This window comes from Haliotis rubra, unplaced genomic scaffold (assembly GCF_003918875.1).
Source record: "Haliotis rubra isolate DU_JTF1 unplaced genomic scaffold, ASM391887v1 Scf506, whole genome shotgun sequence".
In the NCBI taxonomy this organism is placed as follows: domain Eukaryota; kingdom Metazoa; phylum Mollusca; class Gastropoda; order Lepetellida; family Haliotidae; genus Haliotis; species Haliotis rubra.
In genome coordinates, this window is record NW_025767198.1 from 153,535 (window position 1) to 225,248 (window position 71,714).

Genomic DNA, 71,714 nt, shown 5'->3' on the forward strand with positions numbered 1-71,714 from the left:
TAAGCACAGTCATCAACATTCTTTAAGCACAGTCATCAACATTCTTTATGCACAGTCATCAACATTCTTTATGCACAGTCATCAACATTCTTTATGCACAGTCATCAACATTCTTTAAGCACAATCATCAACATTCTTTATGCAGTCATCAACATTCTTTAAGCACAGTCATCAACATTCTTTAAGCACAGTCATCAACATTCTTTATGCACAGTCATCAACATTCTTTAAGCACAATCATCACATTTTTTGCACAGTCATCAACATTCTTTATGCACAGTCATCAACATTCTTTATGCACAGTCATCAACATTCTTTATGCACAGTCATCAACATTCTTTATGCAGTCATCAACATTCTTTATGCACAATCACCAATAGTCTTCAACAGTCTTCACATACAATCACCTCAAGCACAATCACCAACTCTCGTTAAGCACAATCACCAACATTCTTCAAGCACAATCAACAATATTCTTCATGCATATTCAACAACATTCTTTATGCACAATCACGAGCAATCTTTAAGCACAATCACCAACATTATTCATGTACAATTGCCAACATTATTCATGCAATCACCAACATTCTTCATGCACAATCACCAAAATTCTTCATTACAATTGCACAAGCACCCTCAGTCCTCAAGCACATTCACCAACATTCTTCATGCACAATCACCAAGATTCTTCATGCACAATCACCAACATTCTTCAAGCACAAACACGAACAGTCCTAAAGCACAATCACTAAATTCATCAAGCACATTCACCAACATTCTTCATGCACATTCACCGACATTATTCATGCACATTCAACAACATTCTTCAAGCACCATCACCAACAGTCCTCAAGCACAATCACCAACATTCATCAAGCACAATAATGAATATTCTTCATGCACATTCACCAGCATTCTTCAAGCACAATCACCAACATTCTTCATGCACAATAATGAACATCCTTCAACGGCAATCACAGCTACAGGTGTTGTTTTTTCTGCTCATCACTGTATCACGTTCACGTTTGCTTTGTGTAGAAGAGCCAATATTCACAGAGATTGTATAATGCCGATATTGCATGCAGGCAACTCGCTAATAGGGTCTTCCTTGTGCAGCAGCGAGCAAGGCAAGGAGGGAGACAGCAGTGGCGAGCCTGGTAGTGGGTGAGGGAACAGGGCCTAACGAGGAGGTTTACACTGTACACTGAGCAGAGCACAGTCTAGTATGGTGGACATCACAGACTGTTACATGGCATCGCTGTGAGTACAACTCTGTGTGTGTCAGTAGGCAACTCACCTGTAGACAGCTGGCATACACTTGTCATAAGTTATTTACATGTATCAGCTGAAAGATTATCAAAAGGGCAGTATATTAAGCATTAACTGTCTGTTGTTCTTTCTACTATCAAAGAGAATACTGTTAGGAATAATCCTTGCATGTTAAAGTTTCATATATAGAAGTTAGTAAATGCCATGTGTCCATTGTGGCAATGTATTTTGTTGTGGAACTGTAACTTGCATACATACTAAGGTACACAGCATTTGCTGGACAGTCTCAATGGTTATATTGCTGAGGCACAATGACATATTTCAAGTATCATCAAATGCGTAAAGATTAATGATATTCATTGTTCTTTGATAATTCAAAGACTGGTGCAAATGTAACTTACAGATCTATAATCTTCTTGTACATAAGAAGTCATCAGAGTGCAGTAACCACTGTACTCTTAGCTAGAGGTACGGAGTGGTTGGAATGTTTTCTCCAATATAGGCTGACATATGAATAGGGTGGGTGAGGTGGGAGTATATATTCTCTGACTGACATATGAATAGGGTGGGTGAGGTGGGAGTATATATTCTCTGACTGACATATGAATAGGGTGGGTGAGGTGGGATATATATATTCTCTGACTGACATATGAATAGGGTGGGTGAGGTGGGAGTATATATTCTCTGACTGACATATGAATAGGGTGGGTGAGGTGGGGTATATATTCTCTGACTGACATATGAATAGGGTGGGTGAGGTGGGAGTATATATTCTCTCTGACTGACATATGAATAGGGTGGGTGAGGTGGGAGTATATATTCTCTGACTGACATATGAATAGGGTGGGTGAGGTGGGAGTATATATTCTCTGACTGACATATGAATAGGGTGGGTGAGGTGGGAGTATATATTCTCTGACTGACATATGAATAGGGTGGGTGAGGTGGGACATATATATATTCTCTGACTGACATATGAATAGGGTAGGTGGGAGTATATATTCTCTGACTGACATTTGAATAGGGTGGGTGAGGTGGGAGTATATATTCTCTGACTGACATATGAATAGGGTGGGTGAGGTGGGAGTATATATTCTCTGACTGACATATGAATAGGGTGGGTGAGGTGGGAGTATATATTCTCTGACTGACATATGAATAGGGTGGGTGAGGGTGGGAGTATATATTGTCAGATTGATATTTGTATAGGGTGGGTGAGGTGGGGAGTATATATTCTCAGATTGATATTTGTATAGGGTGGGTGAGGTGGGAGTATATATTCTCAGATTGATATTTGTATAGGGTGAGGTGGGAGTATATATTCTCAGATTGATATTTGTATAGGGTGGGAGAGGTGGGAGTATATATTCTCAGATTGATATTTGTATAGGGTGAGTGAGGTGGGAGTATATATTCTCAGATTGATATTTGTATAGGGTGGGAGAGGTGGGAGTATATATTCTCAGATTGATATTTGTATAGGGTGGGTGAGGTGGGAGTATATATTCTCAGATTGATATTTGTATAGGGTGGGAGAGGTGGGGGAGTATATATTCTCAGATTGATATTTGTATAGGGTGGGTGAGGTGGGAGTATATATTCTCAGATTGATATTTGTATAGGGTGGGAGAGGTGGGAGTATATATTCTCTGACTGACATATGAATAGGGTGGGTGAGGTGGGAGTATATATTCTCTGACTGACATATGAATAGGGTGGGTGAGGTGGGAGTATATATTCTCTCTGACTGACATATGAATAGGGTGGGAGAGGTGGGAGTATATATTCTCAGATTGATATTTGTATAGGGTGGTGAGGAGTATATATATCCTCTGACTGACATATGAATAGGGTGGGAGAGGTGGGAGTATATATTCTCAGATTGATATTTGTATAGGGTGGGTGAGTAGGGAATATATAATCTTAGACTGATATAAGCATTGGGTGGGATCACTGGGCAGTGTATATTGTCAGATTGATATTTGTATAGGGTGGGTGAGGTGGGAGTATATATTCTCAGATTGATATTTGCATAGGGTGGGAGAGGTGGGAGTATATATTCTCAGATTGATATTTGTATAGGGTGGGTGAGGTGGGAGTATATATTCTTAGACTGATATTTGTATTGGGTGGAGAGGTGGGCAGTATATATTGTCAGATTGATATTTGTATAGGGTGGGTGAGGTGGGAGTATATATTCTCAGATTGATATTTGCATAGGGTGGGTGTATTGGGAGTATATAATCAGATTAGACTGATATAAGCATTGGGGAGGTGGGCAGTATATATTGTCAGATTGATATTTGTATAGGGTGGGTGAGGTGGGAGTATATATTCTCAGATTGATATTTGTATAGGGTGGGTGAGGTGGGAGTATATATTCTCAGATTGATATTTGTATAGGGTTGGAGAGGTGGGAGTATATATTCTCAGACTGACATATGAATAGGGTGGGTGAGGTGGGAGTATATATTGTCAGATTGATATTTGTATAGGGTGGGTGAGGTGGGAGTATTTATTCTCAGATTGATATTTGTATAGGGTCGGAGAGGTGGGAGTATATATTCTTAGACTGATATAAGTATGGGGTGGGATCACTGGGGAGTATATATTCTTAGACTGATATACGCATTGGGTGGGTGTATTAGGGAGTATATATTCTTAGACTGATATAAGCATTGGGTGGGATCATTGGGTAGTATATAATCTTAGACTGATATAAGCATTGGGTGGAATCATTGGGTAGTGTATATTGTCAGATTGATATTTATATAGGGTGGGTGAGATGGGGAGTATATATTCAAGGATTGATATTTGTATAGGGTGGGAGAGGTGGGAGTATATATTCTCAGATTATTATTCGTATAGGGTGGGAGAGGTAGGAGTATATATTCTCAGATTGATATTTGTATAGGGTGGGAGAGGTGGGAGTATATACTCTTAGACTGATATAAGTATGGGGTGGGATCATTGAGGAGTATATATTCTTAGACTGATATAAGTATGGGGTGGGTGTGTTAGGGAGTATACATTCTTAGACTGATATAAGCACTGGGCGGGATCATTGGGGAGTATATATTCTCTGACTGATATAAGTATAGGGTGGTAGAGTTGGGGAGTATATATTCTTAGACTGATATTTGTATAGGGTCGGAGAGGTGGGAGTATATATTCTCAGATTGATATAAGCATTGGGTGGGATCACCGGGCAGTGAATATTGTCAGATTGATATTTGTATAGGGTGGGTGAGATGGGGAGTATATATTCTCAGATTGATATTTGTATAGGGTGGGAGAGGTGGGAGTATATATTCTTAGACTGATATAAGCATTGGGTGGGATCATTGGGTAGTATATATTCTCAGATTGATATTTGTATAGGGTGGGAGAGGTGGGAGTATATATTCTCAGATTGATATTTGTATAGGTTGGGAGAGGTGGGAGTATATATTCTCAAATTGATATTTGTATAGGGTGGGAGGGGTGGGAGTATATATTCTTAGACTGATATAAGTATGGGGTGGGATCATTGAGGATCATATATTCTCTGACTGATATAAGTATGGGGTGGGTGTGTTAGGGAGTATATATTCTTAGACTGATATAAGCATTTGGTGGGATCATTGGGGAGTATATATTCTCTGACTGATATAAGTATAGGGTGGTAGAGGTGGGGAGTATATATTCTTAGACTGATATAAGTATAGGGTGGGTGTGTTAGGGAGTATATATTCTTAGACTGATATAAGCATTGGGTGGGATCATTGGGGTGTATATATTCTCTGACGGATATAAGTATAGGGTGGTAGAGGTGGGGAGTATATATTCTTAGACTGATGTAAATATTGAGTGGTAGAGGTGGGAGTGTATATTCTCTGACTGATATTTGTATAGGGTGGGAACATTGTGGAGTGTATATTCTCCGACTGATATTTGTATAGGGTAGGAACATTGTGGAGTGTATAATCTTAGACTGATGTAAGTAGGGGTGGGAACATTGTGGAGTGTATAATCTCCGACTGATGTAAGTATGGGGTGGGAACATTGTAGAGAGTATAATCTCCGACTGATGTAAGTATGGGGTGGGAACATTGTAGAGAGTATAATCGTAGACTGATGTAAGTATGGGGTGGGAACATTGTAGAAAGTATAATCGTAGACTGATGTAAGTATGGGGTGGGAACATTGTAGAGAGTATAATCGTAGACTGATGTAAGTATGGGGTGGGAACATTGTAGAGAGTATAATCGTAGACTGATGTAAGTATGGGGTGGGAACATTGTAGAGAGTATAATCGTAGACTGATGTAAGTATGGGGTGGGAACATTGTAGAGAGTATAATCTCCGACTGATGTAAGTATGGGGTGGGAACATTGTAGAGAGTATAATCGTAGACTGATGTAAGTATGGGGTGGGAACATGTGTAGAGTATAATCGTAGACTGATGTAAGTATGGGGTGGGAACATTGTAGAGAGTATAATCGTAGACTGATGTAAGTATGGGGTGGGAACATTGTAGAGAGTATAATCGTAGACTGATGTAAGTATGGGGTGGGAACATTGTAGAGAGTATAATCATAGACTGATATATAAATGACAAATAATGACAAATAGAGTTACTGACTGTGGTCTCACAAACCCTCAGTACAAATAACCATCAACAGTATTTCATAAAGTATATTGACAACATGTACCATACTAGAATTGATAAAAGGACAAAATATGCCTGTGTACGGACATATTTATACTGGGTACATCTGTCTCCTGACTGGTGGTGTTCTAAGAACCTGAAGTAGTCCATTCATGTAAACTTGGTCTTACACTAGTGCTGAAAATATCCCATCTGGATTATTTGTCCTGATGATCCAAATCTTGTTGGATTAAAGTATGTGTCAGTTAAGGGCAGTGCAATTTGTGGTAGATATTGATTGTAAGTGAACCAGAGGTGCCGTAATGACAAACGTTGATTGCAGGCCTACAGCTTCCTTGGCGTGGCCAGAGGCACTCTTGATCAATGGGGAAGAAAAATAAAGACCATCTTCTCCTCGTAGTATTGCATTTGGAGATGGCCACTTTAGGACTGCTCCAGGCAGACAGTCAGACTTTTATACTGGTCTGAAAGAGAGAGATTAAGTAGATAGCATAAGTGCTGCACATTTACTTGGTTCTGCTGATGGAGCAGGTGCTGAGCCGGTTGCTCAAGACACACTTGGCTCACTGAAGGAGTTTCATGACCATTACTCTTAACGGCCCAGGAGGGATGAAATGGATGTAGTGACAGTGTCTGCCTAACCCAGCATCCCCCCCGAGACAGACAGGCTGAACAGTGGTGGAACACAGCCCCAACACTGTATGCTACAGCAAGCCTTGGTATGTCTGGGTGATGGTGAGTGGGTGAGTGAGAGTGGGTGAGTGAGTGAGTGAGAGTGGGAGAGTGGGTGAGTGGGTGAGTGAGAGTGGGTGAGTGGGTGAGTGAAAGTGGGAGAGTGGGTGAGTGTGTGTGTGGGTGAGTGGGTGAGTGGATGAGTGGATGAGTGAGTGGTTGAGTGGTTGAGTGAGTGAGTGAGTGGTTGAGTGGGTGGGAGAGTGGGTGAGTGGGTGAGTGAGAGTGGGTGAGTGGGTGAGTGAAAGTGGGAGAGTGGGTGTGTGGGTGAGTGGTTGAGTGAGTGAGTGGTTGAGTGAGTGAGTGAGTGGTTGAGTGTGTGGGAGAGTGGTTGAGTGAGTGCCTGAGTGGTTGAGTGAGTGAAAGTGGTTGAGTGAGTTAGTGAGTAAGTGCTACATACTGCTGAAAACAGTGTCCTCAAGCCCAAAGAATTATAGAACCTGGGTACTCGTGTTAACAATTATCATATGTTATTGCCAGCAATTGTGGTGCCCATGAATTAATGAGCCAGTGAACTAGTGAGAACCATTCAGGCATTACTACTGGATTACTCTGATTACATGGCCCATCCATGTTCAGCCATTATGAACATCTAATGCCCATTAAGAGGCTAATACAGACAAGCATTTATACTGGGGAAGATGGTATGGAAAACCAGGCCTCTGGTATCTCTCTCTGTGAGAGCTAATGTGTTGCTAATGTATGCATCCTAACACTTTGAGAACTTGGGAAGTGCTTACAGAGGAATGATGAACTGCCTGAGTTTGTTTTTGTTTGTTTGTTGTTTAATTCTGCACTTTAAGTCCATCCATATGACAACAGTCTGTAAATAATCCAGTTTGGACCAGTTTGGTCCAGTGATTGACATCATGAGCACTGATCAACACAAATGGAAAACAGTGACATGCGTGAACCAAGTCAGACAGCCTGACCACCTGACTCCACTAGTCAACTCTCATGACATGCATGAACCAAGACAGACAGCCTGACCACCTGACTCCACTAGTCAACTCTCATGACATGCATGAACCAAGACAGACAGCCTGACCACCTGACTCCACTAGTCAACTCTCATGACATGCATGAACCAAGACAGACAGCCTGACCACCTGACTCCACTAGTCAACTCTCATGACATGCATGAACCAAGTCAGACAGCCTGACCACCTGACTCCACTAGTCAACTCTCATGACATGCATGAACCAAGACAGACAGCCTGACCACCTGACTCCACTAGTCAACTCTCATGACATGCATGAACCAAGTCAGACAGCCTGACCACCTGACTCCACTAGTCAACTCTCATGACATGCATGAACCAAGACAGACAGCCTGACCACCTGACTGACTGACCACTAGACAGCCTGACCACCTGACTCCACTAGTCAACTCTCATGACATGCATGAACCAAGACAGACAGCCTGACCACCTGACTCCACTAGTCAACTCTCATGACATGCATGAACCAAGACAGACAGCCTGACCACCTGACTCCACTAGTCAACTCTCATGACATGCATGAACCAAGACAGACAGCCTGACCACCTGACTCCACTAGTCAACTCTCATGACATGCATGAAACAAGTCCGACAGCCTGACCACCTGACTCCACTAGTCAACTCTCATGACAAGCATGACCACCTGACTCCACTAGTCAACTCTCATGACATGCATGACCACCTGACTCCACTAGTCACCTCTCATGACAAGCATGACCACCTGACTCCACTAGTCAACTATCATGACATGCATGACCACCTGACTCCACTAGTCACCTCTCATGACAAGCATGACCACCTGACTCCACTAGTCAACTCTCATGACAAGCATGGGTTGCTAAGACCACCTCTAACATTCTGCACGGGTAGCCTTAATTTGTTACCATTAATGCCTCTGAATATTATATATACCTTCTGGTCAAATGATGTCCCTTCTGGGGCCAGGTGATGTGTACTAGGACTTCACAGTACTCTGTCCAGTGCTTACCTAACAACATATCATGATATTATGCTAAGGATAAAGTCAGATGCTGCTGGGTTATTTGAAAGTCATGTGCACATTTTCCTTTATCTGTATCAACAGATAGTGTATAATATTTCATATACATGATATACCACACACACACAATGCACATGGCTGCGGATATACCACACATATAATACACATGGCTCCAGATATACTATCACATATAATACACATGGCTCAAGATATACCACACAAAAAATACACATGGCTCCAGATATATAACACACACAATGCACATGGCTCCATATATAACACATACAATACCCATGGCTCCATATGTAACACGATACAGCTGGCTCCATATATAACACACACAATACCCATGGCTCCAAATGTACATATAATACAATACACATGGCTCCAGATATAACACAATACACATGACTCCAGATATAACACAATACACATGGCTCTAGATATAACACAATACACATGGCTCCATGTATATAATGCACAATACACATGACTCCAGATATAGCACAATACACATGGCTCCAGATATAACACAATACACATGGCTCCATATATAACACAATACACATGGCTCCAGATATAACACAAGACACATGGCTCCATATATAATGCAATACACAGGACTCCAGATATAACACAATACACATGGCTCCTTATATATATATATAAAACACAATACACATGGCTCCATATATATAATGCACAATTGGTTGGAATTATTAGTACCCATGAAGGTAAATGAACAATTCATGCAAGTATGTGTGTAGCATCGGAACAGAGTAAACATTTTATGTGTATGTACAGCAAATGGGTAACAGTGAAACATGTGTGTGTGTTGGGGTGGGGTGGGGTTTTTGGGTGGGGATCTGGGGAATAGCGTGAATGTTACATGTGCGTGCATAGCAGAGTGAATATTATACTTGTGTGTGTAGCATTTGGAAAGGAATTGATTGTAGAATGTGTGTGGAGCTGTTTGATACTTTGAGCAATTTCCTAAATAAGGCACTAAATAAGGTCTCAATTTCTTATGACTCATTACTTCTACTAGAAAACTGTGTGAAAAGTGGAACCACAAGTACCGGTAATTAACGTAAGCCTTGTGTTATTGAGATACAAGATGGCTGTAGCAGATAAATAGTGATGTAGTGGGCCGGCAGCACTTTGAACTGCCCGGGCAATAAACCAGAGAAAGAAACTTGACCATCAATAAGTACTGCAGATGCAAGGGAGGTGCGGGCGAAGTGGTCCCTGGGAATAGATGCTATATGCTGAGATTATGAATGAGCCTGCAGTGACAGTGAGATTTATGGGACGTCCAGATGGCCTGCAGTGTCCACTGGAGATATGAGGTGTCCACATGCAGTACAGTGAGTGATTGGATGATACAGTGAAATACCAAGTTAAACAATAATGCAGTTATATCATGGCACGCCATCTTGACGTGGTAGCAAAGTCTAAAGTGATAAAGTCTCTGAAGTTTACCACTTTTATGATATCCACATTACAATGTTGTTAAGAAACAACCTGGCAAACCTCTAACTTCATAACCACAAACAACACCAAAGTTGTACCATAAATTTGGAATCAAGGAGGAACCAAATTATGTTCACTGACTGGCAGATTCCATCAACTGCCGGATGGAAACTGAATATCTTAGAGGACAGCCTTTCATGTCAAGAGAAGATAGCGACAAATGATCACTACACCCAGAAGTATTCAACTGAACATATCACAATGGCGTACCCCGCATGTTCACCCCGCACGTTGACCTCTTGTCTGAAGATGTGCCTTTCAATCCATGTCAGTCCAGGACCAGTCTCCTCGGTAGATTTGGCTAATGTTATCGTCCCTCCTTTATGACAAATTATGAAATAATTTCATAGGGTGGAGGTGATGGATCAACCTGGGAGATGTAGCAGTAACTATTCCCATGGTAGCAGGTTTTTTGCTCCATCTTCGTCAAGATAAAAGTTGGGTACAGATTCGGTCTTCCATTCTAGATGGATTATCTGTCAGTCATCATCTTGCTATCAATACACTAATGGGAGCTCTCTCACGGAAGATATCAGAGGACTTTCCCAAAGTGGAATCTCTCAGTGGTTCTCTCAGTTTTATTAACAGACCTTTTGAGCCCCTCACCAAGGCCACATTACACAAGTTTTTGTGCCTTTTCACTTGCGATGGCCACAGAAGCCAGAGTGTCTGACTTACAGACTGGCCTTTTCAACACTAACACATGTTGGTGAGGGGAGCACAGACACAGTCGGATCCCACCAGGGATTTGCTGCCTAGAATTAATTCACATCTCTTGGATCCCTTGGTCATAGACATTACACAATTCCTGCTTAAGCACCATCAGTGAACCACCTGATAGGTCACTGTGTTCAGTATGTGCCTTAAAAGTTTCAAAGCTACAGGAGCTCTTAAGACATAAAAGAGACGATAAAGACTTGACAATGGGAAAAGGTAGCAAGTTTGTCATAGTCAACCATAGCTGAATGCTACAGACATGTTCAGGATTCACAAACAACACTCTGGCTCTGGCCATGGAATTACAGCTTTGGCATCAAGTATTGTACCCTGGTATACAGTTCAGACAGAACAACTTGTATGGAGTAGTATGGGGTCACACAGCATGTTGATGATGTTCTGCCAGACCTGGGAGGGATACACTCTCTAGGCCTATAAGTGGCTGCTCAATCTGTTACCAGACAATAGTTCCTTCTGTGTAAGAAATTGTTAGGGCTAACTGGAAACTGCAATCTAAACTGTAAGAAGGCTATTGATTCTTCTAATCCTTGGTTACATAGACCTGACATCACAGTAGCTGGATTGAAAGTGATGTGAGATTCAAGCAATGTCATAGTTTGAAGGTAACCAGAAGTGACGTTCCTTCCAGCAATGTGATAGTTTGAAGGTAACCAGAAGTGACGTTCCTTCCAGAAGATGTCAGTAGTCACCAACAAAAGTAAGCAGAAAACAAAAATGATACCGAAAGGTCGAAACTGAAATCACATTCGGAAGGACTAGCTGTGATTGATCTCAGACCCGGGAAGTGACACCATTTAACAGGAAGTGATGTCATCAATGGGACCAGAAACAGCATCACAATAACCCTAATGTAAGAGGTGCCTGACTTTTATAAATCTACAGTATGCCAATATCATGCTGTAAGGAAGAGGCTACACATTTGTCTCTTTACACTTAAATTTTCAAGGATTCTTAGAATGAACCCATAGGAATATTATCCTCCTGTCATCTACATCAGGAGTTACCCAGTCCCAGAAACAACTGGCACCTGTGGCATATTCTGGCAATGATATTACAGAAGAAGCGGATTTGTAAGAAATGTTAGTTATCTGTGCTACTACTGCCAGAATACTACATCTATTACAGTGAAATTACTTTACCATCCTCCCCATTTATCTGACTCTGGGTGATAGCCGTATCCAAAAATGTAGGTTTTTCCTGCTTTTGCAAGTTGATAAGCTGGATGATTAACGGTATCTTGATACAAGGGGGTTGGTTTTGATCATATGAACATCCATAGCTTTTGGGAAACATTTCAAAATAGGCTTCTGAATATCCCAGCAACATTTTAAACAAGTATTGATTTGCAATGAGATGTCAGTTAAATCATTAGTTGTACATACATGGATGTCTGATACCACATTGTGTCTAGTCCATTTACCAATCAATATCTGATAATAACATAAACCAACTCAACATGGTAACAGAGTCTGGGAGATGTGTTGAAGTATTGCCTAGCAACATGGGGATTACTTCAACAGCATGGGTTCAGCTAGCCTCTGACTGACAGCGATAGTCTACACTTGGTAGGCATTTCATGTGCATCACTTAAACTGTCATTCACATTACATGGATTATTAGTCCTGGCCTGGATTGGTCAGTAATTTGTAGGTTTGCTGATGTAATCTGTGATATATTGTGGATGAAGTTTGAAGCAGGTGAGTTTTACATTGTTAAACTCTCCAAAGTGATCTGAAGGTGACTTCCACTGTGTTGAAACAAGGTTGAGCTTCTACTGGTGTGTGGAGGAGGTGTTAATGTGTCCTTCATACTGAGTGGTTGTTGGAAGCCCATCCAATAAATGTTCATCAGTCTTGTCGTAAACATACTTCTTTTAGATAATATGTGCTAACTCTATCAACATGATGACCCTGTGATGAGGACGTCCATTATCCACCACCACAGCAATGTTGTTCTGCTGCTGTCCTCTAACATCAATAGTGAACCTACACGTTAAACTTTGTATTGGCTGACATGACAGATTCTGTTAACCAAAATAATCAGACCATTATTTCAAGATTTCAAGATGAATTATCATCTATGACATAGTCATGTATAGGTATGTACCATTAGTCCGGCAGTAGACGGACAGCTCAAACAAGGTACAGGGATGGCTCACCAAGTTGTCTACTATCTGCTACCTCAGAATCACAGTGGCATGTCCAACAAACTGGGAGAAAATGTTTATATTTGTATATCTTGACAAATATCAGGCCTCATTTGCATTAATCAAAGAATGAAGACTTGTCTTACCAGTTTACCCCCATGATCTAACTATAACAACTTTGGGCTGGACCGTCATCTAATAGAAAACTGACAGTGACTTGGACATACTTCATTTTGACTCTGTTAACACCCAGATTGTCTCTATACTAGCAAATCAAGTTCTTCCAACCATATAAAAATCAAAATTAAAAAAATGCGAGTTATTTTTCTGAATCATGCAGGATAATCACATGTACAAATGCATGATTACCCATGATGCCTCTGAAACTGCATCTCAGACATTGCATGCGTAAAATCCCATGTGTAAGAAAGTCACGCATTCACCATACATTTGGGACCATGGAAGTGTTTTAACTGTGAAAAGCAACTTTGTTGATGGGCAAACTTTGTAAATGTAGCGCCATGTCTATCTGAAAATGAGCTGTTTGCGTGCAGTTAGAATACTTGAAACCTGAATTACACAAAACGATTTTGCTTGACATGTTGGCATTCATCATAACACCATATAATCATTCTTGGGAAAATGGCAACACCAGGTATTGACCCTGTTTGGACATCCTGACTCAAGTCACGTCAGCAAGAAAATCATCTCAATGTTATTTCCCTGCAATTATTTCAAGCTCTAAAACTGTATATAGATGGTATAGATTACAAGAGCATTTCACTAAACTATATGCCAGGCCTGATCAAGGCAACATCTAAAGTTCACCAAGTTCAACATCTAAAGCCCTCAAACGTATGGATGTAATATCGTTTACAGCAGGACCTTTACACCCACTTTAAACAACCGGTAATATTGGTCCAACTGCAACATGTCCCCCAGCAGCTGTGGAAAAGGTTTGACCAAGACTTCCTATGCCACCCTGTCTGGGGCTCCTTTCACGAAGCAACCGTTACTAAGGTTAACCTTAACTCCCATTCTTTAACATTGCACTAAGGTTACCTCAGTGACTTACGATCACCTTGGTGCTTTGTGAAAGGAGGTCCAGGTAAGTAAGGTGCCATTGTTAAATTTGTGTCACTGCTAATGATGGTCATGCCCAATACTGACTTGTGAACTGTCAATTGACCCCATGCGCCTTTCAGTCTCAGATCGTGTTCACAGAATACATGTCTCATGGATACCAGTATCATTGTTTGTTAGTGAGTAGAGATAATATACTTCAAACAGAGGTATAAAGGATTCAGAAAAAATACTGAAATGTAACTGCTTTTAGCAGGAGTAGTAGCATCTTATAATTACAAACTTAGAAAGTGATTGTAGTTACTGTCAGTTATTCACACTCACATTCTGAGGTTGAGTTGGACTTATAGCCACAATGTCACACATTTTCCACAATATTTGGGACTATATTATATATATTGGGGCATACGCACTCATTTTAGCTTTCACTTTATTGATGCAATAAAAGAATAATAAGTCCCTTATGACTTGCCTGAGATCGATAATTGAAACTTTGAGGCGAACAGCTTCCAAACAGAGAACACTTGCCATATATGGAATGTAAACAATTACTCCGTACATCGAAAACTGTCATACACAGTGTTGTCGGTGTTTGCCGAACTGGTTTCAATCCCAAGTTGCGCGTATGTTTTTGCAGTGTTGCATTAATTCATTAGAACATTTCATTTTCATATTGCAATCTAAATAAGTATTGGGGGGGGAATAAATTAAATGGTAACTTCCCTGAGGGCTGATAGTATTATTTTAACGTGACTTCCCTGAAATAACCCCTTTATATAGGTAACAATTCTCAGCCTCATAATGTAAGATAAGCACAATACTCTCCATGCTACCATGCTAATTGGCTGTATTGGAACCAAACTGAGCTGGCTAACATGCTTCTTTAGAGACATTTACAAGCTGGATTACTAAGGAAGGATAAGATATATGGATGTACAACTTGAACACTTACTTAATGATGTCCCTATTGTAACAAAGATGTTGTACTTCCATGTACTGGAACTAAGGACATTATGAGGACATGTTGAGGACATGTTAAGGACATGTTGAGGACATTATGAGGACATGTTGAGGACATTATGAGGACATGTTGAGGACATGTTGAGGACATGTTGAGGACATGTTGAGGAAATGTTGAGGACATGTTGAGGACATTATGAGGACATGTTGAGGACATTATGAGGACATTATGAGGACATGTTGAGGACATATGAAGGACATGTTGAGGACATGTTGAGGACATGTTGAGGACATTATGAGGACATGTTGAGGACATGTTGAGGACATGTTGAGGACATGTTGAGGACATGTTGAGGACATTATGAGGACATTATGAGGACATGTTGAGGACATGTTGAGGACATGTTAAGGACATGTTGAGGACATTATGAGGACATGTTGAGGACATGTTGAGGACATTATCAGGAGTAAGTGAGTGAGTTTAGTTTTATGCCGCACTCAGCAATATTCCAGCTATATGGCGGCGGTCTGTAAATAATCAAGTCTCGACCAGACAATCCAATGATGAACAGCATGAGCATCGATCTGCACAATTGGGAACCGATGACATGTGTCAATCAAGTCAGCGAGTCTGACCACCAGATCCTGTTTGTCGCCTCTTACGACAAGCATGGGTTACTGAAGATCAATATTCTAACCCAGACCTTCACGGGTCGACATTATAAGGACATGTTGAGGACATGATAAGGACATGCTGAGGACATTATAAGGACATGTTGAGGACATGATGAGGACATTATAAGGACATGATAAGGACATGTTGAGGACATTATAAGGACATGATGAGGACATGTTGAGGACATTATAAGGACATGTTGAGGACATGATGAGGACATTATAATGACATGTTGAGGACATGATAAGGACATGTTGAGGACATTATAAGGACATGTTGAGGACATGATGAGGACATTATAAGGACATGTTGAGGACATTGTAAGGACATGACAGCAAGCTTAGTTCCAAGGAAGGCTCCTGGTCAGAAATTCTCCATGTTCATAAACTTCTTTTTAAACTTGACACCATGTTGAAGTAGAGCTGATTTTGCTGCACTGTTTGTAGCCATGGATAAGTCTAGGGTTTTACTGTATAACCCAGAGTTTAAACAACAATAGAAGTAGAGGCAACATCTAACATCTCCTCCTCAAAGAAGGCAAGTCTGTTCAATCAGCTGACAAAGTCCTTTGGAATCCTACTGGTGAACTACGTCCATTATAGCTGTAAAATGTCCATTAATGATGACCTGTTGTGTTCTCTCCTGCCCACAAATTCCTCCCCACACCATAACAACCCGCCCCCATATGTCGTGTTCCCATCAACAGGACATGTCATCATCCATTCAGACTTTCGGTGGTACACACACTTCTTCCATCAGATCTGAACAGACACAACTGGCTTTCATCAGTGAAGCCAACCTTCTGCCAGTACAGCCAATCTCAAGAGCCCATCGCAATCTCGGACGATGATGTTGCGCTTGTCTGTTGTAAGATCACATAGTTCCTGGAATAGAGTCCCGAGTCACCTGGCTGCTGTCTGCTGTAAGATGTTTGCTGTCTGTTGTAAGATGTGTTGTAAGATCCATAGTTCCTGGAATAGAGTCCAGAGTCACCTGGCTGCTGTCTGTTGTAAGATGTTTAAACCATAGTTCCTGGAATAGAGTCCAGAGTCACCTGGCTGCTGTCTGTTGTAAGATGTTTAAACCATAGTTCCTGGAATAGAGTCCAGAGTCATGTTTAAATCACCATAGTTCCTAGTCCAGAGTCACCTGGCTGCCGCCTGTTGTAAGATGTTTAAACCATAGTTCCTGAATAGTTCCTGAATAGAGTCCAGAGTCACCTGGCTGCCGTCTGTTGTAAGATGTTTAAACCATAGTTCCTGGAATCGAGTCCAGAGTCACCTGGCTGCTGTCTGTTGTAAGATCACATAGTTCCTGGAATAGAGTCCAGAGTCACCTGGCTGCTGTCTGTTGTAAGATGTTTAAACCATAGTTCCTGGAATAGAGAGCAGAGTCACCTGGCTGCTGTCTGTTGTAAGATCACATAGTTCCTGGAATAGAGTCCAGAGTCACCTGGCTGCTGTCTGTTGTAAGATGTTTAAACCATAGTTCCTCCAGAGTCACCTGGCTGCTAAACCATAGTTCTGTTGCAAGATGTCTTTAAAGATCACATAGTTCCTGGAATCCAGAGTTCCTGGAATAGAGTCCAGAGTCACCTGGCTGCTGTCTGTTGTAAGATGTTTAAACCATAGTTCCTGGAATAGAGTCCCGAGTCACCTGGCTGCTGTCTGTCTCATTCATCACTAATGATGTCAATGTTAGAAACTGATTCTGGAGATGCAAAGTATGCAAGTACCAGTTTTCTTTGGGCATAGTTACCCTGGCTCTGCCTGTTAAAAAAGCACAAATGTTGAGCTCCCTGTTGTCCGTTATACTTAAAATACACTCTAGTTTGGGGTTCTTGCATTGACCCACATCTTTTCATTGAATTTTGCAACTCAGCATTTTGTAAACAATGATTGTACATATCAACATTTCAAAACACTTATCGACAGAGAAGGAAGTATTTTTCTATAAATATTAGCTTCCATGGTAGTGCAGCTATTAGATCAGTTGTTTCAGTCACATACTGACTGTTTGATAGAAATCTGTCAAACAAGTAACTACATGGATCCGGCCTCTTAATCCTGTGGATTATCAGACACAGAGACATGCAGACACCCACGTATGTGCACACAGACAGACAGTCAGACACACACAAACATGCACAGACACAAATGCATGCACACACATGTTCACACTCACACACACAGACACAGACACACCATGAGCATATTACAATTCATTGTCCTGAACTTGAATATGCTTGCTCTAGATAGACATACACAGAACTGTACAATACGTCTTTCATTACTCTGTCAACATGGCAGAAATTCTGCATGTTTCACAGTGAGTGAGTGAGGTAGCCTTTACAGAACCTCACAATCATAAACTGTATCATACCTTTCTTTCCCTTCTGTATACAGAGAGCGACCACGGGCAATGTGACATGTAGTTCCCCCTGTATACAGAGAACAACCATCACAGTGTCACGGTTAATGTGACATGTTATGTTTTTCCCTTCTGTATACAGAGAGCAGTTCCACCTTGTACAGAGAGCAACCATCACGGTGTCATGGTCAATGTGACATGTAGTTCCCCTGTATACAGAGAGCAACCATATACAGAGAGAGTAACCATCACAGTGTCATGGTCAATGTGACATGTAGTTCACCCATAGTTCTGTATACAGAGAGCAACCATCACAGTCAATCACAGTGTCATGGTCACATGTAGTTCCCCTGTATACAGAGAGCAACCATCACAGTGTCATGGTCAATGTGACATGTAGTTCCCCTGTATACAGAGAGCAACCATCACATGGTGTCATGGTCAATGTCATGGTGACATGTGACAGTTCCCCTGTATACAGAGAGCAACCATCACAGTCAGTCAGACAACCATCATTCATGGTCAATGTGACATGTAGTTCCCCTGTATACAGAGAGCAACCATCACAGTGTCATGGTCAATGTGACATGTAGTTCCCCTGTATACAGAGAGCAACCATCACAGTGTCATGGTCAATGTGACATGTAGTTCCCCTGTATACAGAGAGCAACCATCACAGTGTCATGGTCAATGTGACATGTAGTTCCCCCTCATACAGAGAGCAACCATCACAGTTCCAGTGTCATGGTACAGCAACCATCACAGTGACATGAAGTTCCCTCTGTATACAGAGAGCAACCATCACAGTGTCATGGTCAATGTGACAGGTAGTTCCCCCTGTATACAGAGAGCAACCATCACGGTCAGTGTGACATGGAGGTTCCCTCAGTATACAGAGAGCAACCATCACAGTGTCATGGTCAATGTGACATGTAGTTCCCCTGTATACAGAGAGCAACCATCACAGTGTCATGGTCAATGTGACATGTAGTTCCCCTGTATACAGAGAGCAACCATCACAGTGTCATGGTCAATGTGACATGTAGTTCCCCCTGTATACAGAGAGCAACCATCACAGTGTCATGGTCAATGTGACATGTAGTTCCCCCTGTATACAGAGAGCAACCATCACAGTGTCATGGTCAATGTGACATGTAGTTCCCCTGTATACAGAGAGCAACCATCACAGTGTCCATGACATGTAGTTCCCCTGTATACAGAGAGCAACCATCACAGTGTCATGGTCAATGACATATGTCAATGTGACATGTAGTTCCCTGTATACAGAGAGCAACCATCACAGTGTCATGGTCAATGCAACCATCATAGTGTCCCCTGTATGTACAGAGAGCAACCATCACAGTGTCATGGTCAATGTGACATGTAGTTCCCCCTGTATACAGAGAGCAACCATCACAGTGTCATGGTCAATGTGACATGTAGTTCCCCCTGTATACAGAGAGCAGTAAACTGATAGGCTGACTGCTGGAGAATTATTCACACAGTGTGTAAGGCTGAGTAGGCACTAAACATGTGATAAAAGGATATCACCTCAAAACAAGCAACTATGTCAAGGGACCAAGCAGATGTTGTGTATATGATATCCCTTTTAACCATCAACCAAGTGACTGCAGTTCTACTCAATTCCTCTAGACACTGCAAGGTGGACTGTCTGACCCTAAGCTGCAGTAGTTGTGGAACAATTGGACATCCCCTGCAGTGTGCACCAACATCAGTGGGTCTATATCAACTGTATTGTAAGGAGAAGCAGTCTACATGCATGGCATATATGATTCCCGGATGTCCTTCTGTCCTGCCCTTCATGTACATGGACAGATTAGCATATTGGTTTGCAAGGACTAGATATTCTGACTGTATGGATCACACTGACATTTACGGTTGACCTTTTACCACCCAAACAATGTATGGGCACACCAGAATTAAATCTTATGTACATATTTGCATATCCAGTTTGGTATAAATGTATTGCTCTTAGGCAGATGAACAGAATCATATTAAAATCAAAGGGTAACATATATAACAATCAAATTTGTTGAATTTTCCCCATTGAAACCAGTTTTCAGACTAGTGATATACAAAAAGCAAATGTTATTTGATTTACATAATAACTGATAATAAAACTAGCATAATCTCTGGCAACAGCAATTCTTGATACTTGATAAACAGAACCAACAGATCTCTCAGGAAGTGAAAACTAGCACTGCAGAGATAGTAAACATCTTCCTCATAAACAGAACTATTGTGTATTCCTCTTTAAACCAGTGGACTTCCATAATATCATGCTAAATAAAATACAGGGTCAACTTGCCCAACTGGAGAGAAAGGCATAAGAACAGAGTCATGCATATTGACAAATAAACAGGCTGTTATGAAACATCCACACTAATTGCCACATAACAGTTGGCTTATGCTTTATGTCAGAATTGATTGTATGCATCATAACTGTGGTGACTTCAACTTGGTGTGTGCCACAAATATGACATCTGTCAACAATAGTGTCCAAACCAGGAATTCAAGTTTCTGCATTGAGTTATGTTGATGTCACTTATTGTGAACCATGTGGATAACAACTAGTCACATGATTCCACCCAGGACAAGGAGAATCCACATTCCCTGTACAAACTGGAAAACCCATCAGTGATGAGAGACTGACATAAGTCTGACTTTAATGTGAATCTTACAGATAAACTACTAGCCATGATCTGCATGATGCAAATACTGTAACACATAACTTAGCAGCTTCATGAACCCTTCGGATACCCATATTGCAGGTTGATAGTTGGGACTATCCAGTTGAAGTCAACCACATCTAAACATTCTCAATATACATCCCATGTTAAAGGACTCACTTAACAGAGTGCAAACTAATGATCCAAGGGTCAAACCTGACTAATTGCTATATAGAGGGAGCAGAAACTGAAAATTGCGTGGTGAGTAGCTTCTCAGAGATGAAATAGGTCAAATGGAGTAAATGACTGCTCAGAGAGAGGAATAATGCTAGGAATGGAGGAATGACTGCTGTAAGCCAATGATTCTCAGAGCTGAGAGAGCCAATGATTGGTTGGTCAAATGGAGGAATGACTGCTGATAGGTCAAATGGAGAGAATTGCTACTGCTGAGAGAGCCAATGATTGGTTGGGTCGGAGGAATGATGGAGGATTGCTAGGTCAAATGGAGGAATGACTGCTGAGAGGAGCCAATGACTGCTGAGAGAGCCAATAATTGTCAAATGCTAGGTCAAATGGAGGAATGACTGCTGAGATGAGCGAGGTCAATGATTGACTGCTAGGGAGTCAAACTGCTGAGGGAGGAATGACTGCAATGATTGGTTGGTTAAAGAGGAGCCAATAGGTCAAATTGAGGAATGACTGCTGAGAGAGCCAAATTGCTTGGTCAAATGGAGGAATGACTGCTGAGAGAGCCAATGATTGCTAGGTCAAATGGAGGAATTTCTGCCAAGAGAAGAACTAATGTTTACTAGGTATACTGGAGGAACAGAAATGTTTTTTATTAAAGAAGGAAAAAACATTCCCTTTGATGAAATATTTTCATCATGATATTTGATACCTATATTGAACCAGTCAGTCTTTTGAATTGTGCATATGATGGCCAGTTCTAAATGGCCCTACTGCCACTGCCATGAATTATATTGTCTGTGTGTTTAAACATCTATTCCATCTTATTCATATAGCAGAATTCAGGTGAGCTATAAGGCTGCTTGCTTGGTTCTGTTTACAAGGTGGCTGTGGTAAACTACCAGAACTCTGTGATCTGTTTTTGTCCATTCCACATTTGGAGGCTAATACAGAAATGTTAGATCCATATATTTCTGGATTGCAGGAGTATGTGCCCAGTGAGGCTTTATAGAGGGAAGCCACTGACTTGAGTTGATAAATGGGATTGGAGGCACACTTTGATGCACGACAGCCTATGTAATTGAACTGATTTAATGATCACGACTAGAGACGTTAAAGGAGTGAAGTAGTCATTGATATTTGACTATTTTCTCATGTGAATAACCCATTTGTTTGTAGATTAGCAATACATGACACATACAATGCATTAACTCATTCCAAGTTTTCAGTGTTCAGAACAGAATGTTGGCTATTCCTGTACAGGAATTGATTTTAGGTTTGACAGAAAGCCAAGTGGAAATTTTGTCCATGCCTACACTGAGACTGGACCCATCAGGACAAAGAGACTGGACCTACCAGGACACAGGGACTGTACCTACCAGGACACAGAGACTGGACCTACCAGGACATAGAGACTGGACCTACCAGGACACAGAGACTGGACCTACCAGGACACAGAGACTGGACCTACCAGGACATAGAGACTGGACCTACCAGGACACAGAGACTGGACCTACCAGGACATAGAGACTGGACCAACCAGGACATAGAAACTGGACTTACCAGGACACAGAGACTGGACCTACCAGGACATAGAGAACTGGACCCAACCAGGACATAGAGACTGGACCTACCAGGACATAGAGACTGAGCCAACCAGGACATAGAGACTGGACCTACCAGGACACAGAGACTGGACCCAGGACCAGGACACAGAGACTGGACCTACCAGGACATAGAGACTGGACCTACCAGGACTACAGGAGACACAGAGACTGAGCCAACCAGGACATAGAGACTGGACCTACCAGGACATAGAGACTGGACCTACCAGGACACAGAGACTGGACCTACCAGGACATAGAGACTGAGCCAACCAGGACACAGAGACTGGACCTACCAGGTCACAGAGACTGAACCTACCAGGACATAGAAACTGGACCTACCAGGACACAGAGACTGGACCTACCAGGACATAGAGACTGAGCCAACCAGAACATAGACACTGGACCTAACAGGACATAAAAACTGGACCTAACAGGACATAGAAACTGGACCTACCAGAAAATAGACTTTGAACGCACCAGGACACAGAGACTGGACCTACCAGTACATAGAGACTGAGCCAACCAGGACATAGAGACTGAGCCAACCAGGACATAGAAACTGGACCTACCAGGACACAGAGACTGGACATACCAGGAAATAGAGACTGAGCCAACCAGGACATAGAAACTGGACCTAGACCTACCAGGACATAGAAACTGGACCTACCAGGACATAGAGACTGAGCCAACCAGGACATAGAAACTGGACCTACCAGGACATAGAGACTGAGCCAACCAGGGCAGGGTCCAGATCAGTGAAACTTACCAAGATACACATAAACCATATAGTTGCTTTTTGGTTTCATGTGTTTGCAGTGACTGTTTGAGCATTTTCTATGTTGCTGATCATTAAATCATTTCGTCCCTGCAGATAGAATGTGAGGGAGTCCACCAGCCTCCGCCATGGGGTGTGCCTCCTCCAACACAGTCAGCCGCAAGGAGATGACCAAGTCAGAGAAAGGTAGCTGGGATATTGTCGCATATAGGGTCACACATATCAACCAGAAGTTGGGATATTGTCAACATTAGATGCATGCTGGATAAGAAACATCAACAAGATACCAGATGCTCTGATATTGTTCACATTAGATGCATGAAGTGTTAGACACTTCAGCAAGCCATGAGGGGTACTTTTTCATCATCCAAAGCAAACAAACTTAATTATGTCAAACATTTAAAACAAACTCAGACATTTACACTAGGGTTTGGGTCAACAGATATTAACATTCTGTTGGTCAATGGAGGTAAAGAATCAAAATGTGAAAAAATACAAATGATATTAATTCATGGAATATGAAATTCTCATACAACTTGTGGGCTTAGATATTGATTGTAAATATTACTGTTTACTATTAATCCCAGATGATACAATGTCTAAAATGGTTGTATGTTTGTCCTTCAGCTATCAAAGCAGCAATCTTGATACAGAAGTGGTACCGGCAATATACAGCTCGACTAGAGGCTCGCAGGAGATGCACCTGGAACATTTTTCAGAACATAGAGTATTATGGGGAACAGAACCAGCTGAAGGTCAGTACAGACTATCATGGTGAACAGAACCAGATTTAGGTCAGCACAGACTATCATGGTGAACAGAACCAGCTGAAGGTCAGTACAGACTATCATGGTAAACAGAACCAGATTTAGGTCACCACAGACTATCATGGTGAACAGAACCAGATTTAGGTCAGTACAGACTATCATGGTGAAAGGTCACATGCAACGTAAAACACAACTTTGCAGATTCTGATACCTTTCGGTATGGACTTACCGAAAAAAAGCGGCAAAAATGCAAATTCAACTTATAAAGTTGAAAAATAACGCGATGAAAAAAACCGCGCGAAATCGGAGTTCAAACGTTTCACTAATTTTCCCCAGACTTTTCTGGGGAATACGGGTTTCAACAGTTGGCTGCGCTCATAGCACGCGCGCAGTGAAATAGGTTCACAAACTTGGAAGCCGGGCTGTCTGGTGAATACCGGTGAAGGCTTTGTGTGAGCTAGTTTCATAATTTTTGTTGATATCTCACAGGCTGAAGCTTTTGTATGTTATGACAGTAAATAAACTGTTTATATAATTTCATTTGTCTATTTCACCACACGCTCTTCTTACCGAGTCACTTTCTCAGTTCGACACTTAAAAGCAATGTCATAATTTAGAGTTGACACGATTTCTAACTGTGATATAGATATGTCGCTGTCACAGACAAAACTCAATGTCTTGTTTTATTGACACCAGTGTGTCTGCCTGCCTGTCTGCTAATGACAATATTCAATACAATAACCGCGATCACTGACCACATGCAATTTGAACTTAACACCAATCAGGCTATACACCATAAACAAACGCATTGATTTATGGCCCGAAGTTCCCGGTCTCTGTCACATTATGTAATTACACAGACAGGCAGGTGTGATACTTGTACACATGACATGTTATGATGTCTGTTGATTGCAAAATGTTTTATACACAAAAAATGAGCATGTATTTACAAAACCCAACTTTCTATATATACACACCCGTGAAGGCGGCATCTGCTAATGAACCTGCCGTTACACTTGAGTGCACACCCACCCGCTCTGACTGGGTTCGGTATCCCGGCTGCTTCGTTTCGAGGGAGGTAAACCCGAGTACAAAATATTGCACTTTTGATTTGCGATGATACGTTTATATTTTTGTTTATTTGTTTTTTCATAATCAGCAATGCATATTATATGTCATGAAGAAGTGATAATTTTGTTTTAATTATGTTTGATTTTTTGGTTGCATGTGACCTTGAACAGAACCAGATTTAGGTCACCACAGACTATCATGGTGAACAGAACCAGATTTAGGTCGGTACAGACTATCATGGTAAACAGAAATAGCTAAAGGTCAGCACAGACTATCATGGTGAACAGAACCAGATTTAGGTCACCACAGACTATCATGGTGAACAGAACCAGATGTAGGTCACCACAGACTATCATGGTGAACAGAACCAGATTTAGGTCAGCACAGACTATCATGGTAAACAGAAATAGCTAAAAGTCAGCACAGACCATCATGGTGAACAGAACCAGATTTAGGTCAGCACAGACTATCATGGTGAACAGAACCAGATTTAGGTCGGCACAGACTATCATAGTGAACAGAACCAGATTTAGGTCGGTACAGACTATCATGGTGAACAGAACCAGATTTAGGTCGGTACAGACTATCATGGTAAACAGAAATAGCTAAAAGTCAGCACAGACCATCATGGTGAACAGAACCAGATTTAGGTCAGCACAGACTATCATGGTGAACAGAACCAGATTTAGGTCGGCACAGACTATCATGGTGAACAGAACCAGATTTAGGTTGGTACAGACTATCATGGTGAACAGAACCAGATTTAGGTCGGTACAGACTATCATGGTGAACAGAAATAGCTAAAAGTCAGCACAGACTATCATGGTGAACAGAACCAGATTTAGGTCACCACAGACTATCATGATGAACAGAACCAGATTTAGGTCAGTACAGACTATCATGGTGAACAGAACCAGATTTAGGTCAGTACAGACTATCATGGTGAACAGAACCAGATGAAGGTCAGCACAGACTATCATGGTGAACAGAACCAGATTAAGGTCGGTACAGACTATCATGGTGAACAGAACCAGATGAAGGTCAGCACAGACTATCATGGTAAACAGAACCAGATGAAGGTCAGCACAGACTATCATGGTAAACAGAACCAGATTTAGGTCAGCACAGACTATCATGGTGAACAGAACCAGATGAAGGTCAGCACAGACTATCATGGTGAACAGAACCAGATGAAGGTCAGCACAGACTATCATGGTGAACAGAACCAGATTTAGGTCAGTACAGACTATCATGGTAAACAGAACCAGATGAAAGTCAGCACAGACCATCATGGTGAACAGAACCAGATTTAGGTCAGCACAGACTATCATGGTGAACAGAACCAGATTTAGGTCGGTACACACTATCATGGTGAACAGAACCAGATTTAGGTTGGTACAGACTATCATGGTGAACAGAACCAGATTTAGGTCACCACAGACTATCATAGTGAACAGAACCAGATTTAGGTCGGTACAGACTATCATGGTGAACAGAACCAGATTTAGGTCGGTACAGACTATCATGGTAAACAGAATTAGCTAAAAGTCAGCACAGACTATCATGGTGAACAGAACCAGATTTAGGTTGGTACAGACTATCATGGTTAACAGAAATAGCTAAAAGTCAGCACAGACTATCATGGTGAACAGAACCAGATTTAGGTCACCACAGACTATCATCATGAACAGAACCAGATTTAGGTCAGTACAGACTATCATCGTGAAGAGAACCAGATGTAGGTCAGTACAGACTATCATGGTGAACAGAACCAGATGAAGGTCACCACAGACTATCATGGTGAACAGAACCAGATTTAGGTCAGTACAGACTATCATGGTAAACAACCAGATTTAGGTCAGTACAGACTATCATAGTAAACAACCAGATTTAGGTCAGCACAGACTATCATAGTAAACAACCAGATGAAGGTCAGTACAGACTATCATAGTAAACAACCAGATTTAGGTCAGTACAGACTATCATAGTAAACAACCAGATTTAGGTCAGTACAGACTATCATAGTAAACAACCAGATTTAGGTCAGTACAGACTATCATAGTAAACAACCAGATTTAGGTCAGTAAAGACTATCATAGTAAACAACCAGATTTAGGTCAGTACAGACTATCATAGTAAACAACCAGATGAAGGTCAGCACAGACTATCATAGTAAACAACCAGATTTAGATCAGTACAGACTATCATAGTAAACAACCAGATTTAGGTCAGTACAGACTATCATAGTAAACAACCAGATGAAGGTCAGTACAGACTATCATAGTAAACAACCAGATTTAGGTCAGTACAGACTATCATAGTAAACAACCAGATTTAGGTCAGTACAGACTATCATAGTAAACAACCAGATTTAGGTCAGTACAGACTATCATAGTAAACAACCAGATTTAGGTCAGTACAGACTATCATAGTAAACAACCAGATTTAGGTCAGTACAGACTATCAAGGTGAACACATGATGCTCAATGAGCTGAAAGCCACAACAATGCAGCTATGGCCATTTGTACACAGGTACATTGTCCTGGAGGAACTACACATCTTAAGTGAAATTCTAAAGCAAGTGCCTAATCTGATTTTGATACTATTGACCATTAATGTTCATATTCTCCCAAAATAGGGCATGTAACAGACTTTGTCTTCTTTATTAGAGATGTTAGAGGTTTCCAATGCTTCAGTTGTTGTTTAATTTATGACTGAAAATTTGAGACCATGATAAAAAAACTGCTTAAAATAATAAGCTGGATCTACTTCAAAACAATGTAAAATTTTCATGAGAGACGATGAACTTGGATCATTAATGACCAGGAGCCAGAAGCCTTGGAACCCAGTCCCCTGAAACCTTTGTCATTACCTGTTCATTCTTTAGAATGTTCTGAACTCTCTCATGAAAGATATCTACTATCTTGGCTATGGGATGTACCATGAGGTCTTCCTGATCTTGGATAATTTTCAAGGATCTTTCTTCCCCTGTTGATCTGTGCTGCACCAATATAACAGTGACAATGGAAAGAGGGTTATGTCCATACTTTGACACTTTTGTCCATTTTCATTGGTTGATCCCAACAGAAATATGATGCTTGGTTGTGCATTTATTTCAAATGAAACCTGTAAACATTGATAGTACTTACACGTGCAAACTGTTAAGGATGTGCTGTACATCTTTTGCAATTAAGCTCAGAACTTTTCACTCACTCCTTGCAAATGAAGTTGTGGGGACAAACGACAAACATCAAGTTTAGACATGGAATATTACTGAGTGCATTAAACAACAAACCAAACTAAACAATTTGTCAATATTTACTTGTCCTTGGCAGTAATGTCCTTAGCCAACCTGCAGCTGATGTGTAAACGGTAAATCACCTCGTCTATTGATGTAAGGTATGATTGTTAGTTAGGCTTGATTGGATATTGGCATGTTGTTAGGAAGCATCCTGCCTTCATGTCATGTCACCCCACCTGATGAAGGAGTAAGAATACTCTGAAATGTCATGTCACTCATATTACAAAAGTTGACTTCCATAAATTTTCATCCTTTGTCATTGCCTGGCAGTGTGGTCAATCGGTCTGTTTTGTGCAATTTGAATAGTGATGTCACTGGAGGTTATAATTTATGAAAAATAATATAATCACAATATTGTGTTATTTTAGTTGCATCTTGGACGTTTCTTTCTATTTTGCACAATTTGAATCATCGGGGGAATGCTTTGTTTGATGAGGATATTTGGGACACACAGTTGGACAAATAATACATGATCGTTTACACTGGAGGAATTCCCAGGAATTAGAAGGTCAGTTCAAGACAACCAGGAATCCATCCTCAGAATAAGAATACAGCACCACAAATACTTCATAACAAAATGTAAAAAACTTTTCCCCTTGAACTACCAAATATATAACTAATCTTGGCAAGAATTCCAAGACAAATATGAAACAAAATGAGCTAACTATATACTTCTTGATGTTAATGATTTTTCTTTGTATATAATAGATCAGGGGTTTGACAATCCCCAAACACTGATAGCAGTGCTGGTTTTAGTCATGTACAATGAAGGTCCATAAGGTAAGGTGGAAATCCTCCAACATAGTTTTCCTTACTTGTGGACTGATCTGAGTTCCTTTAGAATTTGGCTTACAAATCTACAAATTCAGCATCACTACTGGCCAGTGATAGGACCCTTATCAGAAACATAACCTTTTGTCTTGGCCAATGAAAATTGAGACAAATTATCACTAGACATAATGATATATCATTTAAATTGTATTTTCTGTTTTGGTAGGCATTGTTTCATATGCAAATATATAAAGATTACTTAGTGTATTTTCTCGTAAACTATGCTGGAAACACCAGTCAGCAATATGCTATATTTTCCACAAATCTAAGGGTGATTCAATTAAATAGTCCCCTATACCATATATTTTAATCCAATGATTGGATAAAACTGTTTTTAATGAAAAATAATAAAATTCCAGTATTGTGCGTTTTTAGTTGAATCTTACACTAAATATTTAAAGTAATAATAGCAAATTGAAACAACTGATTGCTATTGTCAGATACTTATATGGAACAATTTGCAATTGATCAGTCACTGTTGAGGCCTCCTGCATTCTTGCTACAACTAATTAATCAAAACAACAGCATTTACAACCAACAAAAGTTTTATGTATAATATCATTCAGTTACCTTGTTCAATTAAAATATCCATCAATATCCACACAGAGGAACAATCCATACATGTCAAGCTGTACAAAGTAACTCACTGTCATGTGTCTTTGTAAAAAAATCTAATATTTTAAAATAGATAAAGCATTTAATTTACAACCCATCTTTCAAGTGATGTCATAAGTTTGTTTGATGTCCATAGCACTTGGAGTTTGTTAAGTTAGACACCAATCAATGTCTTACTGGCTAATCCTCTGAAGGAAGTATGTTGTTTAACAAAGTTGCCTGAATACGGGTGTATTCCATCTGCTGTAGAAAATCTATACATTTAAAGGTCACATGCAACCAAAAAATCAAACATAATTAAAACAAAATTATCACTTATTCATGACATATAATATACATTGCTGGTTATGAAAAAAACATAAAAACAAAATTATAAGCGTATAATCGCAAATCAAAAGTGCAACTTTTGTACTTGGGTTTACTTCCCAAGAAACGAAGCAGCCGGGATACCGAACCCAGTCAGAGCGGGTGGGTGTGCACTCAAGTGTAATGGCTGGTTCATTTGCAGATTCCCTCACGGCTCATTGTGTGTGTATATATAGAGATTTTGGGTTTTGTAAATACATGCTCACTTTTTGTGTATGACATTTTGCAATCAACAGACATCATAACATGTCATGTGTACAAGTATCACACCTGCCTGTCTGTGTAATTACATAATGTGACAGAGACCGAACTCGGGCCATAAATCAATGCGTTTTGTTTATGGTGTATAGCCTGATGGTGTCCTCCCATTACGCAGACAGCCAGTTCGCAGACACCTTAAAACAACAACATTTATGGTTCAGTGAACAGATTATCTACTACCTGTTACCTACACATTATAATGGAATAGTCCAAATAAAAACACAGGAACAAACTGAAGTTATATTTTTTATTTTGAAAGATGGACGAAAAGACAGTAATTTTAATTTTTATTGCTGCAATATAAAAACAGTTCATTTTCATAAACATTTCGGCTTAACCTTCTAGTCCAATGGGAGTCGGCATCATCATGTTGAAAATATTAACTTAGCTATTAGAAATTGCGCACACTGTTGTATCATATAAAATCAAATAAAGACAAATGTGAACCTAAATATTATTCATATGGAATAAAGAAGCTATATGTTTTGTACACAATATTAAGATATATTTATGACTCTAGTTCCACTTAATTACTAATTTTATTTAGAATATATTTATAATATGACACATCATGTCAATGTGGCCATGCATGTGAGAATATTTTCATTACTTCCTTGAATTGGCATTGTATACTACTCAAAGACATAAACTGTTACAATCTTTAGAAAGTGTTATTAAAATTAGAACTCTGATTGGTATTAATCGTATCTTACATGGCAATGCAGGTGTCTCATTTACTAAATCTCAGAATGTTTTAAAATATGTACATATCTATATCTCTCCAACAAAACATTTTCTCTGTTAACTTCTGCTGTACATATGCTGGTATCGGGAAGGGGCTTTTCTATCAATAAACACAATCAAAGCTCTCAGTAACAAACCTGTTTTCATATTCGATAGTAATTGATAGTACAATCAATTTTGAGAAGAGAAATCATTTATCATTTAATCACAACAAAGTTCTATTTACCCACAATCAAACTTCTCAGTAACGAACCTGTTTCAGGCTCACCCTGCTCTACTCACTAGACAGTGGACTGTTCCATTATACCCATAGGTGTTACCCTCATTAACCTTCTAGTTCAGTGTCTGTCAATTGGGTGTCTGTCAAATGGGTGTCTGTCAATTGGGAGATAACCAGCCTGATAGGTGTTAAGTTCAAATTGCATGTGGTCAGTGATCGAAGTTGTGTATTGAATATTGCAATTAGCAGACGGGCAGGCAGACACATAGGTGCCAATAAAACAGACATTGAGTTTTGTCTGTGACAACGACATTATTGTTTGAGTGGCATTTTAGAAGTTGAGATCCATAAAACTTGTTCTATATTGAACGACATATCTATATCACAGTTAGAAATTCTGTCGACGCTAAATAATGACATTGCTTTTAAGTATCGAACTGAGAAAGTGACTCAGTAAGAAGAACGTGTGGTGAAATAGACAAATGAAATTATATAAACAGTTAAATCGGTAATCTACTGTCATAACATATACAAAATCTCGCGCCTGTGAAATATCAACAGAACATTAGAAAAATAGCTCACACCAAAGCCTTCACCGAATATTCACCGGACAACCCGCTTCCAAGCTCCGAAAACCAATTTCACTGCGCATGTGCTATGAGCACAGCCCAGCTGTTGAAACCAAGTTAGTGAATCGTTTGAACTACGATTTCGCGCAGTGTTTTTCATCACGTTATTTTTCAACTTTATAAGTTGAATTTGCATTTTTGATTATTTGTTTCGGTAAGTCCATACCGAAAGGTATCAGAATCTGCAAAGTTGTGTTTTACGTTGCATGTGACCTTCAAACATTTATTTTTGATGAATTCACATTTCATGGCAACAGTGTTTAATCAACAGACATATTATCGGTTAACTGTTTGATCAATTTTTTTTCCAACTCGGCAGACCATTCCTTTCTTGCTAAACTGCCACATGCACAAGACATAACATGCAGAACAGATACCACATCAAACCTGCATATAAAACACAATTATAAATAAACTCATTACCCCAGACATGATAAATGCCAGATGTGAATCACTGATTGCTATATATTCGCGACACCCCTCAGAGGCAGGGGTGAGTGGTATTGCGTTATGCTGCATAGTCTGACATGCAATCTGAGAGTTGCCACCACTGATTGCTATATATCCTAGACAGCCTGAGGGGTAGGGTGAATGGTTTTGCATAGTCTGTTAGGTAATCTGAGAGTTGCCACCACTGATTGCTATATATCCTCGACACCTTGAGGGGCAGGGGTGAATGGTATTGCATAGTCTGTTAGGTAATCTGAGAGTTGCCATCACTGATTGCTATATATCCTCAACACCTTGAGGGGCAGGGGTGAATGGTATTGCATAGTCTGTTAGGTAATCTGAGAGTTGCCACCACTGATTGCTATATATCCTTGACACCTTGAGGGGTAGGGGTGAATGGTATTCCATAGTCTGTTAGGTAATCTGAGAGTTGCCACCACTGATTGCTATATATCCTTGACACCTTGAGGGGTAGGGTGGATAGTATTGCATAGTCTGTTAGGTAATATCAGAGTTGCCACCACTGATTGCTATATATCCTCGACACCTTGAGGGGCAGGGGTGAATGGTATTGCATAGTCTGTTAGGTAATCTGAGAGTTGCCACCACTGATTGCTATATATCCTCGACACCTTGAGGGGCAGGGGTGAATGGTATTGCATAGTCTGACAGGTAATCTGAGAGTTGCCACCACTGATTGCTATATATCCTCGACACCTTGAGGGGCAGTGGTGAATGGTATTGCATAGTCTGACAGGTAATCTGAGAGTTGCCACCACTGATTGCTATATATCCTCGACACCTTGAGGGGCAGGGGTGAATGGTATTGCATAGTCTGACAGGTAATCTGAGAGTTGCCACCACTGATTGCTATATATCCTCGACACCTTGAGGGGCAGGGGTGAATGGTATTGCATAGTCTGTTAGGTAATCTGAGAGTTGCCACCACTGATTGCTATATATCCTCGACACCTTGAGGGCAGGGGTGAATGGTATTGCATAGTCTGACAGGTAATCTGAGAGTTGCCATCACTGATTGCTATATATCCTCGACACCTTGAGGGGCAGGAGTGAATGGTATTGCATAGTCTGACAGGCAATCTGAGAGTTGCCACCACTTATTGCTATATATCCTCGACACCTTGAGGGGTAGGGGTGAATGGTATTGCATAGTCTATTAGGTAATCTGAGAGTTGCCACCACTGATTGCTATATATCCTCGACACCTTGAGGGGCAGGGGTGAATGGTATTGCATAGTCTGACAGGTAATCTGAGAGTTGCCACCACTGATTGCTATATATCCTCGACACCTTGAGGGGCAGGGGGGGTGAATGGTATTGCATAGTCTGACAGGTAATCTGAGAGTTGCCACCACTGATTGCTATATATCCTCGACACCTTGAGGGGCAGGGGTGAATGGTATTGCATAGTCTGTTAGGTAATCTGAGAGTTGCCACCACTGATTGCTATATATCCTCGACACCTTGAGGGGCAGGGGTGAATGGTATTGCATAGTCTGTTAGGTAATCTGAGAGTTGCCACCACTGATTGCTATATATCCTCGACACCTCATGAGGGGTAGGGGTGAATGATATTGCATAGTCTGTTAGGTAATCTGAGAGTTGCCACCACTGATTGCTTTATATCCTCGACACCTTGAGGGGCAGGGGTGAATGGTATTGCATAGTCTGACAGGTAATCTGAGAGTTGCCACCACTGATTGCTATATATCCTCGACACCTTGAGGGGCAGGGGTGAATGGTATTGCATAGTCTGACAGGTAATCTGAGAGTTGCCACCACTGATTGCTATATATCCTCGACACCTTGAGGGGCAGGGGTGAATGGTATTGCATAGTCTGACAGGTAATCTGAGAGTTGCCACCACTGATTGCTATATATCCTCGACACCTTGAGGGGTAGGGGTGAATGGTATTGCATAGTCTGACAGGTAATCTGAGAGTTGCCACCACTGATTGCTATATATCCTCAGACACCTTGAGGGGCAGGGGTGAATGGTATTGCATAGTCTGACAGGTAATCTGAGAGTTGCCACCACTGATTGCTATATATCCTCGACACCTTGAGGGGCAGGGGTGAATGGTATTGCATAGTCTGACAGGTAATCTGAGAGTTGCCACCACTGATTGCTATATATCCTCGACACCTTGAGGGGTAGGGGTGAATGGTATTGCATAGTCTGTTAGGTAATCTGAGAGTTGCCACCACTGATTGCTATATATCCTCGACACCTTGAGGGGCAGGGGTGAATGGTATTGCATAGTCTGACAGGTAATCTGAGAGTTGCCACCACTGATTGCTATATATCCTCGACACCTTGAGGGGCAGGGGTGAATGGTATTGCATAGTCTGTTAGGTAATCTGAGAGTTGCCACCACTGATTGCTATATATCCTCGACACCTTGAGGGGCAGGGGTGAATGGTATTGCATAGTCTGTTAGGTAATCTGAGAGTTGCCACCACTGATTGCTATATATCCTCGACACCTTGAGGGGCAGGGGTGAATGGTATTGCATAGTCTGACAGGTAATCTGAGAGTTGCCACCACTGATTGCTATATATCCCTCGACACCTTGAGGGCAGGGGTGAATGGTATTGCATAGTCTGACAGGTAATCTGAGAGTTGCCACCACTGATTGCTATATATCCTCGACACCTTGAGGGGCAGGGGTGAATGGTATTGCATAGTCTGACAGGTAATCTGAGAGTTGCCACCACTGATTGCTATATATCCTCGACACCTTGAGGGGCAGGGGTGAATGGTATTGCATAGTCTGACAGGTAATCTGAGAGTTGCCACCACTGATTGCTATATATCCTCGACACCTTGAGGGGCAGGGTGAATGGTATTGCATAGTCTGTTAGGTAATCTGAGAGTTGCCACCACTGATTGCTATATATCCTCGACACCTTGAGGGGCAGGGTGAATGGTATTGCATAGTCTGACAGGTAATCTGAGAGTTGCCACCACTGATTGCTATATATCCTCGACACCTTGAGGGCAGGGGTGAATGGTATTGCATAGTCTGTTAGGTAATCTGAGAGTTGCCACCACTGATTGCTATATATCCTCGACACCTTGAGGGGCAGGGGTGAATGGTATTGCATAGTCTGTTAGGTAATCTGAGAGTTGCCACCACTGATTGCCATATATCCTCGACACCTTGAGGGGCAGGGGTGAATGGTATTGCATAGTCTGACAGGTAATCTGAGAGTTGCCACCACTGATTGCTTTATATCCTCGACACCTTGAGGGGCAGGGTGAATGGTATTGCATAGTCTGACAGGTAATCTGAGAGTTGCCACCACTGATTGCTATATATCCTCGACACCTTGAGGGGCAGGGGTGAATGGTATTGCATAGTCTGACAGGTAATCTGAGAGTTGCCACCACTGATTGCTATATATCCTCGACACCTTGAGGGGTAGGGGTGAATGGTATTGGATAGTCTGACAGGTAATCTGAGAGTTGCCACCACTGATTGCATCAAATGAATCATGAAAAATATACCGGTGTAGGTTTAATATGATAAAACATGGTTGACAACAAGGAAGTTGGAACGTTTTGTATCATATGCAATTTGTCTGAAAAGGTTTATTGCTGTGTTGAGTGTTTTAACTGAACTCCATTTCTGCACTGATAATATGTAGATGTAATATTTGTACATGAACATATACACACATATATGTAGATGTAATATTTGTACATGAACATATACACACATATATGTAGATGTAATATTTGTACATGAACATATACACACATATATGTAGATGTAATATTTGTACATGAACATATACACACATATATGTAGATGTAATATTTGTACGTGAACATATACACACATATATGTAGATGTAATATTTGTACGTGAACATATACACACATATATGTAGATGTAATATTTGTACATGAACATATACACACATATATGTAGATGTAATATTTGTAATGAACATATACACACATATATGTAGATGTAATATTTGTAATGCGAACATATACACACATATATGTAGATGTAATATTTGTAATGTTGAACATATACACACATATATGTAGATGTAATATTTGTACATGAACATATACACACATATATGTAGATGTAATATTTGTACATGAACATATACACACATATATGTAGATGTAATATTTGTACATGAACATATATGTAGATGTAATATTTGTACATGAACATATACACACATATATGTAGATGTAATATTTGTACGTGAACATATACACACATATATGTAGATGTAATATTTGTACATGAACATATACACACATATATGTAGATGTAATATTTGTACATGAACATATACACACATATATGTAGATGTAATATTTGTACATGAACATATACACACATATATGTAGATGTAATATTTGTATGTGAACATATACACACATATATGTAGATGTAATATTTGTACATGAACATATACACACATATATGTAGATGTAATATTTGTACATGAACATATACACACATATATGTAGATGTAATATTTGTACATGAACATATACACACATATATGTAGATGTAATATTTGTACATGAACATATACACACATATATGTAGATGTAATATTTGCACATGAACATATACACACAGTGAAAGGTTTTAGTATTATATAAAGCATCATCTGCAAGGAATCAAGGGGATTCCCCTTTGTTGCCTATAAAGTTCTTCTGTGTTTGTTGGGTTGCTGATGCCAGATGGCATCTGGAGATTAGGCAGGATAAGTAAAATGGTGTAGGCCAGATAACTGGGACTTGGAGCATTGTGTCCTTGTTAGACAAATATTCCAACAAATTTACAGTTCTTTTTAGCATGTAGCATTTTTGCAAGAAATATCTTTATATATAACTGTGATGCTAGTCACAGATGATAAGGTCAGTGCTTGTCCCGACTTGCCTGATTTCCTTGTGTTCTGTTGAGTTCATGTTTCTTGCCATACAGTTAGGACTCTGTTATAGGTCAACAACTTCCCTCAGCAAGATACTGGCTGTACTTGACAATGAAGTAAATGACTGACCAAACCAATCTTCTTGCCTTGCAGTTGTACAACTTCTTCAACAGCATGCTGTCCGAGTTTGATGGGAAAGACACTATTCAGCCAAAGATATTACACGCCTTCAGTCCAACCCATCATCCTACTATATATGGTGAGTAAGGAGAGATATCCTCCAAGAGGTCTTAACATTGGAAGGTGCCGGAGTACTACTTGGTCAGATAATGTTATCGCACTTCCACCATGCTGGATAAGACTGAGACTGGTTTGTAAGCGGCTGGAGACCATGTTGAGAGCCAGGTTGGTGCAGTACATCAAGCCACAGGCTACATCACTACTCCTGGCTCATGTACTTGCTGTCACCGGACTTGGATAATGTATGTCACTTAGAAGACAAATAATGACACTGTTCTACAGACACTTACAAACTGATTATTATGAATCCTTATTTGTTTTCATGCTTATTATATGATTGATATGCCACAGGTTGGACATTGCCCCAACACGGATCCTTGATTGCATCAGTGCAGTAGTGTCTATTCCAGTAATCTTGGGATATGCCAATCACGCTAGCAAACTGTAATCAACTGCAACAAATATTGCGATGAATAAGGGCTGATCTGTGTTTTCCCAAAGGTCATAGTTCTGTAATAAGCTCAAGTAGTTTGTGCGCATGATGACAGCGGTGGAATAACATTAATCATATGTCAAGGCAATATTGATCCTCACACGGCTATTTCAACATCATGACAACATGGGACTCGGGCCTTCGTCACTACATTCTGATGTAAACATGATTTAGTTCTGAGTAGTAAATGTTCCGGTTCGGATTATATGCCGTGAAATAGAGAATGGATGACACGAATAAAAATCCCACACATACGGCAAATATTCCATCGAACAGGAACAAATACCGTAGGCCTAACCAATTCCAGTAATTATTGAATGCAAAATGGACTCATCCTACTTGTCAACATCTGGGATTTCTCTAGCCCGAAATACATGTGAATCATGTTAGATCTATGTCAAAATCATGTTAACGAGCGTCCATTTGCCACACACAGCAGGAAGGTGCAACAGACCGATAATGGGGGCAGAGGAATACACTGCTCTAGTAGAGTATATTTGTGAAAACATATACAAGGAAAATGCCATAGAAAACTATGTATTGGACGAGATCAAGGATAACTCTGCTCCATTGAAGCTTGTGATAACTAGTGACCAGAAATTAGCAACCATCAGAATGTGCCATATTGATCACTGTACGTTTACCAAAACTGTAGATCAAATTAAAATATGATGATATTTGAACAATTCTTCAGTATTGTCCGGATTTCGATAAGGACCCTTATCACCCAACATGTAGATATTATATATATATATCCTTGAAATAATAATTTGAAATAGATGCACAGATTTTTAAAGAAAGGTGAACCATATCTAATGCCAGTTTAGGTTGCCCTATTACACAACCACCGATTTATATGATGTTAAACAAATTTAAGGTTTAGCTTGCGATTAGGTCGGGCCTAAATGCCACTAAGTGAATGCATATTATCAAATATTGTGATGGTGTTTATTTGGATTTTTTAAAATAGACATTATTTAGTGCTATTTTGTATAGCCATAACAAAAGATGAAACCAATGCCCACAATAAAGACAAATGATGCCACTGACGACAATACTGTATTGAGTCTTTTATTAAGGAACTTTCACACATGATAATTGCTTCTTGATAGCCACAGGATTTGTTCCATATGGAACAAATAACGTTGGAAAAATCCTTTCTTCCTTTCCGTTCCCATCCAAAAAAAAAACGCCCCAATTTTTTAACAAAACCTCCAGCTTACACCTGTTCAACGGTGCTAAACAAATCTAGGGTAGAGAGACTCCAGAGAAAAGGAAGGTTTCCAAGTGAGTTCGGAAGGATGAGACGTTGTCGATGCAACAGAGTTTGAGGGGAATAGAGTTCCAAAGAACTGGGGCTGTCACTGAGAAGGCGTCGCTGCCAATTCTGGTCTTAGTCACAGGTCACTTTAGGATGTGTGTGAAAGTTCCTATTTACCCGGAATACATTCTGTGTGTGCGGAACGAAATAATTGTTCCGCATGCACTATTACAGGAACAAATATTGGAATGAAAAGTTCCAACGGAACCTATACTATGGGGGAACCAAATCTTTTTTACATAATGCCAGCAATTTAATCCACTCCACGGCAGGGACGATGATATATCGATATCCTGATAGTTGACCCTCAGGAAATGCCCCTCATTACTTATATTAATGACTACCAACCTGTTGATGTAGAACAAACTTTATGGATAACAACTTCTTTTTATTCGTGAGTGTTATCCATAAAGTTTGTTCTATATTGTACTTCCCAACTTCTAAAATGCCACTCAAAGAAGTTAACCTGTTGATGTTTGGTGTAAACTAGACCATCAATGGCTGTTGCATTATAACTGAGAAAAAAATACCTAGTTTGACCTGCTCAGAGGCAGATATTCGACCCAAAGTCGACATAAAAAATTCCCAGTTTTGATCAGACATCTCCAAATTCCACAGAATTTACCAAAAATAAGAACAGATAAATCATTTGTTTAAGTAAAGCATGATTGTGTATTTTCGACGATTGGGTAAATGCCCAGTACATTCAGCTCCTATTGTCGTAGGTTCAAATTCACCTGAGCACAGTGAGTGGTCTCCTCCAGTGTACACATGTACACAACATGGTGAGGAGTACCCCTTGGCCAGCTACTGTCCCTTACAGTGTTTCATATGACTCCCCGGCATAATAATAATAATATGGCCACTTACACAGCACTGAACTCCACGCCGCAGGGACATGCTCTAAGTGCATTCAACATGATGGACATTATCACCCTGGATGACCCAAGCTGCCTGTGAGGCGCTAGAAGGTTAATAGTCACATGACTTTTCCCACCAGGTACCTATTTTCTGCTAGGTGAACAGAGGCAATTTTGAACAAAAACACCTGCCTAAGGTGAGACCACAGGTGTTTTTTGTTGTGGGGCAGGGCAGAAGTGGAAGAAACTCTCAGGAGTCAAGCTACCAAACATGGTCACACATCCAAGGACTCTCCATGACTGCTTACCTTCACCTGATTTGTGACCTGCAGTCTATGCACAGGAACAGGACCACACACACCAAACAAACATGATGAGGATAATCCCTTGGCCAGCAGCTGGTTCAGTGCTTCATAGGACTCCCCTGCTTACACTGCTGATACAGTGGTTCAATACTCTTGTTCCTGTTGTGCAAATGGTGGTCATCTTGTTGGTCAAGCAATTATCTCACACTGATCATGTTTCACATGTCATACAAGAATTTCACTCTGAACATGTTTCACATGTCATACAAGAATTTCACTCTGAACATGTTTCACATGTCATACAAGAATTTCATCTGAACATGTTTCACATATCATACAAATATCTCACACTGAACATAGAAATATCTCACACTGTAATTATAACTGATTTGTCCGTCATGACATGCAGTTGGCTGTTGATTCCAGACACAACTGCTGAGGAAGATGATGAGCTGCATGAACTGACGAACCCTGACACTATTGCCATCGAGCCCAACTACAACGGTCCTCATTTGTCATTTCCACTCACAAGTATCCAAGTGAAAGGACTGATAAAGGCATTCAAGACCAAACAGGTGTGTTGAAGTATTTGTTCAAATCAACATGTGGGTTGAGCATTAGTTCACATAAACAGGTGGGTTGAGCATTAGTTAAAATCAACAGGTGGGTTGAAGCATTAGTTCAAATCAATAGGTGGGTTGAAGCATTAGTTCACATTAGCAGGTGGGTTGAAGCATTAGTTTACATCAACAGGTGGGTTGAAGCATCAGTTTACATTAACAGGTGGGTTGAAGTATTTGTTCAAATCAACATGTGGGTTGAAGCATTAGTTTACATTAACAGATGGGTTGAAGCTTTAGTTTACATTAACAGGTGGGTTGAAGCATTAGTTCACATTAGCAGGTGGGTTGAAGCATTAGTTCACATTAGCAGGTGGGTTGAAGCATCAGTTTACATTAACAGGTGGGTTGAAGCATTAGTTCACATTAGCAGGTGGGTTGAAGCATTAGTTCACATTAGCAGGTGGGTTGAAGCATTAGTTTACATTAACAGGTGGGTTGAAGCATTAGTTCACATTAGCAGGTGGGTTGAAGCATTAGTTCACATTAGCAGGTGGGTTGAAGCATTAGTTTACATTAGCAGGTGGGTTGAAGCATTAGTTCACATTAACAGGTGGGTTGAAGCATTAGTTTACATTAACAGGTGGGTTGAAGCATTAGTTCACATTCAAAAGGTGGGTTGAAGCATTAGATTACATTAACAGGTGAGTCAATTCATCAGTTCAAATCAACAGGTGGGTTGAAGTCAGTACCTGATGTTGTCACATGATATCTTCTGTTGTCAGCAACTCCATGTCAAATACCTGCTGATGTTGTCATGTGATATCTTCTGTTGTCAGCAACTCCATGTCAAGTACCTGCTGATGTTGTCATGTGATATCTTCTGTTGTCAGCAATTCCATGTCAAATACCTGCTGATGTTGTCACATGATATCTTCTGTTGTCAGCAACTCCATGTCAAATACCTGCTGATGTTGTCATGTGATATCTTCTGTTGTCAGCAATTCCATGTCAAATACCTGCTGATGTTGTCATGTGATATCTTCTGTTGTCAGCAACTCCATGTCAAGTACCTGCTGATGTTGTCATGTGATATCTTCTGTTGTCAGCAATTCCATGTCAAATACCTGCTGATGTTGTCATGTGATATCTTCTGTTGTCAGCAACTCCATGTCAAGTACCTGCTGATGTTGTCATGTGATATCTTCTGTTGTCAGCAATTCCATGTCAAATACCTGCTGATGTTGTCATGTGATATCTTCTGTAGTCAACAACTCCATGCCAAGTACTTGCTGATGTTGTCATGTGATATCTTCTGTTGTCAGCAACTCCATGTAAAAAACCTGCTGGTGTTGTCACATGATATCTTCTGTTGTCAGCAACTCCATGTCAAGTACCTGCTGATGTTGTCACATGATATCTTCTGTTGTCAGCAACTCCATGTCAAATACCTGCTGATGTTGTCATGTGATATCTTCTGTTGTCAGCAACTCCATGTCAAGTACCTGCTAGTGTTGTCAGGTGATATCTTCTGTTGTCAGCAACTCCATGTCAAGTACTTGCTGATGTTGTCACATGATATCTTCTGTTGTCAGCAACTCCATGTCAAGTACCTGCTGATGTTGTCATGTGATATCTTCTGTTGTCAGCAACTCCATGTCAAATACCTGCTGATGTTGTCACGTGATATCTTCTGTTGTCAGCAACTCCATGTCAAATACCTGCTGATGTTGTCACGTGATATCTTCTGTTGTCAGCAACTCCATGTCAAATACCTGCTGATGTTGTCATGTGATATCTTCTGTTGTCAGCAACTCCATGTCAAATACTTGCTGATGTTGTCATGTGATATCTTCTGTTGTCAGCAACTCCATGTCAAATACCTGCTGATGTTGTCACATGATATCTTCTGTTGACAGCAACTCCATGTCAAATACCTGCTGATGTTGTCACATGATATCTTCTGTTGTCAGCAACTCCATGTCAAGTACTTGCTGATGTTGTCATGTGATATCTTCTGTTGTCAGCAACTCCATGTCAAATACCTGCTGATGTTGTCACGTGATATCTTCTGTTGTCAGCAACTCCATGTCAAATACCTGCTGATGTTGTCACGTGATATCTTCTGTTGTCAGCAACTCCATGTCAAATACTTGCTGATGTTGTCATGTGATATCTTCTGTTGTCAGCAACTCCATGTCAAATACCTGCTGATGTTGTTACATGAGGCCAGACGGATCCTCAAAAAGAGAGGGAACATCAACTATGCAACCACATCTATCTCCAAGCAGATCACAGTGTGTGGCGATCTCCATGGCAAGTTGGATGACCTATACATGATCTTCCATAAGGTATGTCACAAGGGTCCACAAGGCAACTACCATGACTATGGCAGATGTCGTCCAGTGTATAATATTTCTATTTCATTCTGAAATCTATCTTAGACGTTTTGGAGGTAAAATCCCCAGCTTCATGTTTGTTCTTAGAGCAGATTTCCACTCGTTCATGAGCTTGAAACCAACAAAAGTACCTGTTATAAACATGGGTTCTTCATAGGGGAACATTTACAATCAGGACTCATCCAAACAAGCTCTCCAAAAGTAAACAAATAACAAGGTTATGTTTGTGATCTTTAGCTGAGTACTAAGAAGAGGGAAGGCTGTCTCTAAACAGCAAAATGTTCAGGTTGTAACTGCAATGGCAGGGTAATGTCAAGACAAGTGCTGATGGTATCACTGCTTCTTCAAATTGGACTCAACATCTATTTTTAGCATCATCTAATTCAAAGCTGCCTCAAAATGAAGCTAAGGTGGTTCCGTGGTATTGATCACGACAGACTGCAGATACAATAATCAAGGACGAAAGCATCTTTCTAAATCATTTAACAATTTTAAGTTGACCAATTCTGCTTTTCTGACAGGTGTTGTTAAAGATGAACAGACAGTCAGCAACTTATAGAATGGGTCATACACTTAGTGCATCAGTTAACTTGTCTCTATTTCTGAAATTGGTTTTTATATTCAATATTTGTTCTTTTCCATATACAACTAGTAATAGGACATAATCACCCTTGATAATTCTACTGCTGTTGATTAATGTATTAACGACTTACAGTGAATAAAGGTTGAATATAACAGGGCACTTAACCTTTCAGAATGGCCTGCCATCAGTGGACAATCCATATGTGTTTAATGGGGATTTTGTTGACCGAGGCCCCACATCAGTAGAAGTTGCAACAATTCTATTTGCAAGTTTTGTTGTGTATCCCAACGAGGTGTATTTGAACAGAGGCAATCACGAAGACCACATCATGAACATGAGGTAATGGCATGCACAGGGACCATGCATTCTGTCATCTGTGTCATGGCATGCACAGGGACCATCCATTCTGTCATCTCTGTCATGGCATGCACAGGGACCATCCATTCTGTCATCTCTGTCATGGCATGCACAGGGACCATCCATTCTGTCATCTCTGTCATGGCATGCACAGGGACCATCCATTCTGTCATCTCCTTCATGGCATTTGTTGTAACATGGCAGCAAGTAAATTAGACAATCTTCTTTTCCTCAAAACATGTTTCAACCTGAATGAAATCTTCAAGTCCTTGACAAAGACAAAGTTTATGTTATTCATGAATGTATTAAAGAACTCATTTCAAACAAGGCACTGAAATATTGTTTTCACTTTTCAGATACGGTTTTATTAAAGAAGTCATGAGAAAATACAAAGTAGGTGACTTTTTTCTTTTTCACAACCTTAAATTAAAAAAATAAAGAAAGCTTGTACAATAACTTACAGCAACATTTATTTCTCACAACTCCCTCAGGGTTTCAGTCATGGCCAGTACGTGCATGCTTCACGGTCAATAACAAGCAATCACTTCATGGCCATGTACATAATTACAGGCAATTTTCACACTAACTAGCATCGGAGTGATGAAGCGACAGCCTTCTGACGAGACAAGTATCCGTAATAACAGTCATGTATCAGTAAATAACGCTCATCATTGTTGTTATTGATGCTGTTGGCCCTCACTTTCTCCAGGCAGGCATGTGATCAGCTGGTTATAAATATATGTGTTCCAGCACCATGCAGACAAAGCTATCAAAATGTTTGAAGAGATCTTCAGCTGGTTGCCATTAGCAACAGTGATTGACGATAAAGTTTTGGTAGTGCATGGTGGGATATCCGAACAAGTCAACTTGGAGGCCCTTGACCACATCGACAGACACAAGGTATTCTATTCCTTATCATGTCTATTCACTGTATCTACAGAGGTTTTACTGTGTTCTATCAAGTGTTCCTTTCTTCTGTATATTACACAAACTATTTACATAATTTCAGCGATGTTCCAACAAAAAAACTCATCAAAGTGGAAAAACATCTGGACAACAAAAGTTTGGGCCAAATCAGTCCAAATATTTAATTCTTGTTAAAAGAATTGATTACCATTACAAACTTAACTCAGTCAGTATCACTGTGATACATGTATTTGTACTAGCAGCAACGTGTAACTGTCACACTATAACATGGACTTGTAACAGAAGTAGTGCTCCAATCACAGAAACTCTCAACAACAACAGTAAAGATAAACAGGTAATGAGATGACCTGGAGTTTGATGCTGTTCCAGTTTCTGTCTGTGCTGCGTCCACCTGGCCCCACCGACCTCCACAGTGTGGACAGCATGTCCCTGGAGCTGAAGGAACTGGAGGAGTGGAAACAGGTGAAAACATCAGGCAACATGTGGTAATGTGTGGTAATATAGGGTGGTCTGTGGCAGTGTGTGGTAATATAGGGTAATCTGTGGCAGTGTGTGGTAATATAGGGTGGTCTGTGGCAGTGTGTGGTAATATAGGGTGGTCTGTGGCAGTGTGTGGTAATATAGGTAGGCAGTCTGGTTATAGGGTGGTCTGTGGCAGTGTGTGTGGTAATATAGGGTGGTCTGTGGCAGTGTGTGGTAATATAGGGTGGTCTGTGGCAGTGTGTGGTAATATAGGGTGGTCTGTGGCAGTGTGTGGTAATATAGGGTGGTCTGTGGCAGTGTGTGGTAATATAGGGTGGTCTGTGGCAGTGTGTGGTAATATAGGGTGGTCTGTGGCAGTGTGTGGTAATATAGGGTGGTCTGTGGCAGTGTGTGGTAATATAGGGTGGTCTGTGGCAGTGTGTGGTAATATAGGGTGGTCTGTGTGTGGTGTGTGTGGTAATATAGGGTGGTCTGTGGCAGTGTGTGGTAATATATATAGGGTGGTCTGTGGCAGTGTGTGGTAATATAGGGTGGTCTGTGGCAGTGTGTGTGGTAAATATAGGGTGGTCTGTGGCAGTGTGTGGTAATATAGGGTGGTCTGTATGGCAGTGTGTGGTAATATAGGTGGTCTGTGGTAATGTGGGGTGGTCTGTGGCAGTGTGTGGTAATATAGGGTAGTCTGTGGCAGTGTGTGGTAATATGGGGTAGTCTGTGGCAGTGTGTGGTAATATAGGGTGGTCTGTGGCAGTGTGTGGTAATATAGGGTGGTCTGTGGCAGTGTGTGGTAATATAGGGTGGTCTGTGGCAGTGTGTGGTAATATAGGGTGGTCTGTGGCAGTGTGTGTGTCTGTAAGTGTAGGGTAACATAGGGTAGTCTGGCAGTGTGTGTGGTAATATAGGGTGGTCTGTGGCAGTGTGTGGTAATATAGGGTGGTCTAGCAGTGTGTGGTAATATAGGGTAGTCTGGCAGTGTGTGGTAATATAGGGTGGTCTGTGGCAGTGTGTGGTAATATAGGGTAGTCTGTGGCAGTGTGTGGTAATATAGGGTGGTCTGTGGCAGTGTGTGGTAATATAGGGTAGTCTGTGGCAGTGTGTGGTAATATAGGGTAGTCTGTGGCAGTGTGTGGTAATATAGGGTGGTCTGTGGCAGTGTGTGGTAATGGTAATATAGGGTGGTCTGTGGCAGTGTGTGGTAATATAGGGTAGTCTGTGGCAGTGTGTGGTAATATAGGGTAATCTGTGGTAGTGTGTGGTAATATAGGGTGGTCTGTGGCAGTGTGTGGTAATATAGGGTGGTTTGTGGCAGTGTGTGGTAACATAGCGTAGTCTGTGGCATTATGTGGTAATATAGGGTGGTCTGTGGCAGTATGTGGCAATATAGGATAGTCTTTGGCAATATGTGGTAATATAGGGTAGCATGTGGCAGTATGTGGCAATATAGGGTAGTTTGTGGCAATATGTGGTAATAGAGGGTGGTCTGTATTTTTGATAGTGTATATCAAGGAAATGTGTATCATTTTGTAAGAGGGACATGGGTGGGAATTTGAAACCATGACAGGTTTTAGTCTTCAAATTTATGGACATACTTTATTTGTTATTTTAGACTTTTTCTGTGACCTATTTTGTCTGAATATTCAGGTTTTAGACCTTCTGTGGAGTGACCCCCGGCCTCTCCCAGGCTGTCTACCCAACACATTCCGGGGAGGGGGGTGCTACTTTGGACCAGACACTACACGCAAGGTGCTGGACAAGCACAACCTCAAGATGCTCATACGAAGTCATGAATGCAAGATTGAAGGCTTTGAGTATATGCATAATGGAAGGGTAGGTGGTGGAAATACCTCCTGTTGATAACATACCTAATGTATACAACTTTGAGTATATGCATAATGGAAGGGTAGGTGGTGGAAATACCTCCTGTTGATAACATACCTAATGTATACAACTTCAAAACTATCTATTGTCTGTTTGGGTCAAAATGATACCGATGAATCACAATCTGATCAAACATTCATTTCACCGCAGAATGTATTGAAAACATCAGACCAACCCAGGAAAAAAGTTTCACAATGTTTGTCTCCAAAATATAAAAGTTACTTAGCAAACTATCATCATTTTGTTTTGATTTTTTAAAAGTTTTACGAGGGTAAAGTAAAAGTAGTACTGTTTTTGGGACAGCCTCAAGGGCTCAGATATCTGAGTTTGAGAAAAGTGATTTTTTAACTGCAGTCACAGAAAATCAATATGTTCACCACAGTGAAAATATCACTTTGCTGGAACTAGGGAAGGAGAACAATACATGTATATGGATAGTTGCTGGAACTAGGGAAGGAGAACAATATATGGATAGTTGCTGGAACTAGGGAAGGATAACAATATATGGATAGTTGCTGGAACTAGGGAAGGATAACAATATATGTATATGGATAGTTGCTGGAACTAGGGAAGGAGAACAATATATGGATAGTTGCTGGAACTAGGGAAGGATAACAATATATGGATAGTTGCTGGAACTAGGGAAGGATAACAATATATGGATAGTTGCTGGAACTAGGGAAGGAGAACAATATATGGATAGTTGCTGGAACTAGGGAAGGATAACAATATATGGATAGGGAAGGAGGAACTAGGGAAGGGAGAACAATATATGATAGTTATGGAATAGGGAAGGATGGAACTATAGTTGCTGGAACTAGGGAAGGGATAGTTGGAACTAGGGAAGGATAATAATATATGGATAGTTGCTGGAACTAGGGAAGGATAACAATATATGGATAGTTGCTGGAGATAACAATATATGGATAGTTGCTGAACTGGAACAATATATGGATAGTTGCTGGAACTAGGGAAGGAGAACAATATATGGATAGTTGCTGGAACTAGGGAAGGATAACAATATATGGATAGTTGCTGGAACTAGGGAAGGATAACAATATATGGATAGTTGCTGGAACTAGGGAAGGATAACAATATATGGATAGTTGCTGGAACTAGGGAAGGATAACAATGTATGGATAGTTGCTGGAACTACTTCATGGCTCAACAAAGCTTTCCGTCCAGAATCTTGTACAGCACAATACATGGTCATGTTAACATATGTATTCTACCAAACGTATTGGGTCAGCAAGCCAAGAAAAGTCACACAGACCAGCTGATCACACCCGCACAGAGTGACTGTGAGTAACTGCCCCCTGTAGTCCATCTCACAGTCCCTGAACTACATTATTTACCCTTCTGCCTTGCCCTTTCTGCGATGCAAGAGCCCATAATGAAGCAAGTCACAAGACACATGAAATATCCTTTATATAATCAATATCTGTTTGTTTTGAATGGCTGTTGCTTTCAAGGGGTTTTCTCAACCTGCTTATGATCCAATATTAGGTTATTTCTCAACAACAAATTTAAATTCAAATTTTACAAATCCTCAGATAATCAATATGAAACCATCACCATCCAAATTTTGTGAAAAAACTTTGTAGAAAACCCCATTTGCTGCTGTTCAAATCTAGTTTTAGCAGTACCTGACATTTCTTTACTAGAAGTTCAATCATTTGCTACTGACAATTAGTTCAAATATATAACAACAATTTCTACTGCCAATAAAATTACCTTGGCATGTTGTCCTACAAACATCTGTCAGGCAAGCAATAACAGTGGTCTGACTTGTCTTGAACACTCTATCTTTGATATTGGAACCTCCAAGTTACAACCATTGTGAAGGGCAATATTGCACTAAGTCCATCGCCCTGTATACAGGGTATTCAGTTCAAAATAATACTGGACTTAAACTTATTACAAATACAGGCCAAATTCTGACTCAGGTCAACAACAAATGAGAAGTTAACAGTAAATAGGTTTTCACAGTATTTTCACTTGTAAACACAGTATTTTCACGTGTAAACCAGGTAGACACTATTTTCACTTGTAAACTAGGTGCTGACACTATTTTCACTTTTAAACCAGGTGCTGACAATATTCTCTGCTTCCAACTACTACGACATCGGCAGCAACAAGGGAGCGTACGTGAAGCTGCTGGGGGACAGCCTCCAGTGTCACATCAGCCAATATGTCAGCACAGCTTCCACTGGACTCCGCAAGATCACATTCACTCAGAGGTAATGTTTCAAACATCAACACCATTTGCACAAATGGTAACACTTGTTTGCCATCACAGGTTTTTTAAGTTGTAATATCCTATTTCTTGTTAGAAAGCTCTTATGATAGCATGTTAGACTGAAGCGATCAATAGTTGGTGCCTGCATGCGTTATGCAAGAATGAGAAGCAGCTAGCACAAGGTTCTTCTGGTAATCACAACGTTCGGTGATATCAGAGTAAATCACATAGATATAGAGGGTGAAGCACAACTTGAGTAAAATATGGTATCATATAATAATAGGTTGTTAATCTACAGATCATTATCATCTCAAAGCCTGTCATACAATGAGGCCCCAACCTCCATAAAACCTAGCCCAATAAAGGGTAAGACTGGTAATCAGATGTACACCACAATGCTTATCATGCTCATTGTGAAGCAACTCCTGTTAGTTTCACCCGCAGCTGCTCACCATCCTTGCATGTTCTCCACTGCATGTGTCACGTCATGTCATGGCAGGATCAGCTCGCTGGAGGCCTCAGCCCTACACGACCTGAGGGAGAAGATCCTGGCCCTCAAATCAGACCTGATGGAGCAGTTCCAGAAGCATGACATAAAAGTCACAGGTAACAACCACAATCTCTGGAAAATAGGTACTGGTATGACTTTCAGTTGTAACTCCTGTGTTAAAGGGGCACTGATCTGGAGCAATTCCCTGGGACTGGTTGTTGCTTTGGTCATTGTTATTTTTCCTGTGGTTCCTTGATAATATCCCTGAATTCCTGACTGGCTCGTGATCTCTGCTGTTGCCACATGTCAACACAGTTGATCATATAAAGACATATCCTCACATTGTTTAACAAAGATGTTTCATCTTGCCATAAATTCTGAAATGTAGCTGCCATCTGAATAAAATGTCCAACCAGATTATTAGGATAAATATTTTAAAGTTTAATTTCATCTCCCAGTGACTGAAAATGTTTTGATTGAAAAAAAGGTACATCTCTATATTTCTGGCTTAAATATTATCATAATTAATCTGTTATGTTTTTATTCACTTTGGAACTTCATAAAGAATTTTAGTCAATCTGTATTTTCAGTGAATTTGTAAAATGACTGAATTATCTTGGCATTTTAATAATTTCTTATGTGTATCATACATACCTACATTGATAAACACTAACGTTTGACAAATCTATTGTGCAAGATAACAGTTCTTAATCAGTCAATGTATTATCTATTAATCCTTTGATTGATGACCCATAAATTGTTAGAATTGATCTTCAGTAACCCATGCTTGTTGTAAGGGGTGACTAACGGGATCAGGTGGTCAGGCTCGCTGACTTGGTTGACACATGTCATCGTATCCAAATTGTGTAGATTGATGCTCATGTTGTTGATCACTGGATTGTCTGGTCCAGACTTGATTATTTACAGACTGCCGCCATATAGCTGGAATATTACTAAACTAAACTCACTCACTCACTTGATTGATGTTTTGAACTCACCACACATGGATGACAACAAGGGAGCAGTAATCTAGGCAGTAATGTTAGTGTCAGGTTGAAGCCATAGATAAGTGCCCCTTTAAGCAGCAAGCGACATTATTAACACAAGGTGCATGCATTCATACACATGTCACAATCTTCTCAAGGACAATGACCGACCTTCACACATATAGTTCATGACCTTCATACATTCAGGTCATAACCTTCACACAACGCAACAGGTTTTCATGCATACCATGCCCTCAGGTTATGACCTCCTCAGACACAGCACTATCTTCTCAAAACAAGGAAGTTAACTTACCAGAAAAGTTAAGTTTGGCTAATTTGGCTCCGCCATAGCACTATCGGTGAGTATTATTCCCCTTCTATATCCCTCCTTCTGACCATTCAAGCTCCACCACTCACATCAACTGCATTTGCTTCAAGGAAATTGGTGGCACCCTGTCAAGAAGATCTGATCAAGTTCAGCCAAGAAAGTTACACATACCCTGCCTGACAGACATCATTGCAGGCACATTGTAGGACAACACTTGAGTAAGATAATTAAAAGAGAAGGTAGTCAGTTAACATACTTTCCTCTGGAAGATGTGGCAGTGCATTCCTTCACACATGCATGACCTGAACATATTCTCATGTGGCAAAAGGTTAAAGTGGCAGTATATATCTTTGTCTGTGCTGTTGATTGCTGTGGCAATAAGACTGAGGAGCTCATAAAATATTGAAAACCTGACACGTGGTATCAGGATAACAACTTCTTTTGATTCTTTATCATGATGTTTCAGAGCTAATTCTTGCTCCTTCATCAGGTGACTGCTGAGTCAAGAGCTCTGAAACATCATGATAACAAATATAAATAAGTTGTTATCCATAAAGCGTATCATTTAGTTATGTTCGTCCTTTCAAGAACTTCATAAAATCTTGAACTTGAGTAGTGGTCTGCAGCCACTAGAGTACCTGAATTATCTGCCTTTGTACATTTGAAGGTGATGTGGGTGATTCAGTGCTGTTTTCACAGGCATTTACTACAGGGCCTATTATTTATTGCTTTTGACACATAAGGGAAACCTATCTGAAACCTTCCTGCCAACTTTGAACATCGTTTCAAGTATGGAGCATATCATATATTATATACATATTTTGCTGTGACATTTGTTAACATTTGTGAATATACCAACATTTGATCGTGGTGATGGAAGTACTCTGTCTTGACTTATGACTATACAGGAACACACATACTGAGAAAAGCCATGATGTGGTGATATGCTACGAAGAATATTGGAATATGTTTAGATGTACATACAGTGTGGGATAGAATTATGTAAAGGGCAACTTGTACAAAGCATTGCTAAAATTGGATGACCATATTGTGGATTCTCTGGATCATTTTCTGGAATTGCTGATGTCGCTAGCCGTCAAGGTTCCCTTCTTGGTTCTGCTATCTCACACCTTCATAGGGACACAGGAAGGGCATCCTTCACCACTGATGTACTCAGGCAGGAGTGGCTTATACACCTGCAGAAGTCACTTGTTTATATAGTCTGCAGGTGTATAAGCAATAAACATATGAAAGATGAGTCCAGATATTTCTTTTTGTCAAAACTCCTTTATCTGCACAAGATCTTTCACCTTTCAATGGCTCTTCAGGTGTACAATGAAAACTAAGTATACTCATAGGTGATGCATAACAGAAGTATCGATGTTGTCATATCCATGTGTGAGTGTGTTGTACGTGTAATGTACACAGACAGGATATCCATGTGTGACTGGGTTTTACCTGTAATNGTGCACAGGTAGGATATCCATGTGTGAGTGTGTTGTACCTGTAATGTACACAGACAGGATATCCATGTGTGACTGGGTTTTACCTGTAATGTGCACAGGTAGGCTATCCATGTGTGACTTTGTTGTACCTGTAATGTACACAGACAGGATACCCATGTGTGACTGGGTTTTACCTGTAATGTGCACAGGTAGGCTATCCATGTGTGAGTGTGTGTTGTACCTGTAATGTACACAGACAGGATATCCATGTGTGACTGGGTTTTACCTGTCATGTGCACAGGTAGGCTATCCATGTGTGACTTTGTTGTACCTGTAATGTACACAGACAGGATACCCATGTGTGACTGGGTTTTACCTGTAATGTGCACAGGTAGGCTATCCATGTGTGAGTGTGTTGTACCTGTAATGTACACAGACAGGATATCCATGTGTGACTGGGTTTTACCTGTAATGTGCACAGGTAGGCTATCCATGTGTGACTTTGTTGTACCTGTAATGTACACAGACAGGATATCCATGTGTGACTGGGTTTTACCTGTAATGTGCACAGGTAGGCTATCCATGTGTGACTGTGTTGTACCTGTAATGTACACAGACAGGATATCCATGTGTGACTGGGTTTTACCTGTAATGTGCACAGGTAGGCTATCCATGTGTGACTGTGTTGTACCTGTAATGTACACAGACAGGATATCCATGTGTGACTGGGTTTTACCTGTAATGTGCACAGGTAGGCTATCCATGTGTGACTGGGTTGTACCTGTAATGTACACAGACAGGATATCCATGTGTGACTGGATTTTACCTGTAATGTGCACAGGTAGGCTATCCATGTGTGACTGTGTTGTACCTGTAATGTACACAGGTAGGCTATCCATGTGTGATTGGGTTTTACCTGTAATGTGCACAGGTAGGCTATCCATGTGTGACTGTGTTGTACCAGGGAGACTCTATAAGGTTGTAGAGTATCCCTGGTTGTACCTGTAATGTACACAGACAGGATATCCATGTGTGACTGGGTTTTACCTGTAATGTGCACAGGTAGGCTATCCATGTGTGACTGTGTTGTACCTGTAATGTACACAAACAGGATATCCATGTGTGACTGGGTTTTACCTGTAATGTGCACAGGTAGGCTATCCATGTGTGACTGGGTTGTACCTGTAATGTACCCAGACAGGATATCCATGTGTGACTGGGTTTTACCTGTAATGTACACAGACAGGATATCCACGTGTGACTGGGTTTTACCTGTAATGTACACAGATAGGCTATCCATGTGTGACTGGGTTTTACCTGTGGTGTACACAGGTAGGATATCCATGTGTGACTGGGGGCTACCTTTAATGTACAGGTAGGATATCCATGTGTGACTGGGTTTTACCTGTAATGTACAGGTAGGATATCCATGTGTGACTGGGTTTTACCTGCAATGTACAGGTAGGATATCCATGTGTGACTGGGGGCTACCTTTAATGTACAGGTAGGATATCCATGTGTGACTGGGTTTTACCTGTAATGTACAGGTAGGATATCCATGAGTGACTGGGGGTTACCTGTAATGTACACAGGTAGGATATCCATGTGTGACTGGGGGCTACCTTTAATGTACAGGTAGGATGTCCATGTGTGACTGGGTTTTACCTGTAATGTGCACAGGTAGGCTATCCATGTGTGACTTTGTTGTACCTGTAATGTACAGGTAGGATATCCATGTGTGACTGGGTTTTACCTGTAATGTACACAGACAGGATATCCATGTGTGACTGGGTTTTACCTGTAATGTGCAGGTAGGATATCATATGTGACTGGGGGTTACTGTGGTTGTTGCAGGTAGGATATCCATGTGTGACTGGTGTTCTTCTATGGAGGAGGTGGTGGAGGTAGATGTCCCGTGGCGGATGCTCAAGCCCAAGATGGTGAAGACGGACCAGGATGGCATGGTGTTGTACAAGTCCATGTTTGAGGAGCTTCAAGTACAACACAGATACAGCAATGTAAGTATTTAGTTAAACATTGGTTTTGTTGCTCAACTCATAAAGATACAAGATCAGACAGTTTATAACTTTTTCTTCATATGAGTTCATGTAAGATATGTTTATTATTACTGAGCCCGAGATAGGCACTGACAGAGATACTGCCTAAACTAGATTGATCAAAGTCCACAGTACATATATACTGAGTCAAAAAAGAAACTTCACAAAATGTAATTTGAAAAATAATGAATAATTATTCTCTGATGATACATCTATGTATCCGAAATGGGATCCCTATCTTTCGACTCTAGAAAAACGTTAGCAACACCCACTCAAACCCATCCATCCGTCGTGCAAATGACGTTAGTGCCAAATCAGGTTTTGCACGTGCAGTCGATCACGTGATCTTCGCATCGAAGTTTTCCTCATATGCATGTGTTTGCATTGGCCTCAAGAATTGAAAAAAACACTTTTAAACCACAGTTCTAACGGTACTTGAAATGCCACAATTGTCAAATGTGCAACGTGAACATGCCGTTGGCATGTTGCAAGCGGGAAGATCAGTTATTGACGTCACAAGAGCAATGGGATGCAGCCGTCGTACCTGTGTATGACTTGCGAGGTCGTCTACAACAAACCACGTGTGACGTCACGAGCAGAAGACCGTCAAATCTTCCTATGTCACCTATGTGACAGATTTCTGCCGGCTACACGAACCAGGGCTGAGATGTTTAGAGGTCGACTGTCCTCACAGACCATTCGAAATCGGTTGCGGGCTGCCAATCTCCATTCTCGACGTCCATATCGTGGGCCAATATTGACGCCGTTTCATCAACGTCAACGTCTGCTGTGGGCCCAATGTCACCTCCGATGGACCCAGAGAGACTGGAATCGAGTCGTCTTTAGCGATGAATCCAGGTTTACCTTCAGATTCGCGGACGGCAGGCATAGAGTCTGGAGACGACGTCGTGAACGGTATGCCCAATGTTGTGTACAGGAAGTCGACAGATTTCTGTGGGAACAACCGTTCCCGACTTCTGGTCATCCGTGGAAACCTCACAGCTGCTGCTTACCGCGACCAGGTGCTCGCCCCTGAACTCGTTCCTTTCATGGCGGTTCATGGCCCAGGTCTACAGTTCCAGCATGATAATGCTCGGTCGTATACAGCGATGTTGACACGAAATTTCCTTCAAAACGCTGGAATCAACGTCATGGACTGGTCCCCTGACCTTAATCCAATAGAGCACGTTTGGGATGCACTTGGGAGGAGGCTTCGTGGTCTTAGGAACCAACCTCAGAATTTGCACGAACTTGGCGCTGCCTTGCAAGACCAATGGCGCAGAATCCCCAACCACGTGTTCACAAGCATCAGGCAGTCGATGAGGAGACAGTGTTTGGCAGTGGTGAATGCGCGGGGCGGCCATACACGATATTGAACTGAGAAATTTCGCATTTTTATTCTTGTGACTTGATATTCTGTATACCCATGTTTTGGAACGGCGGTGTAGCCTAATGGAACTGATTATGGCACTGTCAGTGTATCGAGTACATCACACAGATCTCAGCAATGAAATAATAACAATTTAACCATCTTACCATCTCTTGGTCTTTATAGTGCCCTGAAGAAAGAATGTGAAGTTTCTTTTTTGACTCAGTATAGTACACATCAGAACAATCGTGTAATCATATTCTCTAAAATAAAGTCGTGCATACTTGAAAATAACAGGTGTGTTTAAAGAACTGTCAAGTGATGGTGTTGGATGAATAAGAAAAAGGAAAACTGGGTGTTTAGTTATATCACACTTGATATGAATGTATCACTAGTGGCGTCAAGTCCCCATGATTTGTCAAACATTCACTCACATGGCATGGCATCAACAATTTCCCCAATGATAACTTGAGGAGATATTGTGCTCTCCTCTTGATTTGTTGGACATAATCTCACCTAACACACTGTTGCTGTACACTGTAAGTGACGAGGAGTAAGTTTGGAACACATTCACTTGTTGATCAATGTGAAACAAATCAAGATATTTATTCAGTGAATGTTTGCTGCACTGCTACACATGACACCAGGTGTTCTACTGACATACATCTGTACACTTCCAGCACAACAGCCCCACCTTGACCGAGATGCTGTATCGCCACAAGGACAGCCTGGAGACCATCTTCCGAATGTTTGATCGAGACAACTCTGGCTACATCTCAATGGAGGAGTTTGAGGAGGCCTGCAGCATCCTCACTCGACACACCAGCATGCAGCTGCAGCCTCAGCATATCGCAGACATTGCCAAAAGTCTCGATCTTAATGGAGATGGAAAAATAGACTTTAATGAGTTTCTGGAAGCATTTCGAATTGTTGATGCTCAAGGAAAAGAGAAGAATACGATTCGACGACCAAGTTTAAATGGTGATGAAATCAGTGAAGAGCTCTTGAGTGACCAGGATGAAATAAGCTTGGTCAGTAAAACAGACTCCCAGATGAACCTGAGAGTGACGAGGAAAACTGACTCTCAGATAACCCTAAACAGTGCCATGGGAATCAAACGGCTGTCTAGATAGACCTGTCTCATTGATAGACCTGTCTCATTGATAGACCTGTCTCATTGACAGACCTGTCTCATTGATAGACCTGTCTCATTGATAGACCTGTCTCATTGACAGACCTGTCTCATTGATAGACCTGTCTCATGGACAGACCTGTCTCATTGACAGACCTGTCTCATTGACAGACCTGTCTCATTGATAGACCTGTCTCATTGATAGACCTGTCTCACTGATAGACCTGTCTCACTGATAGACCTGTCTCACTGATAGACCTGTCTCATTGATAGACCTGTCTCATTGATAGACCTGTCTCACTGATAGACCTGTCTCACTGATAGACCTATCTCATTGATAGACCTGTCTCATTGACAGACCTGTCTCATTGATACACCTGTCTCACTGATTGACCTGTCTCATTGACAGACCTGTCTCATTGACAGACCTGTCTCATTGACAGACCTGTCTCACTGATAGACCTGTCTCATTGACAGACCTGTCTCACTGACAGACCTGTCTCACTGATAGACCTGTCTCATTGATAGACCTGTCTCATTGATAGACCTGTCTCATTGATAGACCTGTCTCATTGATAGACCTGTCTCATTGACAGACCTGTCTCATTGACAGACCTGTCTCATTGATAGACCTGTCTCATTGATAGACCTGTCTCACTGATAGACCTGTCTCATTGATAGATCTGTCTCATTGACAGACCTGTCTCATTGACAGACCTGTCTCATTGACAGACCTGTCTCATTGATAGACCTGTCTCATTGACAGACCTGTCTCATTGATAGACCTGTCTCATTGACAGACCTGTCTCATTGATAGACCTGTCTCATTGATAGACCTGTCTCATTGATAGACCTGTCTCATTGATAGACCTGTCTCATTGATAGACCTGTCTCACTGATAGACCTGTCTCATTGACAGACCTGTCTCACTGATAGACCTGTCTCACTGATAGACCTGTCTCATGACAGACCTGTCTCATTGATAGACCTGTCTCATTGATAGACCTGTCTCATTGATAGACCTGTCTCACTGATAGACCTGTCTCATTGACAGACCTGTCTCATTGACAGACCTGTCTCACTGATAGACCTGTCTCACTGATAGACCTGTCTCATGACAGACCTGTCTCATTGATAGACCTGTCTCATTGATAGACCTGTCTCACTGATAGACCTGTCTCACTGACAGACCTGTCTCACTGATAGACCTGTCTCACTGATAGACCTGTCTCATGATAGACCTGTCTCATTGATAGACCTGTCTCATTGACAGACCTGTCTCATTGATAGACCTGTCTCACTGATAGACCTGTCTCATGATAGACCTGTCTCATTGATAGACCTGTCTCATTGATAGACCTGTCTCATTGACAGACCTGTCTCATTGATAGACCTGTCTCATTGATAGACCTGTCTCACTGATTGCTGTAAGATGTCAACAGACAGACATCACTGCTGTCTCTGTGCAGTAATGCACACACGGGCTAGGGAAGGCACAATCATTGGGATGAAAACACTCATCATCAGACAGGTTTCAGCAGCCACTCTCTTACAACATATACTGCAATCTATACAGTGTCAGTGATAACAGTATCTTTAATGTTCCAAGCCAGTCTTCCAACATTTTTACACTTCTATATTTCAATGTACATGTTCAATGTGATCAACACTATATATTTTTCTTATGTGAGTGATTAAACACATTTGAGTATGGAAGTTTATCATGTGGACTAGATTTGAAACATCAAAACGACCTTTAAGGTTGAAATGTTTATGATATCCCCACATGCGACAGAATGACTCCTTATTTCAGTGGCTTGGTCCTGGCTCAACTTGTTAATGTTACCCCACAGGTTTAGGTTTCTACATCAGTGTGACAGTGTGTTTACAGGAGGTACTGGACTGCTACTCTCACAGGTGACTGGGAAGTCTCTATATGGTGGAGCACTCTTACCACAAGTGATCATTTTGTCCAGTCAGTTTGTCTACAGTGATTATGGTAAGGATGGAGTGATTTGACCACACTCTCTTACCCACATCCTTCACTTGATAATGGACAGGTCCAAACTGCATGATAGCTTGAGACAAGAAATGGAGTGATTTGACCACACTCTCTTACCCACATCCTTCACTTGATAATGGACAGGTCCAAACTGCATGATAGCTTGAGACAAGAAATGGGGTGATTTGACCACACTCTCTTACCCACATCCTTCACTTGATAATGGATAGGTCCAAACTGCAGAATAGCTTGATACAAGAAACTTAATACTCTCAAAACTACCAGCACTTCACTTGCTGTTAAAAGACAACAGTTAAGGATTTTTTCCCGTATTTCTTGCATTATTTACAAAAACAGAGACCACAAGGTGTCAGACAAAAATTATCAAACATAATTTCTAAACATGAATGGCCTCCACCTCTTTCACAGCATCCCTAAGTGTTGTGCCTCATCCCTCCAGTTTATCTCAATGATCTCATACATCTCCAGAAAGTCTTGATCCTCTTTGTACAGAGAATAACCTGGGGAGGACTCCCACCCCAGTGACTGATGACACAGGCTTGAGATTAGTCCACAACCTCGACATTCCTCTGACCTACTAGACTGATAAAGGTATAAAATCAACATCAAAACATTTCCATAATATTTTTCTTCTTAATAAATGGATTTAAATAAATAATTTAAATAAAGTATTAAGTTTTGCTTTGTGAAGTAGATTTTTGAAACTGCATATGAATAAAGCATAATTTATTAAATAGTTCCAAATGATTTGGAGTCTTGTTTGTCTATATAATTCTCCGCATATCCTGCACATGCCATCTGAACTTTATTGGAAGTTTAGTTGACAGTTTACTGAGAAATCAGACATTGAACAGATCCATTTAATTGGTATAGAGATCGGTAGTTTCTGCAAGGTCTCCTTGTTTGCATATTTATTGGATTACGACTCCAAGCTCTTTCAAAGCTGTTTGTCACAGATACCAGCTGGAAATAATATGACAATTTCTGAACGTATGAGGATATGCTGTTTTACAGTAGCACACTTTCATAAAACTTAGACGGTGTCAATTTTATTACTCTTGTTTTAAGTCCTGTGGTAGTCAAACGACACTTATTGAAAATGACAGCATCCTCTATATCCCTAGTACTACCTTTTCAGTAAATCTACACTGAGACTGTACACTAAAAATGATACACAGAATTCCCTACTATTGTTTTTTTACAAATAAATATTGGAAATATCAACCACCTCTCTTTCATTGGCATTTGCATTGTGTAATAAATACACTAAATGGTGAATCCTCATGTCTTATTCCAACCAAAGACCGTGCAACATGCTCAGACTGTATGAAAAGGTATGTGAGCACATGGAAGGTTGTTTTAATTGACTCTGTCACAACAAGATCAGGAAAACTATTTCAGATTTCAGTGTACAGGTGACCTTGAACTTTCCTTTGTCCCCATTGAAAAAGTGAGTGTTTGTGTTCAGCTTGCTTCAGTTTCACCTGTGACATGAATTATTACAAATCTCATATGAACATAAAACAAATGTAACCATTCTGAAACAATCTTGGCACATCATTTCTATTAAATAAAAAACCAAAAAAAACCTTCTATTTCTGGCTTGAAGAAATGTAATGTGACCTGACTGGAAGTAATGGTGCACAATTGACAATACACAGCAGGATATACCTTCCCAACAAGTGACAATACACAGCAGGATATACCTTCCCAACAAGTGACAATACACAGCAGGATATACCTTCCTAACAAGTGACAATACACAGCAGGATATACCATCCTAACAAGTGACAATACACAGCAGGATATACCTTCCCAACAAGTGACAACACACAGCAGGATATACCTTCCCAACAAGTGACAATACACAGCAGGATATGCCTTCCCAACAAGTGACAATACACAGTAGGATATACCCTCCCAACAAGTGACAATACACAGCAGGATATACCTTCCCAACAAGTGACAATACACAGCAGGATATACCTTCCCAACAAGTGACAATACACAGTAGGATATACCCTCCCAACAAGTGACAATACACAGCAGGATATACCTTCCCAACAAGTGACAATACACAGCAGGATAAACCTTCCCAACAAGTTGACAATATTCAGCAGGATATACCTTCCCAACAAGTTGACAATACACAGCAGGATATACCTTCCCAACAAGTTGACAATACACAGCAGGATATACCTTCCCAACAAGTTGACAATACACAGCAGGATATACCTTCCCAACAAGTTGACAATACACAGCAGGATATACCTTCCCAACAAGTTGACAATACACAGCAGGACATACCTTCCCAACAAGTGACAATACACAGCAGGATGTACCTTCCCAACAAGTTGACAATACACAGCAAGATATACCTTCCCAACAAGTGACAATACACAGCAGGATATACCTTCCTAACAAGTGACAATACACAGCAGGATATACCTTCCCAACAAGTTGACAATATTCAGCAGGATATACCTTCCCAACAAGTTGACAATACACAGCAGGATATACCTTCCCAACAAGTTTACAATACACAGCAGGATATACCTTCCCAACAAGTGACAATACACAGCAGGATATACCTTCCCAACAAGTGACAATACACAGCAGGATATACCTTCCCAACAAGTGACAATACACAGCAGGATATACCTTCCCAACAAGTGACAATACACAGCAGGATATACCTTCCCAAAAAGTTGACTATACACAGCAGGATATACCTTCCCAACAAGTTGACAATACACAGCAGGATATACCTTCCCAACAAGTGACAATACACAGCAGCATATACCTTCCCAACAAGTGACAATACACAGCAGGATATACCTTCCCAACAAGTGACAATACACAACAGGATATACCTTCCTAACAAGTGACAATACATAGCAGCATATACCTTCCCAACAAGTGACAATACACAGCAGGATATACCTTCCCAACAAGTGACAATACACAGCAGGATATACCTTCCCAACAAGTGACAATACACAGCAGGATATACCTTCCTAACAAGTGACAATACATAGCAGGATATACCTTCCCAACAAGTTGACAATACACAGCAGGATATACCTTCCCAACAAGCGACAATACACAGCAGGATATACCTTCCCAACAAGTTGACAATACACAGCAGGATATACCTTCCCAACAAGTGACAATACATAACAGCATATACCTTCCCAACAAGTGACAATACACAGCAGGATATACCTTCCCAACAAGTGACAATACACAGCAGGATATACCTTCCCAACAAGTGACAATACACAGCAGGATATACATTCCCAACAAGTGACAATACACAGCAGGATATACCTTCCCAACAAGTTGACTTGGAGACTTTCACGACGGGACTGGTGATCTCGGTTTGGATAGTGAAGGAGCACTACTTGCTTGTCTCTTGGCATTGTTCTAAATGTATAGTGATATCCACTTGATATGAAGCACTTGAAGTGTTTGTAGCCACGACTTGTACTCATATTAATCTACTTTTAACAGTATTGACATGTGTACACATACTTACACTCTGAAGTCTTCCTTCCCGTGTCTGTTTTTTCTTGGAATTATGTACTGAGATATTTGCATCATGGTGAGCTACTGTTTTAAACTGAATAAAACAGTGTTTACATCATTTGTTTCTGGGATCTTGTGGCTATACTAGTACGTTTGGAAACAGTTTATTTTGACCAGCTGCCACTGTATTTGACGGCATTGTGTTTTGTTCACCATTAAATTTAAAAGCACTGAAGCCAGGATTCCACATTCCATTACTTGAAACATTCGTGCGTCTACGGGACACTCCGTTGGTAACGGAAAGGTGCGAGTGCCCACGAGCGTTATATAGTGCTAGATGCGCCCATAAAATACCAAGCACGTTTCGTGATTTTCATAGTTGACACGCAATGGAGTTGAAAGAAAGTTGGGTAGGAGACCAACATAATGGTATCATCAGATCTCATTTGTACAACTCAGTGCTATTTAACCAGTGACTATTTATAGATCATTAGGGTTGTCAGACCAGCACTAAAGGATTAGGATGTTATGTTAAATACGATGGTGATTTTTATTCCTTCAACTGCTGAAAACCCAAGGGTTGATAAGGATAAAAGTCTAAAAGTCTACTAAAGTACTGTCGGAAATGCTAGAAAAATGCTTTTTGACTTATATTTAAAATTCAGAGGTATTACAGTTACTTAAATAACAAATATCACTTCAAGAAACATCTACCTAATGTAGACCGAGAGAATAAATTGTGAGACATGCCCTAAAATGTGTTTTTACTGATGAAAATACCAAAAACTTAGAAAAATAAGGGGTAGTGGGACGTTATTTGATACAAACATTAATTGCCTGTGTTACGTCATCAGCATCCACGGTATCGACAGGTGAAATTGACACCTGAGCACGCGCTCGGGCGAGGGGTCATCTCAGTAGATGTTTTCTGCAAAATGTTGAATATGTGTACGTATAGTATACGTATCGGTTATGTAAGGGATCATTTGTGTATGTGTGTTTGTTTTTAAATAAACATACGAATTACTGTACATTGGAAAGAGTCCAATCACTTGTGTTATCTTATCGATTGATTGTAGAAATGTGCAACGTTTTAATAAATGTTTTGCATGTCAACAGTATATTTCATTGAAAACATATGGATGTAATTCGGTCAGTTTAATCTAGTTGTGAACATTGGCCAAAGATTTAACGAAGTCACTGGTGTAGCTTCTTTAGAATATGTATATTTTTCTTCTCATAAAGTTTGTAGACCGCCCGTCTAAGCACTCCCTTGTCAAAGTTGTCAAGGATGGTTTTACGTCCCGGTTTTGCATTTGAGACGGTCCCTGTCTTGTCTGATTTGTTTACAATATTGTAAACTTGTTGGTAAGACATGCCAACTGCTCTACAAGTTCTGTAATAAACCCTTTCTAAACTAATGAAAGGTTTACCTCTGTCTTTTTTAAGCAGAAAAAAACTATAAACCTTTGCAACAATCGACTGCAAATCGTTGGTCATAGTGGACGCTGTGATAAAGATGTGCATGCATGACGGGAAACTTATTTATCAAGACTTAACATTTATAATAATATTTTTTCAATAAAGAAACGATAATTAAGTAAAGTGACACAAACATTGAATATTTATTTGTTTAGGAAAAACGTTAATTCATATTTTTACACCACCTGTATTATTAGCATAAATGTAAAGACTATTTCAGATTTCTGTTGTTGAACTCTGAAAAAATATAAAGTTGCTGTTTTGGTACCAAATTCTCTCCTGTAAACTGCCCTTTAAATGCATGGGAATGTTAAATCGATTGAAATAAAAATTAGGTAGACAATAGGCGAGTTGATATATTGACAACATAGTACATTTATCACGTTTATTAAGATATTAAGGCTAAAAAAGCATTTTTCTAGCATTTCCGACAGTACTTTAGTATTGAGCCTGGGTGGTCCTAACATAGTCCATTACGTGTAACACCATTAGTCATGGATACTTGTCAGAGATATGATAAGCTAGTCCAGAATATGACCAGCTGAGCAGATTATGTCCATGAGAATTGCCGACACTTGTTAAAGTGAGTGAGTGAGTTTTAAGCCGCTTTTATAGCAATATTTCCACAATGTACCCATGTGGGAAATCGAACCCGGGTCTTCAGAGTGACGAGGGAACGCTTTAACCACTAGACTGCTCCGCCGCCCAATTGTTACGAAATGTGGCATACTAGTCACAAATGTGACAAACTATGCAGACTGTTGGTCGTTAAAAACAGGCAGGATGGGCAAGCAAAAGCCGGCAGACAGCGGGAAGAGCGCGGACAGATCAACAGAAGGCAACCCAGGGACAAGGGAGCGGGGGCGAATCTGCTGCCCAAGTGTCAGCCTGGCTTCGCCGCCTTCCCTTGACAGTGTCTGTCGGACTCATTTAAATGGGTTTATTTGTTACAATAAAATTATATATATTCAGAGACTAAGCGTTAGTCTAACATGTGCACATGCCTGGCCAGGAAAGAGTTATCTCCCCGGGAAATGTGTACCTAATGGTACTTGGTATTGATAGACGTAAGGGCACCAAACTGTGCACAATCATCATGCCTTACCTTTCATAATCATATCTTTTGTGAAATCTTGCCTTTTCGAGAATTATTAACATTGGCGAGACCAGAACCTTTTTAATAATAGGCCTACGTATGGAATCATTTAGACCATGGTGTACATGTTGAAACCTGATTTCTTCATATTTGTCTCAGGCAATGAATGCCCACCTGAGATTTATGCCACACGGACCATCACTTGTCCGCTTGCCGTCCATCTTCTTAACCTTCCACAGTAAGACTTCCGCCCGTATCCCCCCTAAATTTTACCGATAAGGAACAATTTCTTTCAGTGGCACTTTTAGAAGTTGGATATGTCTTTCAGTATGTTCAGATACAATTAAAGAAACATGTCAAAACGCATCCTTATCAGATGAGGAATATATATTCAGGTTATATGATTTAACTAGAAGGAAATTTAAGGGACGGGATACAGGCGGAAGTCTTTCCCGCCGAAGGTCCGAGTTCGATTCCCCATATGGGCACACCGTGTGAAGCAATTTCTGGTGTCCCGCACCGTGATATTGCTGGAATATTGCTAAAAGCCGCATAAAACCCAACTCACACACTCAGTCAATTAGGTGCATCAGTTTAAAGAAATATATGTAAAAAATATATGCACACATTATCTTTACCTAAACAATAAGTTAGATAACATCCTCGTGGGAATGTTATTTAAGATTACCTGTAATAAACTGACGTATTTGAAGCATTGTTCAGACCTAGTTATGCTGCATACGTCTGATAGTAAATTTAGTTTATATTTGCCACACATAACAGGATACATGCTTTAACAGAAGTTAAGAAATAATGCACACTCCAAATATAAACTAACCTCTTGTAAATTGTACAGCGATGACCAGTGACCGGACAGACTGAAGTGAAAATACGAGCTGACCTACAAAGCTATTGAAGACAAGGGGCCTGGGGCTGGGGCAAGCTTTTAAGACAATGGAGACTATAGCGTACACAAGCCCAAATGTGTTATTGCCAAAGTGAATCTTGTTAGATTGTGTGGTTAAACTTGTGATTAGAATGCAAATTAAAATACAGTTGCTATTATATATACATAATGACATATTCTTACACGCCCAATAACAGCCACACATTTCATACTCTGTGGATACACAAGATTTTGTTTTACGATTTTGAAGACCTCAGTTCAAACTTTATCAGTATAAATATGAAATTGCAAAACTTTAAAAACACAAGTTCAAACTTAATCAAATCAAAATAGATGTCCCAACACAACAATGCTCTGAGCAGAAGTGAAACTCTTTGTCTTCCTAGAAATGTCATGACCGACACCCAGATAATGAAAGCGTGCTCTGGGTAGGGTACAGATGGGAGCCATTCATGTCCACATTGCCAGAAATGTCATGACCGACACCCAGATAATGACAAGCGTGCTCTGGGTAGGATACAGATGGGAGCCATTCATGTCCACATTGCCAGAAATGTCATGACCGACACCCAGATAATGCAAGCGTGCTCTGGGTAGGATAACAGATGGGAGCCATTCATGTCCACATTGCCAGAAATGTCATGACCGACACCCAGATAATGCAAGCGTGCTCTGGGTAGGATACAGATGGGAGCCATCCATGTCCACATTGCCAGAACGTGTGGCTGCCCCTGTGTTGATGTATCTGATGCGGCGTTACAGACACCGGAGAGAGATCGCACAGACTAAGCATTAGATTACATTTGTGACGTCATTCCATTGTCTGCTCGCTCCATCACCTTTCAGGAATGGAGCGATGTGTACCAGTTTCAAATTTATGACTTCATTTTGTCATTTTGACATTTAAAAATATTACCAATACTTTGAATGTAATTTAAGTAGGGTAATATCCTCGTAACTCTCCATTCCTTCAAAATAGTGGGCCTGCGGGGCCTCGGCTCCATTAGTTTTAAGGAATGGAGAGTTACTCGGACATTACCCTCTACGACAGACCCAGGATAACTCCGTCCAGAGAAGACCGGTACTTGAGAAATCGATTCTGGACAACAGTGACGTCATCACCGAAGTAAGCTTTGTGGCATTCCACAGACGGTGACGTGCAGGCGATTCAGGGCTCAAGGAAATATGTCTACAGGCCTTACAGAGGACAGGCATAGACTGCGCAACATCAGAGATTGGGAGGGGATATAATTTAAACTATGTAGCATTTGTCAGAAATATTATTCACGGGTTTGAATTTGTGTGAATGGCACAGGATGTTGGCGATGTTGAAGATTCCATGTCAGTATTTGTCTTGGGACTGAGATACGTATCTTCAACTGGTAGGAAATAGCTCTCTCTGAGGCAGGCGTCTTGCTGTCCAGTTGGTTGTTCTCCCCGACATAACCGTCAAATAACACAACCGTTACATGCACGCATCACTACATCAATTGTTTTATCCAAGTACTTGGTATACGTCACATATGAAATACTGCCACATATATCGCCAGCATTTCACTCAGGAAGAAACCTGCTAGGACATCAGCACTATCAACGTTTGGCTGGCTTCTAAAACCTCAATACATGCCCGTCCCTATTTCAATGCTATATATACATTCGTATACGAGATACACGCGGATATTGTTGGCTTCAGCAAATGGTCCACCAAATTCCCTGTCTCAAACAGTCAACATCGGCTCTGCATACAATCAAACAATGACTTTCCTTATATTCAAGGAACCAATTTGATACAAGTGGAAAGAATACGATGTGTATTCTGACAAACCCCCAAAGTTTTGAAATCTCAGGTAAAGAATCTAGCTTAATTCTGTCAAGATATTTGATGTTTCTACATGGCACTAAACAAACCGAGTTGACAATATTAACGAAAATCTTCATCTCTTCATCCATGATAATCCTCACAAACAGTTAAGCAACACAAATTTTTAGTCTCATTACATTGTCGTTTATTAAAAATTGCAAATAAGGGAATGATGCAATAGAAAGGTGAAACATATGTACACACGATTAACAAAATGAAATGAAATGGTATTGAGCAATAATAGACTTACAAATCATCAAAAGCATGTACCCGTGAAACAGTCGTGCAAAATGTGCTGCATTGATGGAGCAAAATGTTAACAATTAAGGTTCAAGTCAGTTTTGGACAGTGAAGCAGTGTTCAGTAACGCGTATGACCACCATGAGCACAAATGCAAGCTTCTACACATCTTGGCATTGATCAAATGAGCCTTTAAAGTTGCTGTTGTGGAATGTTCTGCCATTCTCTCTGTAACGCCTGCTCAAGGTCACCCAGAGTCTGGGGGTGAACATGGAGACCGTAAACACGACATCCAATAATGTCCCAAACATGTTCAGTGGGATTAAAATCAAGTGACCTTGCAGTCCAGTCTCAGGCATCAAGTCTTTCTCAGGCATTATCATCCATGGACGGGCATTATCATCCATAAAATGAAGTTAGGACCCGCTTGTTTTACCAGAGGAATGATTACAGGTAGGTTTACACCGATCTGGGTGCATGTGTAAAGAGTGGAGCACATTCATGACACACATTGTGCATGTTGTTTCTGAGGGTGGTTGTGTTCGGGGGATGTTGTCAATGTCATCAGAAAAATCAATTTGACAGTCACTAAAGGTTATGTATTCTTTGAATATTTACCTTTCAGTAACATTTCGTCAAAAATCGCTATCGAGATTGAAAAAGATATTACACTGAAAATACTTGTTGCTTAATTTGACAATAAACATTGGTGAAATAGACATAGTTCCATATCTATCTTCCGAGATTCAGGACAACTATGACAAATGAAAGCATTTGGTGTGCACATTTTACATCTTCTAGGGGTCAAACGAATATGCCCCCTCTACGGAGACTTCAAGCAGTCCCTAGTACCCTTGCTGGAAAGTTCAAGGTAAAATCTTGGGTGAAGGTAACAATGAGCATTGCTTCATTTCTTGAACGCTTTCAAATTCCTTTATGGCAGACACGTGGAGCACATTTCCAGAACTGAGGCGTCATTGACAAAGGTGAAGTCCTATCTGTACATATGGTGTACTTTTACCATATTTGCCCGTGATTTTCAGGTAAACAGTTGAAAGGTTTGGAGAATATGAAGAGGGTTCTGCAGATGTAAATGATATGCTGTTGTAGGCAAAATATTGAATAATTAGCTGACTACATTGCCCATACTCTACACGGTGATGCTCGTCCTACTAGCGTACAATACATCATGGCGGCGCTGAACTGAGACAATTACTGAAACATGAAAGCATTGATACATCAACACAGCGCCGTACTCAATGTTGTGTGTGGAGAAGACAATCTCTGTTTAGCAAATTCAGAAATGTTCTAAATCGCCAAGAGGGAATCAACTGGTTTCAATTCATGATCTCCTATTAATAAGTTGTACTTTCTAGGGGCTTGGTTAGTGTATAATTAGCTATGTATTCGGTAATTTCACAGTGTACTCTCTGGCTGCACTGGCCAATGAACACATTCCGACAGGTTTCAGAAGCGTTCTAAAGAGTGATTTTGTCTGTAGCAACTGAAATCTGTGTGAAATCTGCCAAACTAGCAGAAGGCATCAAGATGGGTCTTTTTCACATTTCAGTCGCACGTAAACCGAATAAATTAAGATTGAGAAGTCTGAATATCGCTATGTTTTCTTGCCCTAGATTGTCGCCACTTGAATTTAGAAAAAAGAAAGACATTTTGAATGTCCCAGTAACAGCTCAACACATGAAAAGGCCTCCGCCATGAGGGGACAACACCATAGTATTTGAAGGTATCATATTCGATTATTTGTGTTGTTTTGATAACAGTACATGCTGTGTCTTCACAATATATAAATGTTCATTTTGACTTTCTCTGAATTATATTTAGCTCTGTTTATGGTACACATATTCACATAACAGACACGTATCGCAAATAAATAAATAAATAAATTTTATTGACTTGTCACAGCGAAACAAATGCTCAACTGACTAAAGTGTTTGAAGGTACACATGTATACAGATTATGATAGGGTGTAATGTCCACAACAAACGATGCAACTTTCAAACACCTTCCCTGCTTCTCCGTTTTCTTCATGAGCTACATACTGGATACATTTGAAGCCTATTTCTCTTTTTAACATTTATTAGGCTAAGTTTTTAGCAAAGTTTAAACAACCCACCAGGCCAGGCTAAAGAGCATCAACGCAGTACCTAGTGCATAGATAACTAAAGACTTCCATAAATAACTGAATCAGAGGGCATTCCTTCCAGCCAGTAATATGGCTTCCAGAAAGGCATGTCATCGATTCACACCTCGTTTGTAGTACAGGAGGCCGCACACCATTATTTACAGCGCTCCGTACTCCGTACATGTAGCCTTTTTGGATAGCTCTAAGGCTTTCGACACTGTATGCCAGCCTGGCCTCCTACTGAAGCTACATCAGATGAACATACCTAACCACTTATGGTCAGGACTAGATCACATCTATCAGAGTATGAAGAGTTGTGACCGAGCAAACAACGAGAAATCTGACTGGTTCAATCTTCACAGAGGAGTTCGCCAAGGA

At 40.6% G+C, this 71,714-nt stretch overlaps 1 protein-coding gene across 1 annotated transcript; it reads left to right on the forward strand.

Moving 5' to 3' along the window:
* Positions 1-1,126: 1,126 nt before the first annotated feature.
* On the forward strand, positions 1,127-58,059 carry LOC124292054 (serine/threonine-protein phosphatase with EF-hands 2-like). Its single transcript, XM_046729127.1, has 15 exons — positions 1,127-1,260; positions 23,514-23,603; positions 24,045-24,172; positions 37,761-37,866; positions 41,253-41,401; positions 43,576-43,737; positions 44,541-44,707; positions 45,082-45,118; positions 45,476-45,625; positions 46,022-46,114; positions 47,774-47,959; positions 50,099-50,250; positions 50,749-50,855; positions 55,353-55,516; positions 57,605-58,059. Exons 2-15 carry the CDS (start codon positions 23,546-23,548, stop codon positions 58,055-58,057), a joined length of 2,112 nt encoding a protein of 703 aa, XP_046585083.1. The 5' UTR covers positions 1,127-1,260; positions 23,514-23,545; the 3' UTR covers positions 58,058-58,059.
* The last annotated feature ends 13,655 nt before the right edge of the window (positions 58,060-71,714 follow it).

Coding starts and splice junctions, on each gene's coding strand:
- LOC124292054 (XM_046729127.1), top strand. CDS start 23,546: ATGGGGTGTGCCTCCTCCAACACAGTCAGCCGCAAGGAGATGACCAAG. Junction 41,402..43,575: donor AGGCATTCAAGACCAAACAG/GTGTGTTGAAGT, acceptor TTCTGTTGTCAG/CAACTCCATGTCAAATACCT. Junction 45,626..46,021: donor ACCACATCGACAGACACAAG/GTATTCTATTCC, acceptor ATGCTGTTCCAG/TTTCTGTCTGTGCTGCGTCC.